This window comes from Geotrypetes seraphini, chromosome 16, assembly GCF_902459505.1.
Source record: "Geotrypetes seraphini chromosome 16, aGeoSer1.1, whole genome shotgun sequence".
In the NCBI taxonomy this organism is placed as follows: domain Eukaryota; kingdom Metazoa; phylum Chordata; class Amphibia; order Gymnophiona; family Dermophiidae; genus Geotrypetes; species Geotrypetes seraphini.
In genome coordinates this window covers 41,380,112-41,441,059 of record NC_047099.1, presented here as the reverse complement: position 1 = coordinate 41,441,059, position 60,948 = coordinate 41,380,112, and the positions used below count along the sequence as shown (strand labels likewise).

The following is a 60,948-nucleotide window of genomic DNA, read 5'->3' as shown; positions in this document are numbered from 1 at the left end:
CCAGACTTTAGGGTAGATCTCTTGCACACAGGATGGTTGGATAGGCCGGAGTGATCTTGGACGGCAACTTCAGCATTTGGAACCCAGGGTTAGCGGATGTCCGGATTTACCCGGGCATGTCCAGGGGGGGTCTGGATGGCTTTTTCCAAAACCCGGCACGTTGTCAAAGGTTTTGGAAAAGCTTCCAGCGTCAGGACGGCATCTGCAAACCGCAGGCGACATCATCGCACGGCATCCGCGCATTTGCAGGTGCCGTCCTGATGCACGAACAGGTTAAGGGGGGGGTGGGGCTGTGGGTGGGATGCAGGCGGAACTGGGCGGGAAAATCTGGTAGCCCTAACTTTACAGTCTATGACCCAGAAATATCAAAGAAGAGACTGGTTAATTTAATCATGCATTTCTAATGGTTATAACTAATGGGCAGAGTGGATGGACCGTTCAGGGCTTTATCTGCCGTCATTTACTATATTCCTATGACAAGTGCAATTAACCGCGATGATCACAGAGGATTAAGCTGTTTGTCCTGGGGCAGGGGTAGGCCATTCCGGTCCCCGAGAGCCACAGGCAGGTCAGGTTTTCAGGATGTCCACCATGAATATGTATGAGATGGATTTGCATGCACTGCCTCCTTGAGATGCAAATCTATCTCATGCATATTCATTGTGGACATCCCTGAAAACCTGACCCGCCTGTGGCTCTCGCGGACCGGAATGGCCTACCCCTGTCCTGGGGAATTAAAGGTCCCTGTTTCTTCCAATAATTTCCTCATCTCTCCTGGAGACCTTTGGAATGGAAGAGGGAGGGAGCTCAGTGGCAGCTGGTGGGTGGGATCAGCCAGGTGACTAGAGCAGCTGCCCGAACAGGAACTTTCAGTTTGCTGGAGCAGCCAGTTCAGCTGTCTGCCTTCTCTTTGCTCTCTTTCCTCCCTGGTCTCTGCGTCCCTTGTGCACAATGGCGGGCTACTCCACCAACATGCGGGTGAAGCTGCCCCTGCTCTGCTTCATCCTGGAAGCCATCACCATCATCCTTTTCGCCCTTTTTGTACGCTATGACACCGAAACGGACGCCCGGGAGTGGCACCAAGAATTACGAGACCACAATAAATCCAATATAGACAACGACTTCTATTTCAGATACCCGAGTGAGTACCATTGCTTTATTGATTTCTAAAAACTTGATATCCTGCCTTACCCGAAAAAAAATAGCATCACAGCCATTGCAATAAAACTTTAATGATATAAGCTACTGTTTGGGGGATATATAGAGAGGACCAGCAGGCTCCAGAGGCTTTGATACAATCCTGCTCTTTTTTTTTCAAATGCCTTCCTGCCCTGGTGCATGCGAAGAGATTTAATAGTTTTTCTCTTAACAGAAACTCATGACTTTTCTGGCAATTCATTTTGGACTATGGGGCATGTGATGAAGCACTGGAGAAAATATTCCCTCACACAACGTGTAATTAAACTCTGGAGTTTGTTGCCAGAGAATATGGTGAAATCAGTTAGCTTAGCGGAGTTTAAAAAAGGCTTGGATAATTTTCTAAAAGAGAAATCTATAGGAAATCCACTGTTTATTCCTAGGATAAGCAGCATAAAATCAGTTTTACTACTTGGGATCTAGCTAGGTACTTGGGACCTGGGTTGGCTACTGGGCCTGATGCATCTTCGGTCTGGCAATTCTTATATTCTTACTACCGTAGTGTCTATCTCAGGCAGCGATACGGTGTCATCCAGGACGCTCATTGAGATCTGAGATCACGAAGTGTTTATCGATTGATAGATTTCACAAGATTAAGTATGCTGATACTGGAGCTAAGGCTATTTCAGTGGCCGGAGTTCAAACGTAGAGCAGTTAAGGAACAGGATCCTTCCTTGTATGTAGAAGCTTTTTTAAAAAAATGGATGAAGAATATTGATGTTTCGGTGATTAAAGAATGATTCATTGATTTGTTTTAATGTGAAGCATGGTTAATGTTTTATGTTGGTTTTTATTAGGTATGTTTGCTATGGTACCTGCTTAGGTTTTAAGCAGGCGGTAAGTTATTAAAAAAATTAGCAAATGAGAACTACATTTCCCTGTATGCACTAGGGGAAAAAACCTGGACTGGATCAGCTGCCTCCTCCCCAACTCTTTGACAAGGATCTTTGTAGTCACCCTATTTTGCATACTTCATTACTGGCATCCATACCTGAGCTAGGCCCTAGGAAAAGCTGAGTTTATCTCACTGAGGGGAGGAAGAGAGTTAGAGACTGCATAAAAGGGGCTTAATAGGGGTATAGGAACAGGCTGGCCGCCTTCACGTCAACTTTAAAAACCAGAACATGCTATTGGGAGGTTTCACTGTGAGGAACGACTTGTCTGAATCAGAGAGATTTGACTATCCAGAAGCAGTTTACATCCAAGGTGTGATGAGATGTTGGGAGATGTCACAGACGGCAGACCCAGCGTAAGTCTGGGCTTTCAGTCTTCTGCTCTGTGAGCACGCAACCTTCCTAGCATTCCTTGAGAGGAGAGAAATTTGCCCGACGGATGAAAAAGAAATGGAATGGGGTGAACAGCCTGTTCAAGTAGCTTGGATAAGAAGGGAAGGGGTGAGATGGGGTGATCGTTGGAGGGGCATGTGGGATCCAGTGAGGGCTTCATGAGGAGAGGTGTTACTTGGCATGTTTGAAGACATCAGGAACAGTTACAGTGGAGAGTGATAGGCTGGGGATATGACAGATAGTAGGGTTGACAGTGTTGAGTTCGGAGGAGGACAGAAGATGTGTATTTTCCTCTTCAGTGATTTCAGAAAAGGAGGAAAAGGTGGCAGGGGTTGGGGGGGGGGGGTGGTGGTTGGCAGAAAGGACAGATGGAAGGGGAGTGGGTGTAGGGGAGGAGACGATTGAGATGCATACAGGAATTATGGGGATGGCTGAATGAGAGGGAGACAGTGTTGACGCTTTAGGACTGAGAAGAGGGTGAAGGACAGAAGGGAGGGTGAGGTGGTGAATTCCAAAAGTGAGTGATGTGGTGATGGGGGTAAGTGGTTTGTGGTGAAGAGAGAGGTTGGGAAAAGTCAGTATTAGGAGGAAGAGAAGGAGTGGGCACCAGGTGCTTCCTTAGTGGATATAAAAAAAACAATGAACCAAAAATGACCATGTAATGAGACTAACTCAGAGAGAGAATCAAGGTGCAAAAAAATCTGTTCAAGGAGCCCCGGCTTTCAAAGCTTTTTCCAAAAATCAGCAGGTTTTTCAATGAGGCACGTTTCCATAGGGAACAATTCCGACAAATGAGGCCAAAGCAAGGAAAGTGCTCTTTCTCAAGATTGGGTGGGTCTCGAAGAACACCAAGAGGAGTTAGCTCAAAGGCTTCACTTGCTGGAAGGAGGCTTGGGTGGGGCCTGCTTGGAAGAAGAAATTGAAATGTATAGCTCCCAAGCAAACTATTGGAAAAGGCAAACTGTCAGGAGGGGCCCCCAGAGCAGAAGCTGCACCTCAGAAGATCGAGGAGCAACTGAAAGTGGGCTCCCTCCTTCTCTAGGATTGGCTGGAACGTACACTTCTGTACCAAACCCATTCAACCTCTTTTCAAAATTTTAACATTAGTTTCGAACTGTACTCTACCTACATGTACTCGATGTCTCTACACTGTGTCTATTACTCTGACTTCCTCCCTCTCTACATGTATCCGACGACTTCATTGTAATTATTTTCGCTGATTGTCCAGCTCCTCTTGTTGTAAACCGCCTCGAACTACTATGGCTTTGGCGGTATATAAGAATAAAATTATTATTATTATTACAATCGGTAACCAATTTGAATGGATGTTATATAGGGTCTTTATGGAGGAGATTCAGTTCCCCCAACTTTGCAAGGGGAAGCCCAATCCCCTACAAGTGAACCTACCCTCAACAAGATGCCACAAAGAAATTCAACAGGGGCTATAAAGACCAGAATGCACCTGGATAGAGGTCCAAAATCCAAGTGTGGCCTATAAATTGCTCTCAAGAAACTGGCTGAGAGTGTTACTCCTTGGGCTCTACTGTAGGCTCTGAAGATAGGTTTAATTAGATTGCCATAAGAAAGACAATGTTGAGCATGGGTTTCCAAGTCCATATATAGACCTGCGGCTACATGAAAGCTGATTTGCATCGTCCTCAGTGTGAACCCCATTGGATGAGCTTGAAGGTAAAAATGACGGCCAGTTGAAGCTTGTGAATGTCTACTCTAGAACATAGGGTTTTCTCCTGAGGGGGAACCTATTGACAGAGTAGTGAGCAGCTTCCTTTGTCCCAGTACAAGAGTAAAATGTCTTCTCCAAAGTCTCAGCTTTCTGGGTTGGGGGGAGGGAGACTACACAGCCGATCGTGGCATCTTCTGCGTCAATCAGTTGTCTTGTAAGGGATGCCTAGGCAGCTACTGACCACCCTTGCCTAATGTTTATACCCATTGCATGTTACTTTCCTATCACAATTCTACTCTCCTTCCTTAACTCTCCAGTAGGTGATTATTATGTGTCAGCCAGGTTATGCGTTTTTGCCTTAACTTTTAATGTAAATCGCTTAGAAATTTTTATCAGCTTCCCTCTTTTCTTCCCCGCTTGGGGTTTGGGATGTCCGTACCACATTCTTCATTCTTTCAGTCTTCTTCTTGTCTCTTTTTCCTCCTTTTCTCTTTCCTCTTCCTTTCTTCTCTGCCTCCTCCTCAGGTTTTATGATGGTCCTTCTGGACTCTTTGGTCTTTCAATATGTTTCTCAATGAGATGATTGTACGTAATCCTCTTGGAATTCTGATTGGTTCAGTTGAACTTTGTAGTTCATTTGTTATTTGCTGCTTTTTTTTCTCATTTGTTTCCCCTTTTTTTCCTTATTGTTCTGTTATTGAAAACTCAATAAAAATATTTGAAATCAGAAATTTTTATCAGCGTCCTTATCAAATTTTAAATAAAACTTGGCAACCTCTGGAGAGGCCTGCAAGTGAAACTTTTTCATAGAAGGAAGACAAACCTGCTATCCAAGGAGATTTGGGGAGGGTGTATGCCTGCAGTTTATTTTCTACCTCCCATCATAAATCTCTGCCACTAGTCACCATTTAGGAAAAATCATCTGCACGCAACAGACCCTTCATTAATGAAAAATTGCATCAAGGCAACTGCTTGGAAGCCTTCAATGGTAAACTGTATTAACTCGTGCCAAGAAAAGAGGAAGGTTGCGTGCTTGGGAATAGGGGAGGGGTTCGTGGATGAATTACGCCTGCCTCTTTTTCATTTTCCCACTGGAGTCAGAGTGCTGCAGGGCAGGGAGGGGGGGGGGGACAGATGCTGTTCAGAAACCAAAAAGTTTGTCGATTGCTGCAGGGGTGAGGGGCTGCAGGACAGAGCAGGCTAGGCGGTCGCCTAGGGAGGCAGCTGCTGGAGGTCAGCAAAGAGCAGCTGCAGTCAATGCAGAGCGGCAGATCTAGTCGTCTACACAAACGGGGAGGTGACCGATGTGAAAATAACCCGTTTTACCCAGTTCTGTGACTAAGAATTGCCCTCAACAGGACAATTTTATAATGATTTTCCTACATTCAAAGTCTGCTTTTATACAGATTATTAAACTTACTAGATTTATAGGTTATAATTACAGAGAAAACCAAGCTCCAATCAAATCAGTAAAGAAACCCAAAGAATGAACAAATACTGAGTCCAAGCGTCCACCTACAAGCATAAATCCATCATTAGATACGACATCTGAACATTCATAGTCCTAGTATATGCGAAAAGGTCTGTTCAAAAAGTTCCAGGACTGATTTTATTTAAAAAAAATTATTAAACAACTAGTCTTTAAGCCGGTTACAATAACGGGTGCTAGAATAGATGTGTGTGTCTGTCTTTCTTTCTCTCTCTCTCCTTGGCCGCTTTCTGTCTGTTGTCTTTCTTTCTTTCTCTCTCGTTCCTCGGATGTCCACCGCCACCCCTTGCCTGCTCCCCCTGTCCAGAGTAGCCCTTCTCCCTTTCTTTTACCTCCCCCACTGTCTAGCAGCACCCTTTCACTGCTCCCCCTGTCCAGCAATAGGCCTTCTCCCTTTCTTTTACCTTCCCCACTGTCTAGCAGCACCCTTTCACTGCTCCCCCTGTCCAGCAATAGGCCTTCTCCCTTTCTTTTACCTCCCCCACTGTCCAGCAGCACCCCTTCTGTCCAACCGATATCTTGATGTGCGACAAGGGAGCGCTCTTCTTAAAAAACGTACACTACAGCGTGTGCAAAGAGGACACACTTTTGTCCAACAGCCTGCGCAAGCTGGTTTGCGTACGCATGACGCTTCGTGCACGCGTGCATTATCAAGAACGAATGCAAACTCTTCTCACACATGGCACGCTTTTTAAGATCGTTCCCTATTTGTACCCATACCAATAACAACAAGAGTGCACACTCTGGCTTCCAGGAAACACTTTTTTATTTCAAAAAATATATTTAAAATTTTTAACAATTAGTCCTGGATTGTTGCAACAATCTTGTATCACATTAACCTTTTCTTATCGTGTGTCCCGGATGACAGGACATTCCAAAAATGTCGTCGCCGTCGTATGTCCCACGGCATGGGACATACAGTACACCTTCTACCTATCGTTTGTCCTATCTATTTATTCCCAAGTAGTTCGGAGTCTGAGTTGGATAATGATTCGGACTTTGATGCAGAAAATGTTGCGGGCAGCAGCGATAATTACGACTGGAACCAGCGTAACGTAAAATTTATTACGATAGGAAAAGGTTAATCATCATATCTAAATGCTACACGATCAAAGCTACCTCACCTCACCCGTACTCACTGATTCCTCTCCATTAGGAACCCCATTTTCTCTGTATACTACTACAGTGGTGCCTCGCATAACGAACGCCTCGCACAGCGAACGCTGCGCACAACGAACTTCATGTCTTGCTTCCCACAACGAACTTCGTTTCACACAACGAAGTCGCCCGAGCTGCATCCTTCCGCGCAGGCACCGCGCTTAACTGCCCTCTCTCTGCCTGGCTCCCTGTGAAACAAGCACTGGCGCTACAGCCGACACCCCGCCGAGAAGAGAAGGTGATGTCGGCAGGGAAAGAAGCACGGTATCAAGCAGCTGTGGGTCCTGCACCGCCGATGCGGCTGCATCCGCTGAGAGAGCCAGCGGAACTGAATGCGCATCATTCGGGCGGGAAAATGCCAACTCAACCGGCGCCATGACTACATCTTCCCCCGAAGCGTCCACATACCCTGCAGCGCATAACCCCGACGGTGTTTGCCGCTTCCCACACCGGAAACAACTTTTAACCACCTCTGCTGCCATGTTACTGCACCGAAAAAGAGAAAAAACTAACACCACAGAACATGAAAACCACCAAAAATAAGCCAAGAAAAAAAAAAATGAACAGTTAAGTCCCAGTTTTTGCCCTCTCTCACTGTAAAATTAGACTCTACTTAGTCTGTCTTTTAAATTTAAAAAATGTGTGTTGTTTTAAAAAACAATTATGTTTTTAGATGTATCTAAATAAAAATAATAACAAAAAATTTATCTTTTTTTATGTCATCTTAGCATATTTTATGCTGCAGAACGAATTATTTTTTTTAACATGTATTGTTATGGGAAAACGCGTTTCACATAACGAACTTTTCGCATCACAAACTTGCTCCTGGAACCAATTAAGTTCGTTGTGTGAGGCACCACTGTATGTCTTCCTCACAATCGTACCCAATGTTTTTCAATGCACTATGAAAATTAAGTTAATACTTTTCAACAATCCTATGTACATCATTCTCCTAACCATTTGGCACCTGCTCACTGACCGCTGAAGGTTCTCATTTCTATCTATACTCTGTAATTCGCTGATTGTACAGCTTGTCTTCATTGTGAACCGCCTAGAAGTCGCAAGATTATGGCGGTATAGAAAAATAAAGTTATTATTATATTTTCTTAAATCTGACTAAGGGTTCCTTATACAAAAGTGTGTTAGGGCTTTAACACGCGGAATAGCCCTGCGCGCTGGCGTAAGTTCTAGAAGCGTAGCGTGGGTTTAGCGCGTGCTAAAATCCCGCGTGTGCTAAAAACGCTAACACACCTTAGTAAAAGGAGCCCTAAGTTACCGTTCTTTAAAAGCAAACATCGTCTCGTACTTAGCATATAGACACGGCATATTCCACGGATTATTATAATCCAGTTTTTGGAAAAATCTTTCCAGTTTAAAAAACTGTCCCCCTCGTTCACGAACCCATAGCGCGGGTTTTAGCGCCGGCGGTGGCGCTGTGAGGAATTCTGTGAGCGTCGGAGCAGTTCCCACCGCCGCTGGCCCTGAAACCCGCGCTTTGCGTTCGTAAAAGAGGGGGTAAATCCCCTTTTTACTAAACCGCGGTAGCGGTTTTTTTTTTTAGCGCAGGGAGCCGCGCTGAATGCTCCGCGCCGCTGCCGACGCTCATAGAGTTCCTATGAGCGTCGGCAGCAGCGTGCAGCATTCAGCGCGGCTCCCTGCGCTAAAAAACGCTATCGCGGTTTAATAAAAAGGGGGGGGGAGGGGTAAGGAAATGAACATTCAGCGCTGATAAAACAAGAAACCGTGTTTAATAGAATGAATCCTTCAAAGAATGAACAAGAAGAGAACTTCGTGACGGCAGGACAGAGAGGAAACTAGGAGCACTTTTAATGCACAAATTGAGAGGGATAATTTCAGCAGAATTCAGGAAATAGGAGGAGTCGGAGGGGTTGAAAGACGAGGGTCACCGGAGCAAATTGCTTCACATTTCAAGACATTAAGAAAGAGAATGTGAACCTTTTGCCAGGAATCAGCAGACCAGACAGAGTGCAGCGAAGAGATGTCAGAAGGTGGAGCGTCAAATGGGAACAACACTTTCATACTGTTGGCGTCAACCCAGTCCTCGGACACATACCGAGCCGTCTGGTTTTCAAAATAGCCGCAATAAATTTGCCCCGCCCACGGCCTCCGTTGTACGCAAATCTGTCTCGTGCGTATTCATTGTGGGGGATCCTGAAAACCCGACCTGCTGGGTGTGTCCCGAGAACCCCTCGCCTAGACGGACGGTGACAACTTACAACCAAGTGCAACTGCAAAAAAAGTCCCTTTCCCTTCCTCTGATGTCATAATGCCTCATTCCACCAATAAGAGCCAACCTCATCAGTGATGTCATTGTTCTATACTTGGCTCACTTCTGCTATTGCGTTGGCGGAGAGGGTGGTGCAGTGGTTAGAGCCACTGCCTTGTCATTCTGAGGTTGTGGGTTCAAACCCCATGCTGTGACCTTGGGCAAGTCACTTAATCCTACACTACCCCAGGTACAAAAGATAGACTGTGAGCCCACTGGGACATTTAGGGGAATTGCTTTTTGAAGTACCTGTGGTTGTATAGTATACAAGTCCCAATCCTTTTTCCCTTTTCCCCACAGCTTATCCCAGGCTTTCTTGAATTTTGTCACCAGTTGGCCATTTTTTGCCTCTCCCGGGAGGCCGTTCCATTTGCTTACCATCATTTGTTCTGGATGCAAACTGTCTTCATTTGAAGGTGACCTTCTCCCTCCATCCCCTGCCGTGCATTTAGACCTATCTCGTGAAGGTGGTGGTGGTGGTGGTGGTGTACCGATCAGAGATCCTTCTAACTTATAAATGTGATGCTTCTCTCTGCTGTCATCCTACAACTAGTCCATAATCTCCCTGCGCCTCAGTTATAAGGACAGCTTTGCTCCGGACCCTGACCCTCTCTGTGGACCTTTGGCAAATTAGTTTACACTGTTTTGCCTCTGGTGTCCAGTGATAAAACATTTGACTTGATTCATCTTTCCCCGCTCCCTCTAAAGATTTCTAGTGAACTAGCTGTAAACCTTCACTGTCTCTCTCCTGCGTCTCAAGTCAATAAGAGGAGTGGGGCACTTCTGGATGCAGAGTAGAGAATTTGTCCCTGTCCCCACGAGTTCTTTTCCTGTCCCTGCCCCATTCCTGTAAGCTCAGCTTTAACCGCACAAACCTCGAACACTTATGACTTTAAAGTGTTTTAGGCTTGTGCAGATGAGGACGGAGCTTGCAGGGATGGGGCAGGGACAGGAAAAGAACTCGTGGGGGGTGGGTAAAAATTTGTCCTCGTGTCATTCTCCAATGCCTTTGTACAGCCCATCGCATTTTGTTTATTCACGGTTGATCTGTTTGGAAGGAGCCACTGCATTTCAGATCCGTATGCCCGCTGTTCTGTGCTTCCTCCACCCAGAGCAGGACTCTCCTGGTCTGATCCCACATGATCCCCTTTGCAGAACCAGCCTTCTCCAGATGCTCTCTTTCAGCCTCTTTGACACATGGTGCCACACAGATTGAAGGCAGGAAGGTGGAAATGAGAATCCAGGTGACCGCTCTTGTGCGCTGAGGGTTGAAGAACATGAAGCTTTACCCTGTAGGGTGGGAGTTGCTCACTGGCTCCATTTCTTCTGCCCAAGATGGCTTAGTCCCGGTATTACCTCTTACCCCTCGCCCCCCTCACCACTAAGGATCCAATCGCATCTTTATCAGATACTCAGAATAGAGGGCAAAGGAAACTGCTTCTTTCAGTTTCGGCTGAATTTGAACCCGGCTGAAAACTTTCAGCCATAACCGAAACCGCCACTGAAACTCGTCACCTGGGACCTAAGTTTGCATCTGAGTTAAAGGAGGGAGAAGTGACTGGCCCCAGGTCGCAAGGAACTTCCCTCTTTCTCAGCCTGTTGCTCTAACCCAGGGGTAGGGCACTCCGGTCCTCGAGAGCCGTATTCCATTTGGGTTTTCAGGATTTCCTCAATGAATATGCATGAGATCTATTTGCATGCACTGCTTTCAATGCATATTCATTGGGGGAACTCCTGAAAACCCGACTGGAATACGGCTCTCGAGGACCGGAGTTCCCTACCCCTGCTCTAACCAGAGGCAAGGTGGGATGGTAGAAAAATACAATATGGCCGTGCTTTCCATCCATGGAGGAGAGCCAATCCCACGGTCAACCCACCCCTCAATATTCTCTTCTCTGGATCCATGAACCCAACTCCTCTCTAAGGCTGATCCCAAGTCTCGCCTCTCCTTTTTCTAGGTTTCCAAGATGTCCACACCATGATCTTCATCGGCTTTGGATTCCTAATGACCTTCCTGCAATGTTATGGCTTCAGCAGCGTCGCTTTCAACTTCCTGATTGCGGCCTTTGGCCTCCAGTGGTCGACCTTGATCCAGGGGTTCTTTCATGGCTTCCACGATGGCAAAATTCACGTCGGCATTGAGAGGTTTGTGTCTCAGGGTGCTGCTTCCTTCACCCCCTTCTTGGGTATTTCAAAATGTCGCTGCCTCTTCTCCAGACCACCTGTCTTCATCTGTCCTGTCTTTAGGCATCTTAGAGAGGACGTCGAGGGGGCGGTAAATGAGCCGCTTTACATATTCTTGCATGTTTTTGTATTTCATTACTATGTAACATGGGGTGACCTAGATAACGCTGCAAATAGCAAGGGTCAGTGCCCTATTGCAGTTTGAGATGTGTCTTCAGCGGTTTGTGTTGAAAGTCTTAATTGGGCTGCTGTCATCTCCTTGTCTGAGGAGTCTCTTCCGCTATTCAAGCTCTTTTCATATTTCGGGTGTCTCTTTCCCTGAGGTTTTGTTAAACCTTCCCAAATGGTGCCCTCTGTGATGGACCTGAATAAGCACATCCGCAACTTGTGTCCTGCGCATTGTGATGGGGCCATTTTCTGGTGGCAAGTTAGGGTTGCTTTTTATGTGACCCTACACGCCCGGTTAGCTAGGCAGGCGCCAGCACCGAATCCTGCCGGCACCCCCTTAGCTCCCGGCTCCTCCCCCCCCCCCCCCCCCCACTCTGCAGCTGACATGCCCCGGTAAGACCGGTGAGTTCCCTTGTGTAATGAATATCAGTGACTAGGTAGGCGCAAGGGTTTTAAATGAGCAGCAAGCTCCACCCATGTAAATGGCTTTGAATATGGACCTCTGGGCCCGTGTTTTGTCTCTCTTCTTCATTACAGTATGATCAATGCTGATTTCTGCACCGGGGCTGTACTGATTTCCTTCGGAGCGGTTCTGGGGAAGGCCAGCCCTGTTCAGTTGCTGATCATGACCTTGTTTGAGGTGACGCTCTTTGGGATTAACGAATACGTTATACTCAACATCGTTGCGGTGAGTTGCTTTACAGAGAAGCTCCCCAAGCTCCCCACCCCCAACCTCTCTCCTCCGCAGGGAACTGTGGTAATTGACCAAGGCACAGTCCTTCATGCAGGGCTGAAGAGCAGAGATGGAGCCAATTTTTTCAGCCCTCACATGCAGGACTCGCCAGGATTCCATGATGCTGGGTGATAAGCAGCATGGGATCTATTGTATTCTTTTGGGATCTCTCCGGGTACTTGTGATCTGGATTGGCCCCTGTAGGAATTAGGATATGAGCTTGATGGACCTTCAATATGGTGAAGCTTATAAGAACCTAAGAACAGCCTTACTGGGTCAAAGCAATGGTCCATCAAGCCCAGTAGCCCGTTCTCACGGTGGCCAATCCAGGTCCCTAGTATCTGGCCAAAACCCAAAGAGTAGCAACATTCCAGAACCCCAAAGAGTAATAAAAGATTCTAGAACCCCAAAGAGTATCAAGATTCCAGACAGAATCTCAAAGAATAGCAAGATTCCAGAACCCCAAAGAGTAACAAAAGATTCTAGAACCCCAAAGAGTATCAAGATTCCAGACAGAATCTCAAAGAATAGCAAGATTCCAGAACCCCAAAGAGTAGCAACATTCCAGAACCCCAAAGAGTATCAAGATTCCAGACAGAATCTCAAAGAATAGCAAGATTCCAGAACCCCAAAAAGTAACAAAAGATTCTAGAACCCCAAAGAGTTGCAAGATTCCATGCGGAATCTCAAAGAATAGCAAGATTCCAGAACCCCAAAAAGTAACAAAAGATTCTAGAACCCCAAAGAGTTGCAAGATTCCATGCGGAATCTCAAAGAATAGCAAGATTCCAGAACCCCAAAGAGTAACAAAAGATTCTAGAACCCCAAAGAGTATCAAGATTCCGGAATCCCAGAGAGTAACAAGATTCGAGAATCCCCAAAGAGTAGCAACATTCCATGCCATCGATCCAGGGCAAGCAAAGGCTCTAGCCATCACGTAGGTTGCTTCTCATATTTGGAGGGTTTTGACTGCTCTTTTACATATAACACTTGGCATGCATGGGTTTGCAAAGACTGTGCTTAGCCAACCGCATCATAGCCCTGCTATAAACACAGTCTGTTTTCTTGAATTTCCATGTCAAAGGCACCGTCGGGGGGGATCACTCATGTTTTCTCAAGGTCTCGCTTCAGTGATTTCCACCGAGCCTGTAAATTGCTGACATTAACTGAAGGCATCCTGACCCAATGGCCTAGAGAGGACTCGCCCCAGGGTCATCATGTAGAATATTTAGCCAGATCCCGCTAAAGTAACGAGCGAGGTAGACAGCAAAACACCAGTTTATGAGTAAGGCGTAGAATGACATTCAACGATGATATGACATTGGAGAATGATACATTTTATTCAACTACTGTATGATCAGGGTTACTGAGTAAGCTTAGTAGGAGAAGTCTGGGGAACACTTCATCCAACATTGCCCCCCAATTAATCACTCTTAAGTTTTATCTTTATTTGGGCCTACCTTCAACTACCTGGGATTGCCTCTCCATTTCTACTTTCTTTTACCTGCATCTTACCCCAGTCATCCCATCACAGACCACAGGGCCCTTTGAATCATCCACTAGGTATCACCATTAAGTGGTGGCCAGAATGCCCTTCCTCCTGTTCCTGTGGGGTATTTTCAGCTCCTGCTGACGCACGAGGAATGACCCCCAGATCAGAAATGGAATCCAGGCCTCTTACGCCTCCCCTCATGAGTTACTTTAAGGCAGCACTTCCCAAACTGTGGGTCGGGACCCCCGAATGGGTTCACAAAACCCCTGTTTGGGTCACCACCTGGGTGAGCTCTCCAGAGACGCACCGTTATTCTTCACCTCTAGGGGGGGGGTCATGCAGTTTTATTTGGTTGCAATCATGGGGTTATGGCCACCAAAAGATTGAGAAGCACTGCTTTAAGCGTTTTCTATCTCATCAGGAGGCCAGGCTGACATTACGCATCTCAAGGCTATACACACCATCTTGGTATCAGTCTAAGAGGTTGGGTCTCTTCTGCTTTTCTGTTCAGGCTAAGGATGCTGGAGGGTCCATGACTATCCACACCTTTGGGGCCTATTATGGACTGGTGGTTGCCTGGGTCCTTTACCGGCCACAGCTTGACAAAAGCCGTCACAAAGAGCGATCAGTGTACCACTCGGATCTCTTTGCCATGATTGGTAAGAAGTTAAATTTGATCTAAAGCTAGAATGGCACCTGGTCTAGAACAAGCTCCAAAAGGCTGAGCACTTTGCCCGGGTTTTGAAAAGCTTCCAACAAATCACCCTCCTGCCCGACGAGAGCAGGAAGTGGGGGACGGAGTTGAGGCAGGGGTAGGGTGGGATTGGGGGTGAGACTGGGGCATAATGGGGCGGGGATAGGTGGAACTGGGCGGGCCTGGAGGGCGAGTCTAGGGGGGTACGGATTTTCCATTTGGAGGGCTTTAGGTGTCTGGGCCGACCAGTCTTAGGCCTCCTTCCCAGTACATTCTGGGATGCACTGGGAGTGGCCTAAAACTCCAATTGCCCAGATACCAAAGGCCACGCCCATGGGCCAATCCCAGAATGCACTGGGAAGGAGGCCTAAGAACGGGAAAGACTGCAGGGCCCAGCCATTGACCACTGCCGTTATGTCAACCTAGGGACGATTTATCTGTGGATGTTCTGGCCAAGTTTCAACTCTGCCGTCACCGCTCACGGCGATGACCAGCACCGGACCGCAATGAACACCTACTACTCGCTGGCGGCCTGCACCCTGGCGACCTTTGCCATGTCCGCCCTGGTGAGCAGCGAAGGCAAGCTGGATATGGTGAGCAGACTGACTTGCATTCCCACCCTCCTCTTAAGGGGCACAGGCGACCTTTATCTGACGTCATGTTTCTATTATGGGGCAGATTCTCAAAACCAAAATCTGCCTTTCATGGGCTCGCTAAAGCGGATCCAGCTGGCTTAGCGTGCATGTATTTTAGCATCGGATTATTAAAACGGCTTACCGTGGTTTTTGCCATAGTACAATGAGGTCATTAATATTAAAATGAGCACTCTATAATCACTGAGCGATTCTCTAACCTCATTTGCCGACAGGTCTGAGCTGTCATTCCCTTATTTTTCTGATCAATGCCCTGATTGGCTCAGGCACTGACAGGAAAGTAAGGCTCAGACCTGCCAGAAAATTGTGCCACCATCAAAAACAGTGACGTTTATTTATTTCTAATCTCGGGTCTTTAAATTGTTCCCTCCGCCCAGGTTCACATTCAGAACGCAGCATTAGCAGGGGGTGTCATCGTCGGCACGTCAGCAGAGATGATGCTGACACCTTTCGGGGCCATGATCGCTGGGTTTCTGGCTGGCGTTATCTCCACTCTTGGATTCAAGTTCCTTACTGTAAGTGAGTCTTTTGCATGCAGAAGAACTCAGTGAAGTAAGACTATGGAGCTATAGTCTCAGCACCCTGAGGTTGTGAGTTCAAATCCCATTCTGCTCCTTGTGACCCTGGGTAGTCACTTAATCCCCCAATGGCCCAGGTACATTGGATAGGTTGTGAAAAGTTTCAGCCTCTGATAACCAGAGCTGATATTGTGACATCATAATGCCTCATTCCACCAATAGGAGCCAACCTCATCAGTGATGTCACAATGGTTTGATTGTCCTATACGTGGCTCACTTTTCCTACATTTTGATTTCTAGAGTGGTGCAGTGGTTAAAGCTACAGCCTCAGCACCCACGCTGCTCCTTGTGACCTTGGGCAAGGCACTTAATCCCCCCATTGCTCCAGGTGCATTAGCTAGAGTGTGAGCCCACCAGGACAGATAGGGGAAAATGCTTGAGAACCCGAATATAAACCACTTAAGTGGTATATAAATACGTAAAATAAATATTTAGAGGACGCAGCTATTGTCTCCCTGTCCAGGAAGCCCTCCAGTTCTAGAAGTGACTGGTTCTGTAGCCTGTGTCCTCCAGAGAAGGCAGACTCTGTCTGCCTGTGCCTGTCCTCTAAGCCATTTGCATCCAGAGGTGACAGGTTCAGTAGCTCTGTGTCCTTGTCTTAGTCTCTCAGGCCCCCAGTGCTCAAAAGCTTTCCATGGCAGTAAGACTCAAAAGGGTTCTCTGTGGCTGCTACTGATCATCGTAGCGGCTACCGAGAACCAAGAACTCCCTTGTGATGCACAAACAGGAATGCGCCCCTCATCCTCCCCCCCACTAGCACCGAATAACCGGTGCCGAAATTTTCCAGCAGCTCTGGAGCTGCCGCTAGCTGTGCCCATTAAAATAAAAACCAAAAAAGTCCTTTACAGCTGAGCCATATGGCATTTAGGCCCCTCTCAGTGCATCCCAAAATGCACCAGGTAGGGGCAGGGCTGCCATTTTGAAGAGGTAGTCCTTGAGGCAGGAGGGAGCGGGCATCCCTCCCGCCGATCTTTCAAGAAAAAGGTACGGGGGGGGGGGGGGGGTCAGAGGGTTGTGGCCCAAATGGCCAGGTGGGGGAGAGGGCTTATGAGCTGGGGGAAGTTCTGCCGGCTCAGCTGATGGGGAATTCCCCTGCCATGATCAGCTCAGCCAGCAGGGAGGCAGCAGAGGCAGCAGAGGCAGAAGAAAAAAATATTGACAGGAGAGATGGGGGGAGGAGTTGTGCCTAGCGATTGCTCATCTGAGCAAACACCAGGCACTGCCCCTTCCCCACTTTTACCAGAGCTTTTAAATTTATTTCATTGACTGTAAACCGTCTAGATATATCTTGAAGGACGGTATATCAAGAAAACGTGGTAATAGACGAATATCATTCATATCATTTGCATGGTATTTTCTACCGTGGTGTCGGAGCTTTCTTCGTTGTGCTCTTAGATCATCTTCTGGAACTTGTTGCCATCGAAGACTCTTTTGTGACAGCCTTGTACAACTTTCTCACCTACAGCCCAGGCTAGACTCAAAGCTGAAAATACAGGACACATGTGGGGTTCACAATCTCCATGGGATGCCTGGTGTATTGGGGGCCATTATTGGTGCCATCGTGGCAGCTTTGGCTACAGCAGACATCTATGGTGAAGGGTAAGAATTGAACTGGTATCTGGCATTCACTGGGACAAAGACCTCGCACCACTGGATACATTTGGGGGGAAATTCTGTATAGGACATCGGTTTCTGAAGCCATGATATCATATCCCCAGACCCAAATCCCCCACCCCAGCATCCCCCCAGACTCGAACCCCCCACCCCAATACCTTCTGTAATTCGGCCAGCCGGAGGGATGCTTACTCCAGCCCGCAGGCCCACCTCTTCACAATGGTAGGCCTTCACCTTCCCGGTGCATCCTGGGAGCACTAGAGAAGGGCTTAAGGCCCTCATTGGTCCAGGTGCCTAAGGCCCCCACCCTTAGGAGGGCCTTAGGTGCCTGGGCCAACCAGTCTTAGGCCTCCTTCTCAGTACATTCTGGGATGCACTGGGAGTGGCCTAAGACTCTGGCCAGATACCAAAGGCCACTCCCATGGGCCAATCCCAGAATGCACTGGGAAGGAGGCCTAAGACTTCGGTTGGCCTTAGGCGCCTGGGCTAATCAGGGCCTTAGGCCCCTCCCCGGTGTATCGGGAAGACTCACTACTGTGAAGAGACGAGCCTGCCATCTGGAGGGAGTAGGCATCCAGTGGAGGTAGCAGTGGTGGAAATATATTTAATTTTTCGAAAACTAGAATGCTGTAACTTTCCCCTGGTGGGTTCCAAATCATACAGGGCAGGTTCTCGACCTGGGAATTCGCCATATTAGGATGTGCTGATCTTTCATTTTGCCTCCTTGCCCTCCTGCAGGATGGAAGATGTTTTCCCACTGATCGCTGACGGCTCCCGGACTGCTCAGTCCCAAGGGGTGTACCAGTTTGTTGCCTTGTTTGTGGCACTGGGATTTGCCCTCATCGGAGGAGCTGTGGTTGGTGAGTGTCCACTGCTGATCGTGCCCAAGCTATGCCATGCTTGGGCCCCATGGATATCCATATTCTATGTTAAGAACATAAGAGTAGCCTTACTGGGTGGTAGATGCATAGAATAGTCTCCTGGAAGAGGTGGTAGAGACAAAGACTGTGTCTGAATTCACATGGGATCTCTTAAGGAGAGGAGGAGATAGTGAATGCTACAGATGGGCATACTGGATGGGCCATTTGGCCTTTATCTGCCAACATGTTTCTATGTTTCTATAACCATAAAGCTCTATGACCTCACAAGGCAGGTGTAAAGAGCCTTAGCCTATAGGAAGAGAAGATGCAAATGTTAAGAGCCTCAGCCAATAGGGAGAGGAGGAGATAGTGGATGCTGTGGATGGACAGACTGGATGGGCCATTCAGCCTTTATCTGCCATCATGTTTCTATGAAACCCCCACCTTCTCCTACTTTGTAATGCAGGCAATCCAAACCCAGTATGTTGACAGGGATTCAGCTACGTTTGGCATAGTATCAGTGCAGTAGTGGTATGTTGCTCATAATTTTGCCAGGGATGCCTAAAAAAAATGCATTTTTATGGCAGAGGGGTGAAGAGTGATTTGGATAGCCACCAGAGCTTCACATTCACCCTGCTTCAGGGCACAACCAGTTATGGATAGCGAAGCTTCTAGTGGCTCCTGAAAAATACAAACTAGTTAGTGCAAAGACAAACTGGGCTGTGTTTTTAACTCTTTTTATGGTTAGATCATTTTTATTAAAGACAATCCTGTAATACAAGTTCATATGCATAACACTGCTTCAACCAAAGCAAGGGAGAATAAACATTCACAGAAGGGCTTCTACTATAATTGCCATTAAATTCTGTGCAGTAATAATTAGAGGAATCCTATAAACAAGTTCTACTTTTCTGTGGAGCTAATGTGAATTACTTTAGAAAATGCCCTGCTCAGGGAACTGGCAGATGCAGAGTTGCAAACTTCCCTTTGTCCACCAGAGGTCAGTGTAAGCTAAGATAGACCACCATCAAGCTTTTTGCTGCTCAGGCGACCTCAAATAGCACATTCTTATATGATTGATTTAATCACAGCCTGTTCAAAGTGATCTATGAAATATGGCCATTTCCCCCTTCTTTCCTTTTGTCCCCAGGGTTTATCCTAAAGATACCTGCTCTGGGTTCCCCTCCGGATACACAATGCTTTGAAGATAACATTTTCTGGGAGGTAAGAGCTGGTGGAATTCAAAACAGAATTTTATTTATTTTTTGTTTTGCTAAATAAAGTGCAATTTCAGAATAAATTCACCTTATTTTCTAGCAAGAGTTTGAAACTGTATTTTATTTTATTTTTTTCCACGCTTTCACAACAGATTCAGATGGTTGGCAAAGGGGCTCCCCCGCAGAGAAAAGCAAGCAGATGCCACCCATCGTGGGCTGCTTAGCTTCATGGTACATTTAGGATTGCCAGCTGGTTCCAGATTAGCCCATCCAGCCTCGATTCTATCCCATTGCATACAGGAATTTGCTCTGACTTCTATATTGCATTCCCTCACGGGTGTACGTACGCATATCCAGAGCCACTTAGCAACCCTGTGGGGTCCATATGAAGCATTTTTTTAGCCACCACCAGCGTTCATCCTGAATATTCAGGGCCGGGTCATGTTCAGGCATTGGCATTGAATATGCGCTTTTATGCAGCTGGCTATCTCTTACGCCTTAAGATCCATCTCTCAATACAACCTTAACGTTCCCTCTTTAAAAATCATTGGCACGCGTCGCACCTCTACGTTTTCTGTTACAGCCCCTACAATTTGGAACGCTCTCCCTTTGTATATAAAAATGGAAAAAAACTTAAAAAATTTTAAAAGCAACTTAAAGTGCTTTCTTTTTAATGATGCTTTTAATTGAACTTCTTTTTTTTAACTATTAATTTTACTGCTCCCCAGTTCCTAAGTGTTCTTCCCTTATATGTTTCTCACTTTTCTATTTCAAGTGTATTTCTTCCCCCTTTTCCTTATGTTTAATGGCCTAAGGGTCACCATTTACCCAGTTTGTACGGTCTGTTGTCTTGTATTTTTACTATAAGAAAGTATGTTTAATTGTCATTTTAGATAAATGTAAATACTCTTCGTCATTATTGTTAAATGTAAATATTTTTTATTCTGTACAACGCTTTGTAGTAACGAAAAGGCGTTTAATCAAAAATTGAATAAACTATAAACTATAAACTATAGGATTACCAAGACGTCCGGATTTCCCCGGACGGCTTTTCAAAACCTGGGACTTTGTCTGGGTTTTGAAAAGCTTCTGGCCACAAGCGACATCGGAACGGCATGTGTGCATGTGCGAATGCTGTCCGACGTCGCTCGTTGGTCGTGCAGGTCAAGGGGGAGGGGGTGCGGAATGGGGTGTGGCCAGTCGGAATGGGGTGGATTTTCCGTTTGGAAAATCTGGTAACCATAGTTATGTGCGATATTCAGGACTGAACTGACGAAGCAACACCACATAGAGACAGGACTGAGTTTTATGTGATCCAATATGGCTGCTTAACTTAGGCGGTTAAGTGCTGACGATCGATACAGTGGCATAGTGAGGGGGAGGGTGGACCATCCAGGGGGCGCTGAGCTGGCATCGGTACCTCTCCTCCGTTCTGCCACACCCCCCTACCGTATACCTCTTTAAATGTTCGCTGATGCGAGCTGCATTTTCCACTTGGCTCCCTTCTGACATCACTTCCTGGTCATGGGACCAGGATGTGATGTCAGAAGGGAGACTCGGATGGAAGATGCTGCATGCATCAGTGAACATTTAAAGAGGTATGTGGGGGACAGAGGGGTGCTGAAGTTGGGGGAGGGGGGAACAGTGTGTGTGTGGGGGTGCACCAACCTTCCTCGCTACACCACTGTACCGGTACTTAACCACATTTGCGCTCACTCTACCTTGACCCAGCCATAAAAATGCTGGCTTTCCCCTAGCGATTCAGCGGCAGTAACTAGAGAATGACACAGGGACAGATTTTCGCCCGTCCCCACGGGAGCTCATTTTCCCGTCCCGTCCCCGCAAGTTGTTTTCCTGCGCCTGCCCCATTCCTGCAAGCTCCGTCCTCATCTGTACAAGCCTCAAACGCTTTAATAGCACAAGTGTTCGAGGCTTGTGCCGTTAAGGCAGAGCTTACGGGAATGGGGGCAGAGACAGGGACAGCGACAAAACTCACGGGGAAATTGATTTCCTGCGGGGACGGGGGGAAAAATATTGTCCCCGTGTCATTCCCTAGCAATAACCATCACCAGAAAGTCCTGGAAACAGCTTAACTAGCCAGGAGCCATTTCTGGCCAGTTAATGTGCTTTGAACACTGAAGTCAGCTTGTTCCTATGCTTTTGAGTAAAGGATAACGAGGGTCTCGTTAACGCAACACAGCCGGATCCAGTTCTGGTTTTATCTTGCTTTTTAAAGAGAAGTTAGGACTCCGGGTCTGGGAATAAAACCAGGACTATCTCGGCAATCCACGCAGGAAGTGGAGCGGGCGCTCATGTTTTCTGTGTCCATGCGCAGGTTCCAGAAGAGGATGCGGGACATGGCCAGATGTTAGCTGTGAGCACCGAGGACAACGGGAAGCATGCGCAAGCATAACGCAGTCAAGCTACACACACTGTACGTATCGGACCAAGGCGGCTTTCGGCGCCTGTAGGGAAATTGCTTTTCCTCTATTGTTATTTGAAAACCAGCAAAAATGGCAGCACTTGAGAGAAACGGGTAGAAGCAGAGACGGTCCGGATTCTATAAAAGATGCTTAAAGTTAGATCGGCATGCCTATCTGGTCTAGGCACCTAATTTAATTATTTAAAAAGATTAATTGGCGCCGTTAATGAGCAATTAGAAGCTCATAATTGACTTAAATTAAAATTAATTTGATGGAACATAGACCTGCCGTCCCTCCCGCCCATTTCTCGATGTACTTTATATCTTCAGGGCAGCCGCCGTGTAGCGTCAACGAGCAGGCCTGCCCCGGAACCCTTCATTCTACTTCCGGGGGAAGGCCTGCTCGTTGACGCGGCGGCTGCCCCGAAGATGTAAAGTACAATGCCGGGAGGAGGGAGGAGGTGGAGGCGGGAGCTGGTGACGGGCTGTGCGGCAGAATTCCGCTGTCTATGAATCCCTCCTCCTCTCTCTTGCCATTCCTCCCCCTTGCCACAAGCGCACCCCCCTTCTCTCTAGTTCAGGGGTGTCAAAGTCCCTCCTCGAGGGCCGCAATCCAGATGGGTTTTCAGGATTTCCCCAATGAATATGCATGAGATCTATTTGCATGCGCTGCTTTCATTGTATGCAAATAGATCTCATGCATATTCACTGGGGAAATCCTGAAAACCCGACTGGAATACGGCTCTCAAGGACCGGAGTTCCCTACTCCTGCCTTAGAGTCAAAGTCCCTCCTCGAGGGCCGCAATCCAGTCGGGTTTTCAGGATTTCCCCAATGAATATGCACGAGATCTATTTGCATGCGCTGCTTTCATTGTATGCAAATAGATCTCATGCATATTCACTGGGGAAATCCTGAAAACCCGACTGGATTGCGGCCCTCGAGGAGGGACTTTGACACCCCTGCTCTATACACTATAATTACACACCTGCTAAGGAGGTTGGCCATTTCAACTCACTATAATCTCTGAAGAGACATTTACCTGGGGCAAGAAGTGGTAATGCTGTATCATGTGCGTTTCCATCATGGGTACAATATAGTGGGATACTCTTCGCCCATCCCAATAACATCTGCACCTCATTTTTGCCTCTTTCCTTTAGGAACGCCTTACGACCACGGGCTGTTCGCAGTTCTTCCACATTGAAATGGGTCGCCCCCCCCCCCCCTGGCAGTTTTGCGATTCGAAGAGGGACCACGATGATTCGACCACGTTGGCTCCCGAGTCGCTTTTTTTCGTCCTTGCCAGAGGGCTGAAAATGGAAGCCTCGCAGGATTTCGCTGATTACTGAAGACACCGTCTCTCTTCCCTGCAATAACTATACAAGACGAAAAAATATATATATATATGTATATTAACAGTGACTTTTAACAATCTTAGTGCAAAAAGCAGGTCCTGCTCGCAAAGGCAGCCTAAAAAGCCTGACCTGTGTAATAAGGACATCCTGTTATTTAGGCCTTGATTTTTTTTTGTTCCTGGTAATCCACGCCAACTTCTTTTTCATGTGTTTTCAGATCTGCCTTTCGCGGGACGGCAGGGAGCAACAGACTCTTCCTCTTTGTATATAGCAGAATCATTAGCTTCAGATTCTCACCTCTTTATTGAGGACATCTTTCCACAGTCCTGTCCTCGCCATATAGTGTTACGGCTGGCATGGTGGAGAACATGAGGTATTCTTTTCAAGGACGCTTCCCAGCCCTCCGTATTCAGTGTGTTAAAGACATTACAGAACATGGTTATAGCCAGCACTTCCAATAGACCCGTAGACAAAGGTCTCAGCCGGACACAAGGTATTACTGTTACGATTGCTCTAGGATTATAGTGCATGATGCTTCTGTCCAAACCAGCACGGCAGCCTAAGTTCAATGGCCTGCCACCATGAACACCCCCACTATTGAACAAACAGCGTTACTGTGACCAGACGGCAAGCACTTGTGCTGCGTTTGGCTTCTGCATTCGTTGTGACAAGAGGCTTCTCGTTTGCATCTTTCTCTGCGCCGTGCCTAGCGTGCAAAGCCTGTGCTGGAAACGCACCGTGACCCCCAAACTCTCTCAACAGGGGGCTCTCACTTAAGGCAGCTGAAACTTGGGAACATTTCGTCTGATAGGAGGCACCACGGGCTGGCTCAGCCAATTACGCGAGACTAAGAGGTCACCCGGGGCAGACGTTTCGGAGGGGTGGCAAAGAGTGGCCGGGCTCCAAGAGCCAACAGAGCACCCTTTGCCTGCGGGGAGGGAGGCCACAGATATACATGGCACACGCTTAGGGTTACCATATTTTTCTCCAGGAAACCGCGGGCACCTGACTCTGTCCCGTTCTGCCTCCAGCTCCGCCCGCTTCCGGCCCCCCAGCCCCGCCCATTTCACCCTTCAGCCCCGCCTCTTTTTATTTTTTTTTTGGTTTCCATTCATGGGGATGTTGTGAGTATGGGCTACTGTTAAAACAAGTTATGGTACTGCTAATCCCAGTTACTAGTAACTACAGTAGTTCTAATGACATGGAATGGGACCTGTGCAAACGCAGCACTAGTTAATGGGAAATAATGTCTCGTAATGGTAGCTCACGTTGATAACTAGGCCTCTCTGGTTTTGCTTCATTTTTGTGATTTGTGAAGATTTAGATTGCGAGTTTTTAACGCTAGAGGTTTTTAGCGTGGCAGCATTTACCTCACTGGCCCACGCTAGAAACCTCTTGCACCATTTAGTAAAAGGAGCTCTTAATTTTTGAGTATGGAGGGGTTTTAATTTTTCACATATCATCAACATATTGGACCATTCTGAATTCAGTGGCATCTGTATATCTGAGGTTATTGCTGTCTATACATTGATCGTTTGCTATTTCTTTATTGCTCTGTAATTTCATAAAAGATACATGTGAGCTATAAATCGAATCAGTAGGGTGTTTTTTTTTTTTTTGGGGGGGGGGAGGTTACCCTATTGATTTTGTTGAAATTCTTACTACCACTAGGGGTCAGTATAGGCTAAGGGCGATTAGCAAAGGATTTACCTGACTGTTAACCGTGGCTGGGCAGCCGGGATGTTCATTTTCAAACATTTAAATTCAAATTTACTTTGGCTGTGCCATTTAAAAAGGAAAGAAAGCACATTTTAAGAACGATTAAGTTTTATTTCCTCCTCTGGTGCGTGAAGAGCTGTGAGATGCCACAGGCCCCCATACAGCAACTGTGACTGGCACACAAAACTCACAGCCCCCACCCTCTCTTCTCCAACTCCACCCAAAACACAGAGACACCTGCCACAAACTTGACACCCTTGCTCTCCCGAGCGTCCACAACCTGTCACGTTCCTTCCCACCCCTGGAAAACAAGTCCCATCATCCCACCCCCAAAGCACACGCACGTACTTTGCAGCCCTTCAACCACACCTGTTCCCACCCCAGCCATCCACATGTACCTTGACACCCCCTCCTGATCCGTGACACATCCACACCTCAACAGCCCATCCAACAACATACACCAACTCTTTCCCTCTGCTTGTTCGGTGAAATAATTTTCCCAGTTACGTTGTAAATGACGGCAGATAAATCTAATTTAATCTAGTCCACAATTTATTAATCGCACTATACCAAAAAGGTTCAAGGTGATTTACATTCAAAGAGGCCATAAAATCTACAGGAAAATACAAAAACAATCAATAAAGACCTGAATGGTCCATCCAGTCACTCTGAACAACTCATTATCAATAGCTTAAACTGAATTGTCTTTTTTCTTTAATTTTACCGGATGTCTGCCTAGAACTACTGGAGTTACTCTTGACCCTAGGTTCCAACTAGAGAATGACACGGGGACAAATTTGTCCCCGTCCCCACAGGAACTCAATTTCCCAGTCCCGTCCCCATCAGTTTTGTCACTCTCCCTGCCTCTTTCCTGTAAACTCTGCCTTAACCACACAAGCCTCGAACACTTATGATTTTAAAGTGTTTGAGCCGCGGGCAGATGAGGACGGAGCTTGCAGGAATGGGGCAGGGACGGGAAAAGAACTCACTGGGATGGGAAAATGAGTTCCCGCGGGGACGGGGGAAAAATTTATTCCCGTGCCATTCTCTAGTTCCAACGACTGGAGCTGCCATCAAAGCTCACTCCAGCCTATCCAAACCATCACGTCATTTGCAGGATGCAGACCGTAAAAGTCCACCCTGCACCTTCCTCGTGTCCTAAATCGCTCGGTTCCAATCAAAGCCATCCCCAGTCCTTCTTAAACCAAATTGCCATATAGACACAGACTGTATAAGTCTCCCCAGCTTTAGGGCTTCAATTTACAACCTTTGTTTTATAGTTACAAATCCTCTGTGCTCATCCTTCACTATTTTTTGAATTCCATCACCATTTTCCTAGGATTGAGCCTGTAGTATCGTTTCCGTCCACAACCTGAGCATAGCATTAGAGCTCTAGAACAGTGAACCACTCCGTTGCCAGGTTGGATCTGATTCCCTTGGAGTCGGTCCCTTAGCCACATCCCTTCGGAGAACTCAGAGACAGGCCAGGACCGAACCAGGGTGTAGCAAGTAGAGGCCCGGTCATATTTCTACAGCTTTTTTTAAAAAATCAACTCATTGGTTAAGTCATACCAGTCTGGTAACTCCATTGCGATTTCTGCGTACTGCCATGCAGCCTGGGGCCAGTTCTTTCATTCCCTTGGTCACCTGGGGGCACCATAAGGCAGCGCTCACAGCTCACAACCACGTTTATCAAGTTTATTTAAAATCTCTTCGACCGCCTATACAAAGTTTCAAGGCAAGGTACAATTAAAATGGGCCTTTACAGAAAACCAATGTGCTCGTGATTCACCTAAGCTTAGTCAGACAAACATACAGATACCATAGGCAAAGGGAAGAACTACATTATAAGAAAGGAAAGAAGCATATAAGGTAAATACACGGGGGAGGGGATTTTAAATCAGCTAATAAGTGAGAGAGGAGCTCCTTGCTGAAGGGCGACATCTTGTGGCCTGATTCAGAGACCAAGATTGGAGGGTTCAAAAAAGAGCACCGGTGAATGGCCCCCGACACCAAGGGGGAGCCCCAGGCAGTTCCGAATGAAAGCTCACGGCACCAGATGCCAGCGTTGGGTCTGGCTGTGACAACTGGTTGCCAATTCCTCATCGAATTTCATACAAAATTGCGCTTCTACCATTTAAGATCCGTCTTAATCACTCCCCTGTCTTCCTTGATAGAATGTTACAGTTCCCCCTCCGAATCTGCGGTTTCAGTACCCGCGAATTCGGTTAGTCATGATTTTTTTTAACAAAACTCTGCACCAGACCTTCCCTGGTGGTCTAGCGGCGAGGCAGGGCAGGATCAATCTGGAACTCCCGGCAGCCATTTTGATGACGGCTCTGCACGGGGCACGAGCGTAGGACAGTCGATCCTGCCCTGCGTCGCCAGTAAGGTCTGGGGAAGGTCCGGGACGCAGAAGGGAGGCGGGAGGTAGGTCAGAGCCAGCCCTAAACATGATCTGTGATTTTTTCAATATTCGCGGGCCGGCTCTGCCCCTAACCCCCGCGAATATCAAGGTTCTGCTGTAATTCCTTACTCCACCACTAGAGTGCTGCGTTCAAATGCTCATGATCTCCTTGCAGTTCCTTCTTTAAAAAATCATTGATACAAGGCGTAACGAGATTTTTTTTTTTTCCAGTCACCGCGCCCCAGCTTTGGAATTCGCTTAGAGAGGAACCCATACGAGATAAATTTAAGTCGTCTCTTAAAACTTTCCTCTTTAAGGACGCATTTGAAATCTAAATCTACTTTCCTCAGTGTTTATTTCATCATATTTTCTGCCATTCTCGAAAACATTTTTCTTATCCAGGCTCGTCCTTCCCTTCAATGTAAACGTTCTTTACAGCATTGTAATTTTTCCTTTTTTTCTCTCATGTTCCTGTTAGACACTATCCATTGAATGTTATGTAAGTATTTCGGTACCTATTGTATATTATATTTGTATTAACGTACATGTTTTGTGAATGTCCTACACCCTTTATTAGTTTGTACAGCGCTTAGAAGGTTTTCATAAGCGTTTTTATCAAATTTTAAATAAACTAATCTGTTCTGAACACAGTCATTCCCCATCCTGAATATTAGCTGTCTGTATATGTTTATCCTATTTCTATACCCGTATTTTCAACTGTATGCAATCTCTTTATATAAAAAAAAAAAAAATAAAAAGCACGAATGCCTCCTCGGTTCTTTAAAGTACTTCTCTGTGAGTATCGTTTGTCAGAGCACACAAGCCAAGGTATGAGACGTGGCACAGTACTTCACTTGAAATCACTGAATGGCAGGAATCAAATACAGTCAAACCTTGGTTTGCGAGCATAATTCTCAACTAAACTAAACCTTAGGTTTGTATACCGCACCATCTCCATGGTCGTGGAGCTCGGCACGGTTTACAGGAATTGTAATGAGAAAGGAACTCCAAGGAAAGGGCTGGATGAAGATCGGAGGAAAGAATGTTTAGAGAACTAGGATGTCAGATGAGGAGGGAGTGTTAGATTTTTTGAGAAAAGCCAGGTTTTCAGATGTTTACGGAAGGTTTGGAGAGGTTCCGAAGAGGGGAGGTAAGGTTGTTCCAGAGCTCGGTGAATCTGAAGGGGAGGGAAGTCCCCAGTTTTCCTGGGTGGGAAATGCCTTTTAATGAGGGGAAGGATAATTTCGATTTTTTGGGTAGGTCTGGTGGTATTAAGATTCGAGGAGTTCCAAGAAATTGAAATTAATGGAGGAAGGATGCCGTGGAGGATCTTGAAAGTTAGGCAGATGCATTTGAAGTGGAATCTGGAAATTATCGGAAGCCAGTGAAGCTTGAATTCGTTCCGGAAGCATGCTCGTAATCCAGAGCACTCGGATATTAAAGCGAATTTCCCCATAAGAAATAACGGAAACTCAAGACGATTCGTTCCCACAACCCAAAATACTGTACTGTGGTACATTTAAAACAGTCACGACACTCCCGCGTCAGAGAGAGAAGAACCATCGGCTCCGTCGTGATGCGCGTATACGGTGCAAGACCTCGCAGCGACTTCGGCTCAGTTGCGATGGCGTGCCTTGCGTCTACGTGCTCGTATTGCAAGACATCGCTCGTCTATCAAGTTAAAATTAGTCAAACATTTTGCTCACCTTGCAAAACGCTCGCCCGCCAAGTTACTCGCCAAAAAGTATAATTATGTATGAAGTCTGTGCCTATGATTGAGATTTTGACCTGCTATTGCATCTAGCAGTGCACTGGTCTCTGAGGCTTGCCTTCATGCTTTCAAAGGTGCTGGTTTAGAGGTGATTTTTGGCTTTGTATTTGTTCTATTGCAAGATCCAACTAGCCCATGATTGATGTAAAATAGCTGAGCCAAACTTAAAATGGAAAATCTGCAAAGGGATGAAATAAAATACCGTCTGAATTGGCAACATATGTTCGAAAAAGCGTAAAAATATAATCATAATAAAAACCATTACGTGAAGCAGAGAAAACAAGTAGGAATACGGAAAAACACTAGCACCGGAAAAGAACGAGTACCACAATTAGAACGTGATCAAAAGACAAGGGATTATAAAGAAGAGAAAATGATGAAAAAAAATCAATACTTACCAAAAAAGCAGTTGCCGAAGAGTCCAGTGCTACTGAGACGCAGTGTGAGCCTGTGAAGAGAGCCGGAGAACGCCGCGGGAACTTGTAAAAACGTCAAACGCGATGACATGCCTAATGGGGACGTGAGCCCATTGGGTCAAAAAACTGTCTACCGGCGGGCCAGCTCTAGTAGACATTCGGGCCCTCTTCTATCAAACCGCGGTAGCAGTTTTTTTTAGCGCTGAATGGCCCGCGCTGCTCCCGACGCTCATAGGAACTGAAGAAGAGGGCCATGGTATTTTCTCGCGGACCAAATATAATTACACTACGGGCTAGATTTGGCCCGCGGGCCTGAGTTTGACACCCCTGTGCTAAGGGAATTGGGGTACCTTCCTGTCTCTTTAAGGGACAACATACTTGAAACTGGAGAGGGCTTATTAAAAAAGGTCCCCGGACAGATTGTGGTTTGACGGTATTAATTATATCACCTCAAGCTGATCTTATTTTCTGCCAATTAAACACCAGGAGGCAGAAGGGGCAGGAAAGGGGAAAGATCACTTTACGGATTACAGTCTGAACTGAGGGCCTTTGCAATGTGCCACCATGCATTCCTACTGCAAACTCAATCTGCCGATTCCCCCCACCCCCCACCAACACTCCCTCTCCCCCTACAACAAAGCTAGCAATAATTATATTCTATTGGTTAATAAGGCCGGGGGGGGGGGGATAAACTTTGAGAAAAAGGAAGCTGACAGGTGAGAAACAGGCCTTGGGATTAATAGGCCCGACCGAAGCCTTTTGTACTGTTATTGTACCTCTGGTCTGTCCACAGCGGGAGCCTGAAAATAGGCCCAGGGCAGATTGCTATGATCTTCTTTACAAAAATACAAGAAAAGAAGCGCCCCTTCCCCCACTGTTATTGTGAATTTGGAGATGTTAAATTGTTGGATTAAAAACTATTTAGTATCCCATTGCTGCCTGTAGAACTGGGCTTGAATTGTATGTAGGATTAATCCCATGATGCTTAGGGAGGGGAAGTGGCAGTTAACGTTCGGGATGAAGAAATCATTCCCATGAGTGAATTTTTTTTTTTTTTTTTGCTGCCTCCCCACCCATACATTCATTACTGCACAAGCAGACCAGCTGTAGTCTCTCTCCTATCTCCTATCCCTTACCCCCTCCTTCCTCTTCGCAGGGATGTGAAGAAGCTCATATAACAACTGAGCGACGCCTAAGGCAATGAAAGTTGCATTCTCTTCATCATCATATCATCCATTTCACTAATTGGGCAAGAGATTGGGGGGGGGGGGGAGGTTTCTGGAAGACGGAGTGAGGGGTACAATTTACACAGCATGGCTCAATGTACTGAGAAAATCACGACAAAAAGAGAAGGCCCAAATTTCCACAGTTTCTCCCGCACCGAGGTGTTGAGCCTCTCTCGAAGGTTTTCTCACTTGGTTCGTCAAGTCATTGGCCACCGTGAGAACAGGCTACTGGGCTCGATGGACCATTGGTCTGACCCAGTAGGGCTATTCATATGTTCTTAACTGTATTTAACATCTCAGATCGCCGAGGAAGGTGTGTTCTACCGAAACACGGCCCGTGTTGGGTTTTCCAAAGACAAATGTGGATAGTGTTTTTCAAGGATTAACTGAATAAAAGAAGTGCCAAAGAACATTGTATTTCCACAGCTTCGTTTGTTTGCCAAAGCCACTTCTAAATATATGGTGGCAGAGGAACCAGGTCAGAACTTAAGGTGACACAGCCATCCAGCTGAGTGAAAGAACCTACTTATCCACAATATGCATTGTCATAAAGTCAAGCTGGCTCTCCGCCTGTCCTTGACAAACCTTAACGAGAGATTCTGGCTGCTCCTAGGCCTATATAGAAGAAAAAGAAGGAACAAAAACCCCACGTAAAACTGAACAAAAGAAAAAAAACAAGTGGGGGGAGGGATAGACCGTGTCAACCTTGGGACAAGCAATCTTTATTCCAATGTGCACAGAATTAGTACATATAAAAACCATATATAATAAATAGTCCTATAAGCAGAACGTCCTTATAGTGGATTTTTCATGCACCCTGTTTTGAGCATTTGATTCATCTACGAGTCCTGCAGCCGTTTCAAGTCTTTTAGCGTTGGAGTGACACCTGGTGGACCAAAAAAACACACCCCTGAGGCATGCCTCCATCTGGAGGCTGAAACACGGACCGTGTCGGGTCATCTACTGGATCCTTCTACTATAAGGACATTCTGCTTATAGGACTATTTATTATATATGGTTTTATATGTACTAATTCTGTGCAAATTCTGACACCCCCAACTGCCCAGACTACCCTCAACATCCTGTACAAGATTGGCAGGAGGGATGCCGACATCCTCCCACTGCCGCCGCAGCTGCCACAGCAGGGGTCCCCCTCCCCCAGCCCCTTTCCTTTGACATGAACGAGTCTCGCCTCATTCGCATTTATGCCACGTAGGTATTTAAAAGTCTCTATCGTATCTCCTCTCTCCACAGTTTATGGAGATTTCATGAAACTTACTTTCAGGATATCTGGTCTCCCCACTTTGCAGGCACAGAAAAGCACAAACTTGCTGTCTTTGCCAAATTGTTGGTGAAACACCTCCCACTTTTTGAGGACACTGGCTGAGAACCAGTGCTCTAGGGTATCTATGGAGGGTTGCCAGGTTTCCTCTTCAAAAAAAGAGGACATCTGGTACAATCCCGTTCTGCCCCCCAGCCCCAGCCGAACCTCCTGTCTCCTTCCCCGAGGTCTTCAGGCCCTTTGTGCATGCGCAAACATCAACATGAGGACATCTTGTGCATGCGTATGATGCCATCCCGTCAATGTCCGCACATGCTCAGAGGGCCCCCAGACATGGCCCCAAGCTCGGGGACTTCCATATCCTGGACAAATTGATGGGTTTTGGAAATCCCTCTGGGCACCCGGATAGTCCTCTAAAAAGAGGACATGTCTGGGCTTTCCCAGACATCTGGTAACCCCTATATCTATGGACCGATAGTTCTGACTCTTCCAAGAAAGGAAAAACTGAGGGGAAGTAGGATAGGCTCGGCAAAAACCCCCTCATTGGCACCGAGGTTGCTGGTATCCCTTTCTCTCTGGGATACCCACCCTAACGTTACTTGTCACGGAGCCTTGTTTGCTTCAATGCTGAATGTGAACAGAACTTCAACACCTCGTCTACTGGAGGGATAAGCGATATCAAACAGCTGGCACGTCTCCCCCTCCTCCTCATGACCTCCATATGTTCCAGAAGGCATCATGAGACCATATAAGGCATATGTTAACAGCCAGATTTCTTGTGTTTTGTTAGAATTCACCGGAAAGGTGGAGCTCGCAAAAGAGTAAGTGAAAAGGAGAGAAACGGTCGTATCCATTGGAAAAGGTATGAATACTCTAACGTTGTCTGCTAATAAACAAGTTATTAGTAGATCGGGGCTGTCTAGCTCCAACCCAGGATCTGCCTTCCCTTTGTCTTGAATTTTATCTGGATGATTCCTATTTCAAATGATTCCAAAGAACCTTAATATTATGCCCCCCCCCATATGCTTTAATTTGAGCACCTAAATGTATGTGAACATGCTATTTGCACACGCAGTTGATAGAATACTAGCAGATATGCACCTGGATGTTATAGATTAGCACGCTAGTTGGACTCACTTCTGCTTTCCCAGTCTTAGTCTTTCAATGACTCGAGGACAATTCATCGCTGGAAGCTACCACTCCCCTCCCCACGCCAGGTCCGGAGACAAGCTCTCTTTGAGCCCACCTTTGAATTCCAAGGACCCAAAGTCTGGAACGAACTCCCAAGCAGCTTACGACGACTTAGCACATACCTCCAATTCAGGAAGTTTTCTGAAAATGCATCCATTCTCTTCACTGCAATGACCTGTTATAACGTATTCATGTCTATGTGGTCTATACCTCTGTATCATTTCTAATATTATGTAAGCCGCTATGATTCCTAGTTTACATTTACGGGATGCAAGAATCAGTATGATATTCTATAATCTTAGTGCGCAACCTTTATGATCTAGGTGTCTAACTTAATTTTCTTAATTGGCGGTGATAATTGAAAGCATCATTAAAAAAATTTTTTTAACGATTTAAAAATTAACTAGCTGGTAGGTGCCTAACTCGATAGTCGCCTACAGCTTTGAGGTAGGCATCTACTCCAAGGCGCCTACCAGCAAGTAGGGATGGATCCAGGGTGGAATTTGGGTGTGCTTTGACTTAGGCTTTGACTTTGGCCTACATGGCGGTGCGCCTAAGCTTTCAACGCCTACCGACACGTAAGACTGACAGCTTAGATGCCGCTAAGTATTCTGTAAAGGGCGCCAAGTGGATGATTGACAATTGCTAGGGTTACCAGATTTTCTGTTTGGGGGGGTTATAGGACTGCTCACAAGTTTAGGGAAGGATTTCGAGCTCCCTCTGCCCTATTCCACTGGATGTTTTTGCTTGATTTATTTACTAGAATTTATTAATCACTTTTATCTGTTAGGATTTGCTTATTTTGAAGAAATTCACCCTGTGTACAGCAAGAATAAGTCAAATACAGGCGATAAAAATTGCAGCTGCCTGTCTGGGGGGTTGTATCTTTATTGACAGACTCTTGTGTACATGCCATCTATTTGAGTGTATACACGTATGAAGGGGATTTTTTTAAAAATAAAATAAGATTCTGGAATCTCTTTGGGGCACAGCACGGTTTGAGAGACACTGTCTTACATCATATGAGCTGTCGTATTTAAGATAATCTAAAGACAATATACATTTTTCACTAGAAGGTCCACGAGAGGTTAGAGAAACTGGGCTTCTTCTCCCATGATAAGAGGAGACTGAGAGGAGACATGATTGAAACATTCAAGATACGGAAGGGAATAGACTTAGTAGATAAGGACAGGTTGTTCACCCTCTCCAAGGTAGGGAGAACGAGAGGGCACTCTCTAAAGTTAAAAGGGGATAGATTCCGTACAAACGTAAGGAAGTTCTTCTTCACCCAGAGAGTGGTGGAGAACTGGAACGCTCTTCCGGAGTCTTTTGTAGGGGGAAACACCCTCCAGGGAGTCTGTTATAGGGGAAAACACCCTCCAGGGATTCAAGACAAAGTAGATAAAAGACAGGTTGTTCACCCTCTCCAAGGTAGAGAGAACGACAGGGCACTCTCTAAAGTTGAAAGGGGATAGATTCCGTACAAACGTAAGGAAGTTCTTCTTCACCCAGAGAGTGGTGGAGAACTGGAACGCTCTTCCGGAGTCTTTTGTAGGGGGAAACACCCTCCAGGGAGTCTGTTATAGGGGAAAACACCCTCCAGGGATTCAAGACAAAGTAGATAAAAGACAGGTTGTTCACCCTCTCCAAGGTAGAGAGAACGACAGGGCACTCTCTAAAGTTGAAAGGGGATAGATTCCGTACAAACGTAAGGAAGTTCTTTTTCACCCAGAGAGTGGTAGAAAACTGGAACGCTCTTCCGGAGGCTGTTATAGGGGAAAACACCATCCAGGGACTCAAGACAAAGAAGATAAAAGACAGGTTGTTCACCCTCTCCAAGGTAGAGAGAACGAGAGGGCACTCTCTAAAGTTAAAAGGGGATAGATTCCGTACAAACGTAAGGAAGTTCTTTTTCACCCAGAGAGTGGTAGAAAACTGGAACGCTCTTCCGGAGGCTGTTATAGGGGAAAACACCATCCAGGGACTCAAGACAAAGTAGATAAAAGACAGGTTGTTCACCCTCTCCAAGGTAGGGAGAACGAGAGGGCACTCTCTAAAGTTGAAAGGGGATAGATTCCGTACAAACGTAAGGAAGTTCTTCTTCACCCAGAGAGTGGTGGAGAACTGGAACGCTCTTCCGGAGTCTGTCATAGGGGAAAACACCCTCCAGGGATTCAAGACAAAGTAGATAAAAGACAGGTTGTTCACCCTCTCCAAGGTAGAGAGAACGACAGGGCACTCTCTAAAGTTCAAAGGGGATAGATTCCGTACAAACGTAAGGAAGTTCTTCTTCACCCAGAGAGTGGTGGAGAACTGGAACGCTCTTCCGGAGTCTTTTGTAGGGGGAAACACCCTCCAGGGAGTCTGTTATAGGGGAAAACACCCTCCAGGGATTCAAGACAAAGTAGATAAAAGACAGGTTGTTCACCCTCTCCAAGGTAGAGAGAACGAGAGGGCACTCTCTAAAGTTAAAAGGGGATAGATTCCGTACAAACGTAAGGAAGTTCTTCTTCACCCAGAGAGTGGTGGAGAACTGGAACGCTCTTCCGGAGGATGTTATAGGAGGAAACACCCTCCAGGGAGTCTGTTATAGGGGAAAACACCCTCCAGGGATTCAAGACAAAGTAGATAAAAGACAGGTTGTTCACCCTCTCCAAGGTAGAGAGAACGAGAGGGCACTCTCTAAAGTTAAAAGGGGATAGATTCCGTACAAACGTAAGGAAGTTCTTCTTCACCCAGAGAGTGGTGGAGAACTGGAACGCTCTTCCGGAGTCTTTTGTAGGGGGAAACACCCTCCAGGGAGTCTGTTATAGGGGAAAACACCCTCCAGGGATTCAAGACAAAGTAGATAAAAGACAGGTTGTTCACCCTCTCCAAGGTAGAGAGAACGAGAGGGCACTCTCTAAAGTTAAAAGGGGATAGATTCCGTACAAACGTAAGGAAGTTCTTCTTCACCCAGAGAGTGGTGGAGAACTGGAACGCTCTTCCGGAGTCTTTTGTAGGGGGAAACACCCTCCAGGGAGTCTGTTATAGGGGAAAACACCCTCCAGGGACTCAAGACAAAGTAGATAAAAGACAGGTTGTTCACCCTCTCCAAGGTAGGGAGAACGAGAGGGCACTCTCTAAAGTTGAAAGGGGATAGATTCCGTACGAACGTAAGGAAGTTCTTCTTCACCCAGAGAGTGGTGGAGAACTGGAACGCTCTTCCGGAGTCTTTTGTAGGGGGAAACACCCTCCAGGGAGTCTGTTATAGGGGAAAACACCCTCCAGGGACTCAAGACAAAGTAGATAAAAGACAGGTTGTTCACCCTCTCCAAGGTAGAGAGAACGAGAGGGCACTCTCTAAAGTTGAAAGGGGATAGATTCCGTACAAACGTAAGGAAGTTCTTCTTCACCCAGAGAGTGGTGGAGAACTGGAACGCTCTTCTGGAGTCTTTTGTAGGGGGAAACACCCTCCAGGGAGTCTGTTATAGGGGAAAACACCCTCCAGGGACTCAAGACAAAGTAGATAAAAGACAGGTTGTTCACCCTCTCCAAGGTAGGGAGAACGAGAGGGCACTCTCTAAAGTTGAAAGGGGATAGATTCCGTACAAACGTAAGGAAGTTCTTCTTCACCCAGAGAGTGGTGGAGAACTGGAACGCTCTTCCGGAGTCTGTCATAGGGGAAAACACCCTCCAGGGATTCAAGACAAAGTAGATAAAAGACAGGTTGTTCACCCTCTCCAAGGTAGAGAGAACGACAGGGCACTCTCTAAAGTTGAAAGGGGATAGATTCCGTACAAACGTAAGGAAGTTCTTCACCCAGAGAGTGGTAGAAAACTGGAACGCTCTTCCGGAGGCTGTTGTAGGGGAAAACACCCTCCAGGGATTCAAGACAAAGTAGATAAAAGACAGGTTGTTCACCCTCTCCAAGGTAGAGAGAACGAGAGGGCACTCTCTAAAGTTAAAAGGGGATCGATTCCGTACAAACGTAAGGAAGTTCTTCTTCACCCAGAGAGTGGTGGAGAACTGGAACGCTCTTCTGGAGGCTGTTATAGGGGAAAACACCCTCCAGAGACTCAAGACAAAGTAGATAAAGACAGGTTGTTCACCCTCTCCAAGGTAGGGAGAACGAGAGGGCACTCTCTAAAGTTAAAAGGGGATAGATTCCGTACAAACGTAAGGAAGTTCTTCTTCACCCAGAGAGTGGTGGAGAACTGGAACGCTCTTCCGGAGTCTGTCATAGGGGAAAACACCCTCCAGGGATTCAAGACAAAGTAGATAAAAGACAGGTTGTTCACCCTCTCCAAGGTAGAGAGAACGACAGGGCACTCTCTAAAGTTGAAAGGGGATAGATTCCGTACAAACGTAAGGAAGTTCTTCTTCACCCAGAGAGTGGTGGAGAACTGGAACGCTCTTCCGGAGTCTTTTGTAGGGGGAAACACCCTCCAGGGAGTCTGTTATAGGGGAAAACACCCTCCAGGGATTCAAGACAAAGTAGATAAAAGACAGGTTGTTCACCCTCTCCAAGGTAGAGAGAACGAGAGGGCACTCTCTAAAGTTAAAAGGGGATAGATTCCGTACAAACGTAAGGAAGTTCTTCTTCACCCAGAGAGTGGTGGAGAACTGGAACGCTCTTCCGGAGTCTTTTGTAGGGGGAAACACCCTCCAGGGAGTCTGTTATAGGGGAAAACACCCTCCAGGGACTCAAGACAAAGTAGATAAAAGACAGGTTGTTCACCCTCTCCAAGGTAGGGAGAACGAGAGGGCACTCTCTAAAGTTGAAAGGGGATAGATTCCGTACAAACGTAAGGAAGTTCTTCTTCACCCAGAGAGTGGTGGAGAACTGGAACGCTCTTCCGGAGTCTGTCATAGGGGAAAACACCCTCCAGGGATTCAAGACAAAGTAGATAAAAGACAGGTTGTTCACCCTCTCCAAGGTAGAGAGAACGACAGGGCACTCTCTAAAGTTGAAAGGGGATAGATTCCGTACAAACGTAAGGAAGTTCTTCACCCAGAGAGTGGTAGAAAACTGGAACGCTCTTCCGGAGGCTGTTGTAGGGGAAAACACCCTCCAGGGATTCAAGACAAAGTAGATAAAAGACAGGTTGTTCACCCTCTCCAAGGTAGAGAGAACGAGAGGGCACTCTCTAAAGTTAAAAGGGGATCGATTCCGTACAAACGTAAGGAAGTTCTTCTTCACCCAGAGAGTGGTGGAGAACTGGAACGCTCTTCTGGAGGCTGTTATAGGGGAAAACACCCTCCAGAGACTCAAGACAAAGTAGATAAAGACAGGTTGTTCACCCTCTCCAAGGTAGAGAGAACGACAGGGCACTCTCTAAAGTTGAAAGGGGATAGATTCCGTACAAACGTAAGGAAGTTCTTCTTCACCCAGAGAGTGGTGGAGAACTGGAACGCTCTTCCGGAGTCTTTTGTAGGGGGAAACACCCTCCAGGGAGTCTGTTATAGGGGAAAACACCCTCCAGGGACTCAAGACAAAGTAGATAAAAGACAGGTTGTTCACCCTCTCCAAGGTAGAGAGAACGAGAGGGCACTCTCTAAAGTTGAAAGGGGATAGATTCCGTACAAACGTAAGGAAGTTCTTCTTCACCCAGAGAGTGGTGGAGAACTGGAACGCTCTTCCGGAGTCTTTTGTAGGGGGAAACACCCTCCAGGGAGTCTGTTATAGGGGAAAACACCCTCCAGGGACTCAAGACAAAGTAGATAAAAGACAGGTTGTTCACCCTCTCCAAGGTAGGGAGAACGAGAGGGCACTCTCTAAAGTTGAAAGGGGATAGATTCCGTACAAACGTAAGGAAGTTCTTCTTCACCCAGAGAGTGGTGGAGAACTGGAACGCTCTTCCGGAGTCTTTTGTAGGGGGAAACACCCTCCAGGGAGTCTGTTATAGGGGAAAACACCCTCCAGGGATTCAAGACAAAGTAGATAAAAGACAGGTTGTTCACCCTCTCCAAGGTAGAGAGAACGAGAGGGCACTCTCTAAAGTTGAAAGGGGATAGATTCCGTACAAACGTAAGGAAGTTCTTCTTCACCCAGAGAGTGGTGGAGAACTGGAACGCTCTTCCGGAGTCTTTTGTAGGGGGAAACACCCTCCAGGGAGTCTGTTATAGGGGAAAACACCCTCCAGGGACTCAAGACAAAGTAGATAAAAGACAGGTTGTTCACCCTCTCCAAGTTAGGGAGAACGAGAGGGCACTCTCTAAAGTTGAAAGGGGATAGATTCCGTACAAACGTAAGGAAGTTCTTCTTCACCCAGAGAGTGGTGGAGAACTGGAACGCTCTTCCGGAGTCTTTTGTAGGGGGAAACACCCTCCAGGGAGTCTGTTATAGGGGAAAACACCCTCCAGGGACTCAAGACAAAGTAGATAAAAGACAGGTTGTTCACCCTCTCCAAGTTAGGGAGAACGAGAGGGCACTCTCTAAAGTTGAAAGGGGATAGATTCCGTACAAACTTAAGGAAGTTCTTCTTCACCCAGAGAGTGGTGGAGAGCTGGAATGCTCTTCTGGAGTCTTTTGTAGGGGGAAACACCCTCCAGGGACTCAAGACAAAGTTAGACAAGTTCCTGCTGAACCGGAACGTACGCAGGTAAGGCTAGACTCAGGGCGCTGGTCTTTGACCTAGGGACCGCCGCGAGAGCGGATTGCTGGCCACGATGGACCACTGGTCTGACCCAGCAGCGGCAGTTCTTATGTTCTTAAAAAATGAGGGAGGGGGACAGAACCTCCAGGACTACCCTGAATTCAGAAGAGAGAATGACATGGGGACAAATTTGTCCTCGTCCCGTCCCCGTGAGTTTTTGTCGCAGTCCCTATCCCATTCCTGTGTGCTCTGCCTTAACCATATAAGCCTTGAATACTTATGATTTTAAAGTGTTTTGAGGCTTGTGCAGATGAGGACGGAGCTTGCAGGAATGGGACAGGGGCAGGAAAAGAACTCAAGGGGATAGGAAAATGAGTTTCTGCGGGGGCAGGTAAAAATTTGTCCCCATGTCATTGTCTAATTCAGAACTCATTTTGACCCCCCCCCCAAAAAAAAAAATAAAAAAAGTTTGAGTAAGCCTAGCAAGTGGAGTTTGAATGAAGCGTTCATAGAGTCATGGGAATTAATGTTTTTCCAAGTTAAGGGCTCCTCCGGTATCACCCCCCCCACCCCAGGCTCTACAACTGCTTACTCATTTTAAGTAATGAGAAGGTGGGATATGGACATCAGATTTCTCACCCAGAGAATCTGTTTTAGGAAGACCCGGCCTCAGCTGTTTTTCTCCTTCTACAGACCTCAATTCTAAGTTCCTCTTTCCTTAATTAATCTCATCCACATCCCACCTGATTTTGCTCTCTCTTATCATGGCTCCACCGCTTTTAACTCAAAACCTGCTGTTTGTTTTTTGTCTGTGTCTCTTTGTCTGTCTTGTAAGCTCAAAGGAGCGGGGACTGCCCCTTATGCGTTTCTATAGAAGCATTTAGGAAGGCTGGTAGGCCTAAAACAAATAACTCATAATAACAGCAGCTGTTGGTTTGCAGTGATATGGCTGTAGGGCTTCGAGCGGATGGGGCGGCATTGATGCGCATGGAGGGAGGGATTAATCTTTACTTTAAAAATTATATAATGAGCTGCTCGGTTCATTACAGTGAACTCAGAGACATCAAAGGCAGCCCTGCCCTGTCTCAAAGGCCAAGGATCACATGTATACACACACAGAAGCCCTCCTAATTAAAACTAAGAATGGAGAAGGGGGGGTAGCCAAGAACGAGAGAATCGTCACTGCAGGCTCAGCCCCTTCTGTATTATTGCTATGTGATTAAAAAAAATAATAATAATAAGAGGAAAGGTGAGAATTAATTTCTGCACTCAAGCTGCATAAAAATTTTAAGTTGACATTTCAAGTTTGAGATGTGGTCATTAAAAATATAACCCCAATGAATGTTGTTGTTTTGGTTTTTTTTTCTTTCCTCTTCCCCTGGTGTCTTTTAGGTCCTTCTCAATGCTTTTTCTTGGTCATGGTATCTATAGGGCATAGTTATCAACCCTTGTAAAGACATTAGCACAAGTCCCAGAACGTACGCAGGTAGGGCTAGTCTCAGTTAGGGCGTGGTCTTTGACCAAAGGGCCCACTGCGTGAGCGGACTGCTGGGCGCGACGGACCACTGGTCTGACCCAGCAGCGGCAGTTCTTATGTATACAATGAGACCTAATTATTAATAACTGGGGATAACAGTATAATAGCCCTAAAAAGTAGCCCATGTAGATAGCATCCCCCCCCCAAATTAAAAAAAAGAAATGTCTCTAGAAATGCTATATGTAATAAAAGTGAGCCAGGTATAGGGCAATCAAGCCATTGCGGAGTGACGATGTTCCTAAATTGACTTTATTTGAAAGTGTCAAAGTTCCAAAGTTACACCAAAATCTTCCACATAACATAATTTCATCCACATAAGAGCCTTAAAGGACCCAACACCGTCCGCGTTTCGACAAAAAGTCTTCTTCAGGGGTCCCTGGGGGTCCTATAAAGGTGAGTATGTGGGGGAACAATTGTGTGGTGAGCCGGAAGTGAGACCCTGCTTGCCTTTGCAATAGAAAGGTTTTCTCTGGATTTTCTTCTCTGTGGATATCTTGGAGTCAATTCCTTTTGGGTTTTTTTTCAATCAAGCCATTGTGACATCACTGATGAGGTTGGCTCTTATTGGTGGAATGAGGCATTATGACGTCACAATCTCAGTTCTGGCTACCGGAGACTGAAACTCTTCACACTAAGGGGGGAAGTTATTAACGCTGGTTACCGTTAAGACGTGTTATTTTTCCACCAACTTGTCCCACTTTATGCAGTAAGACCTAGTTACTAGCAACCTGGGTTATTTGAACAGTAAGGCCCATATTCTATAACTGGTGCCCTAAGTTAAGTGCAAAACACAATTTAATAGGCGTCTACCAGTGCCTAAAAAAATTGGCACTGGAATTGCACCTAAGGAGACACTTTATGACACCTTCCTCCTCTTCTACAAAGCCCACGCGGTAACGGCCCCGAAGCCCATAGAGATTTAAAGGACTTCGGGGCTCTTGTCGTGCGGCTTTGTAGAAGAGGGAGGGCTATGCAAGAGGTGGAATTCACATGAAAGGCAGGCGCCGGAAATGTAGGCCTTGAAAAGCCTGGCCTACATTTCTGGGGAACTACCTTTCCCACGACCAGGAAGTACCATTAGAGGAACAGCCAAGGCCAGTGCGAGCAGCGGATTGTAGGTTGCTCCCCACCCGTGAAGATGTAAGGAGGTCGAGGAGGAGGCGGAGAGGTGCTGGGGTTAGAGTGTGTTCTTAAAGGTGACTGCTGTTGGCTCGGCAAAACGGTTTATCCGGCAAGGGTGAACTGGGGGTGCATCTGTAATATCAAACTAGAAATCTGATCAAAGGCCAGTTATTATTATCCATAGCAGGGGTATGGAACTCCGGTCCTCGAGAACCGTATTCCAGTTGGGTTTTCTGGATTTCCCCAATGAATATGCATGAGATCTATTTGCATGCACTGCTTTCAATGCATATTCATTGGGGAAAACCCAACTGGAATACGGCTCTCGAGGACCGGAGTTCCTTACCCCTGATCTATAGGGCTTACCGGGGGTGGGGGGATGATTGCGACTAGGGCAGTGGTCCCTGCCCCATTCCTGCAAGCTCCGCCCTCATCTGCACAAGCCTCAAACACCTTAAAATCATAAGTGCTCGAGGCTTGTGCGGTTAAGGCAGAGCTTACAGGAATGGGGCAAGGGCAGGGACAGCGACAAAACCCATGGGAACGGGATGGTGAAACTGAGTTCCTGCCGTGACGGGGAAAAGTTTGTCCCCATGTCATTCTCTATAAGAGTCGATTAGAAAGTGAAAGAGAAACTTGGGTACAGCAGCAACTCTTATCTGCTCCTGCCATCTAGTGGCCGAACCCAACATTACAGTATATCTTTACTCAGTCCTATATTGTAACCAAGCTAAAATCTAGCGCTGAAATGTGTCAGATCCTGCTAAGAGATGCTGGTGGCACTGTTAATGTCCCACGCCACCTGTTACGTATCTAATTTATAGCGCAAACCCCTGGGGCCTTGCTTCATCATGGCGTCTCAACCACTCTTGTTAAGGATCCCACTGTCAGGAACTGGGTTTTCAGAGGAAGTATGCAACGCACTTGGGAATCAATAAAACTGGAGAAAGCAACCATCGTCGGGTCTCTATAACAGTTTTCTGGACTCTCTTCCTCAGAAGCAAAGTATACAAGAACACAGTTTGCTTCAGCGAAATGTTACAGCTCTTGGCAGCCTTAATTAGCGGGGTGAGGGGATCCTAGCTTCACTTTCTTTAGCGCATGTTGGCCCGGAGTAGTGACAGTGAATTCCCCCCCCCCCACCCCCCACCCCTCCAGGATCCAGCTGGTCTCCTGGGTGTCCTCAGTATAACTCCCTAATAAGCAAGTTTCCCACCTTCTCTGTAGTGTGAATGACATTCTGGTGACACCTGCAATACTTCTGGTTAAGGGAACCCTGTGAGATATGATAATAGTGAAGACCATATGGAAGAGGAAAGCGGGATAGAGAAACAGCAAAGTAGGGAGGGGGGAGGCTAAGGGCCTAATTATGAGCAAAGATTGTTTTTTTTGCAGTCTAAGACTCTATAGAGGGTAATTTTTTCACAGGGTGCCTAGGTTAATAAGACAGGAAGGTCCCTGTTTTACAGACATAGGCACCTGTGCCTTTGTAAAACAGCACAAATCCTGCCTAGGTATAAGGCACGGACATCACACCTCCTTGAGGGCACATGTAAATATATCAAGTTTATTTCGGTTTGCTATACCGCTTAAAACAGTCCTAAGTGGTTTACATAAAAAACAGTCTAAAATATATATATATATATATATAGTAATCTAAAGCTTGGGGAGCTAGCATGGACGAATTAAGATAACGAAGGGTACAAAAGGAAAACCAGCAAGGGTTACATCATTTCACAAATTTTTTTTAAAAAAAGGAGTGGAATAAACTGAAATCAGTCTCGTAGGCATTTTTGGAAATTTGGCAGCTTTAGATTCTTCTCTCATATTTGCATATATTTAATAGAGCAACCCCTCAACTTCATATATGGTGTCCAAATGACGTGAGCTCAACCTTGGACACACTTCTGAGATGCGTGTGCAAATCAGTTGGCTAATGAGCCCTGATCCATCAATAATTAAGTGCTGACAATCAATCATTGATCTTAGCTTAAACTCATTACAATTTGCGCATGCATCTGGATGCGTGCTACTCTATAAGGCGCCGCGCCTAACTCCCATAGTGTGTATCTCAAACGGGAGCGTGGCCAGGGACGTGTCGGGGAAGTGCTAAAATTGTAGAATACCGCCTAACCACGCCTTACTTAGGTGCCGGCATTTACGCCAGGTCCAGACGTGGCGCAGCATTGAATTTCCAGCTCTAATGCCAGTAAGGGTCGGCAAAAACTGTGCCCACCGCTGGCTGAACATTAAACCCTTAGCGGCTAAATGTAAGCACCATTTGTGCGCTAAGATTACAGAATCAGGGCCGGCTTAACCTATGGACCAGGTAAGGCCCTCGTCTATGGCGCCAATGGTATTGGGCGCGAAAATCCCACTCCGGTCTACCTTCAGACAGATTGCCGGACTGGGATTTTGGCACCCTTTACCATCAATGCCCTGAGCCACTGCCTCATCTGGTCCAACAGGAGGGGAAGACTTGAAAGAGAAGGGAAAATACTGGATCACAGTGGGGACAGGGAGGGGGGGGATACAGAGGGGGGAAGATTCCAAAGAGGGGTGCCACAGTCCCTTGAGCCAGTCCTGTACAGAATATTAGTACTTAACATGCACTGAATGTAACTTTCACATGTATAAGCACCGGTTGGGTGGCAGGTATAAGAATATATACCATACTGAGACAGACCGAAGGTCCATCAAGCCCAGTATCCTGTTTTCAACAGTGGCCAACCCAGAACCTAGCTAGATCTCAAGTTGCTGCTTATCCTAGGAATAAACTGTGGATTTCCCCAATAATGGCCTATGGACTTCTCTTTTAGGAAATTATCCAAGCCTTTTTTAAACCCCCGCTAAGCTAACTGATTTCACCACATTCTCTAGCAACGAATACCAGAGTTTAATTGCATGTTGTATGAAGAACTATTTTCTCCGGTGTAAAATCTACTACATAGTAACTTCATCCCATGCCCCTTGGTCCCAGTATTTTTGGAAAGAGTAAACAAGTGATTCACATCTACCCTTTCCACGCCAGTATTCTGCAAGCTTAGCAGGCAACCCACATAGCGTACCTGTGGGTGGGGTTTGAGCACTGGGCAGGCCATGGGTGGTCCTGCACTTTGACCACCCTCATCTCATATGCTCCATCTTACCAATCCTTCAGGAAATCACTCAAATCATATCTCTTTGATACATTTTTCTAACTCCGCCCCTCCTTGCTATACTACTAAAACACATGCCGTATCTCTTTATTTTCCTGATTTTCCCATTCCTCTCTCTGCATACTTCATTTCCTCCGGTTGTACCTATCCCCTCTCGGTATTCTCTTGTAGTTGAAAGTTGTTACTAATGTACTTGGCAATATTTCTCTGTATCATCACTGTTTATGTACAGTCTCTTCCCCTGTAAACCGCTCTGAACTGTTTGTGGTATTGCAGTATACAAAAATAAAGTTATTATTATTATTATTAATAATTACATGGCGTATGTGTTGGCCCCTAAATATTGGCGCACAAATGCTGATTTGCCCAAGGTCACAAGAAGCAGGATTTGAACTGAGTTTCCCTGGTTTCCTGTTGACCTCTAACCACCTACATCTGTTTTCTGATTCTAGTGGCAGTATTCCAGTCCACTTTTTCAAGGTTCCCCTTGTCCTAAAGCACCCACTGTAGCCTCCTTGGGACCCTGGCCAGGTCACTTGGCACTCCATTGCCCCAGGTACAAAACTTAGATTGTGAGTCCGCTAGGTACAGAGTGCCTGCATATAATGTGTACAGCTCTGCCTATGCCTAGTAGCACTACAGAAATTATTAATAGTAGTAGTAGTGGTTGCTGGTTATACTCATATGAGGGCTCTTCAAAAGGGCTCTTCCGCACTTTCATATTTTTGCGGGAAATGGTTGGGGGCGAGAGAAGTGGTAAGAGGGCATGCTAGTAGGATGCTGGGAAAAACATATCGCAAAAGAGGGTGATTATGTGGAAAAGTGATGTAAAATGCTTTCGAGATATTTAATAAGTAGGGTTTTAAAAAAAAGTGCTCAAAGGGACAGCCATTTTGGAAAACCAGAGCAAACGGCTGAGTTTGAAAAAAAAAAAAAAAAAGAAGAAGATGGATTTGGACCAAAGCACAAAACAAACTCTATTTCTTCAATGAATATCAGCTGAGTCCCAAGATAGCTGAAGTCTCTTTGTACCACATAGTGGGAGAAGGACCACAAACCTCACACATCGCCTGTGCTGGGCATTTCAAATGTTAATAATAATAAGATAAAGCAAATGAATAGCATAAAACGGATCCTTTAACTTCTCTGCATAAGAGAGGCACGGAAAGGTTTTCACTCCTCTCCTGGCCATTGAAAGAACACACTTGCTTCCCTGACCTTGGCCAGCAGTAATTATAAAGATTTTATTTCCCCGTTTTCTCTATTGACCTCTGACACAATATGTGGCTTTTTTTTTTTTTTCTCTTCCTGCCGTCTAAACAAATTTCATTTAAAAAGACGTAATTAAATTAATTAGTATTTCAGCACTGTGCTTCCTCTCTGGCCTTCACCTTCCTCCTGTATAGACTTTTTTTTTGCGTAGAATAGGACAGTCAAGGTCAGCTTGCTCTTTGTGAGGAGAAAGGCCCAAAAGCCTGAAACGCCAAGTTTATTTATAAAATGAATGAACGTAAAATGAAAGACTCTATGAACAAAGAGGGCTACTGCATAATGGGAGAGCCCATAAAGGCTTCTGAATTGAAAATGTTGTTGGTTCACTAATTACCCATAACTGCTTAGGTACAATTTAGGGTCACGCAAGAAAGGGACACTTGTACACCTATCACCATGTCGGTGATTAGCATAAAGCCTTGTGCCTCTCTTGCCAGTGTACCAGTTCCTTCCCCCCGACCTCTCTGCAGCAGGAGAGATAAGGAATGTTTGCATTTCTGAAGGTGGGGGATCTCTGTGGCCCTTGAAAGCTCTTAGGTGGCAGGAATTACAGGGGGCTTTTCTCTCTTGTTCTGGGGTTTGTTTCCTGTTTTCAGGGGCTACACAACTACAAACGCTTAGGGTAGGAGATTGAACACCAAATACATGTAACATAGAAACACGATGGCAGATAAAGGCCAAATGGACCATCTAGTCTGCCCATCCAGAGTAATCCACTATCTCTTTCTCTCTCTGAGAGATCCCACCTGCCTATCCCAGTCTATATCGTTTCCATGGGTTTCTGAAAATACAGCCTACCTGCATGTTATCTCCTCCCTCTTTTGCTAAGGTGGTAGCGTCACCCTGACTAAATGTTATAAGTGGTTGTATATCCACATGCGCGGAGGGCCATTTTCAAAAAGGATGTCTAAGTCTGTCTTGGATGATTCCCACTAAACATCCAAAGTTGGAAGCAAAAAAAACATCCATTTTCGAAAGCCCCCCCCAACTTTTTTTTTTTTTAATCACCTACTCGGACGTCTTGGCCAACAGGACATCCAACCCTTAAGACACCTAACTTTATACTTCATTTTTGGCCACAGAAATGTCCAAGTTGAAAACGCCCAAATCCGAACCATTTGGACGTGTAAGGAGTGGCCATCATTGTGATGGACTGGCCACGTTGACATGCCAACGGACACCTTAGAAGGAAGTGTAGTGAACTTCACATAAAGGGTGCCATATGTACATCTCGCCCAACAAAACTCCCCAAAAACCTACTATGCCCACCTGCCTACCACCCCAATAGCCCTTATGGCTACAGGTGGCACCTATATGGAGGTAGAATTTTGGTGGATTTTGCTGGGCTCAAACTTTCCACCATAAATGTAGTGGGTAGAATGGCTTATGGGTTTGGCTCCTCCTCTCTATGGTTCACTAGCCCACCCACCAGGCTATTAGGCTTTCCCATACCAGGTGCTGTTGTTCTAGAGACAGGTATATACTGTTTCATTCAGATTTTTGTGGGATGGGAGGGGGTTAGTGACCACTGGGGGCATGTGTGTGTGGGGTCATTACTTAACGCTCCAGTGGTCACCTAGTCAATTTGGGTACCTTTATTGCACTTAGATGCTTCTAAAACAGCTCTAGCCCCAAATGTCTAAGTTCCATCTAGGATAGCCTGGAACAGGCTCAATTACCACCACAAGACATCCAAGTCTAACCCGCTCAGAACCTGCCCGCCCATATCACGCCTCTCAGCACGCCACCTGGAACTCTGGATGCACAGCAGACCAAATGCCTCGCTAGACATCTAGAAAATCAGCTTCGGAACTCGGCACTTGGACGTCACAATGGTTAAGACATCCAAGTGCCGACTTATGACGGGTTTTGGACGTTTTCATTTTTAGATTAGGAGCCACATAGGCTGAGGGGATTCTGTCTTGTTGCATATAGGGGAACTGAAATACTTAGAATGCCAAGTGCGACTGGGGATCCGGAAGTGAAGTCAGAGGGCGAGCCGACGTTGATGCGCCTTTGATAAGGGGACAAGTGGGAAGGAGCAGGGGGCAAAGATGAGAGGGCGTGCCGATGCCCCTATGAAGATGGTGCTATGCCACTGGTGGGGGTTACTCTGGAGAAGGCTTGCTAGTGGGTATCACATTGTGTGATGTCCTTTCAGAGAGGGTGTGCTTAAGGAAAATCCTTGGGAGGACCTTAGTGACCTTGAAGGTATATAGAGGGAGATAATAATAAAAACTTTATTCTTGTATACCGCCACTTAGTTCTAGGCAGTTCACAACAAAGAGGACTGTACAATCAGTGGAAAAAAATACAATTAACGAGGAAATACATTCAGGAAAGGTCAAAATTATAACTTTACATTAAGATAGAATATCAGTTTACAAATTTGCCAAATAAATCAGTTTTCAAACAACTTCCTACAAGACAACCAAGACTGAGCCTGAGAAATAATGGTGCACAACCAAGAATTAATTTGCCTGCCTGAAATGCAAATGGTTTATCGAGAAATCTCTTATAACGACAAGATTTTATAGCCGGGTAAGCAAACAAATGATTTCTTCGGGTTCGGTTTATATCGTTCAAAACGTGAGGTTAGGTAAGCTGGAGCCAAACCAATTAGAGCCTTCAAACAAATACAACCAAACAAACAATATTCTTGCCTCCAAGGGTAGACAATGTAACAGTTGATAGAATGAACCAACATGGTCATATTTTTTCAGGCTATAAATCAAGTGAAAAGCTGTGTTCTGGATGATTTTTAGTTTTTTGAGAAGTTTTTTTTATGAGATCCTAAATATATTATATTGCAGTAATCAAGAACAGACAAGATGGAAGATTGTACTAATATCCCAAAGGATATACTATCAAAATATTTTTTTTATTGTTCGAAGCTTCCAAAGGATTATTCTTGTACTCTGGTCCATTTCCTTTGAAGTCCTTGGAGATCAGACGTAGAGTTTTAAATGTCACCCTATATCGTATTGGTAGTCAGTGAAGTTTTTGCAGAATGTGCTATGTGACCTGTAAGGTCTGATGTTCAGGAATGGTCATTTCTAGGTACCAACTCTTGCTTTATTGTTGGAAACCCTACCATGACAAAAAATGGTCCTATTTTTGCCTTAACCTGCAGAGACCTCCAAATCTCTTTCTCCTTTCTCTCATCCTTCCGTCAACCCCTTCCATCACCACCAACCAACTCTCATGCATGAAAATGAAACTGGAGACATTGGTTAACGGATCAACTGTTAACGTGGCTGAATGGAGGACCAACCTTTTATGGAACACATATTCCCATTAGCGAGTCCTTCTGTTTTTTTTTTTATTCCAGGCAAGGTTCTCTTTGCTTTCTATTGCCCTTGGGAACTCTGACTCTGAATTATTTGCTGGGGATTGTTAACACATAAATGAATGAAAGAAAAGTCTCTTAAACGAGCCTGGAGGTCAATTTTATTGATAAAGCTAATTCTTAAGGGACTTCCAGGACAAAGAGTTTGTCTTCAGGGGTCATTCAGGGCACCGGGAGGAGGGGGGGGGGTCTGTGTCAATGGCTTGAGGGGAGCACCATCGGGCTGTTGACCTCTGCCTTGTGACATGTTTGCACAGTTTGACCCCTCAGCATTCTTCTTTAATTTAAGCTGCAGACCAGCGACAAATTGGTGGAACTATGGAATGCGGTGAGGTGGATAATTGATGCACATTTTACGCCACTGCTTTCGTCCAGCACTCTCTGGCCAAGTGTGTCGCCTCCTGCCATTTTCCTGGCTAGAAGGCGCACAATGCCATGGCATTATCTGGGAAAAGAGAAGGCAATGAATGGTAAAGATGTCCTTAGAATTCATTATCCTGGCGGGGTGGAGGTGGCACGTCAACCTAGATGGACAAGAAGTGCTTTATTTTATGCATAATGGAAAGAAAGGCTCCATAAAAGCAAATCATTCAAAAATATCCATCGCCTAGCTTTTGCTTGACTCTGCTATACCTACAAAATCTTGAAGTAGTTCTATACCTTTGTACCTTGCTGTCTTTCTCTTTCACGCTCAGGACACAGCCCGGCTCATTATGAATTTCTTCTCCCTCCCTTCCCCAGTCTCTGATTCGCTTTGTGTGGTCAGTCCCGTTTGAAAAAACAAAATCTGAGGCCAGAGTGTCTTGTTGCATTCCTAAATCAAGAAAAGGATAACAAGTCTGCCGGCATTTGCAGAACCTGCCTGGTGTCCCTGGCAACTGCCTGCATGTCGCTGCTTCTGCTTCCCGTCCTCACGATCCCCCAAAGCAATTTTCTATGTGGCGATGCGGCATTCATGCTTTGCGATGCTCTCCGGCCTTCGCCCTCCCCCCCAAACTGCTGGAATTTGGAAGGCCTGTTATCCCTCGCTGCCCATTCATCCCCTCTTCCAGCTAGGGCGGTTCCTCGTTTTTACCTGTAGATCAAATCCAGTCACAGGGGGGGAGGGAAATTCAATCGCTGCACGCTTCAAGGTAGGTGCATCGACACCACACGCCGAGCGACAATTCTGTGCGCCCAAGATGCTGTTGCAGAAGGCTAACGCCGTTTTAGCGTACGCTAACGCGTCCAGAGGATATAATGGAAGCGTTAGCTAAAACGACCCCCAGACACTGTCAGGCACGCGAGAGTTTCCACATTCTCCAGCTTTGCATTTGGGGCTCCTCTTACTAAGGTGCGCTGATGCGTGCTAACGTGTCCGTTCTATCCTAGGGATGCGTTTGCACGTGTAAGCATTTAGCCTGCGCGAAATAGCGTGGTGGTTGCGTTAGCGCCCTTTCGAAGAAGTACGTAGAAATAAAATTTTAAAAAAGGTAAGGTGATGCCTTTTAATTGGACTAACGTAGCCCCTCTTTTTCCTGACGCACAGTGCGGGTTTCGGCGCCAGCAGCGGTGGTGACGGTTCCGGGAGCGGCTAGCGCGTGGGGCATATTAGCACACGCTATTCCGTGCATTAAGGCCCTAACGCACCTTCGTAAAAGGGGGTGGGGCTATTTGATATATCTAATAATGAGGTTTTTACAGCATTTGCATCTCTTTATGTGACCCCGGTACCTTAAACGACTGCTTGTATTTTGACATTTAACTCCCTCTTTTTCCACCCAACCGCGTAGAACAGTTAAGATTCACCTCCTGCGTTTGTGTTTTGCAGGACGGAGGGCTGGACGTCCAGCTACAGGAGAGAAGGAAACAGAGGTCGGTGGCTGGGAGATTGAAAGGATGGAGAGGCTAAAGGCCTATCGAGCTCAGAAACCTTTTTCCAGCAGTGGCTAATCCGGGTCACAAGGGCCTGGCCAGATCCCAGAAGAGTAAAACAGATTTTATGCTGCATCCGTATAGGCAAAGAAAAAAAACCCTGCAGGAGTGATGTACAAGAGGCCAAGTCATTAATCAACGTGCGTAAGTATGAACCCAAAACAGTTTGTATCCCAAATATGGTCCAAGAAAGTTGGTGAACCGGGACCCGACACGGTCCGTGTTTCAAAGAAACACTCATTCCTCAGGGGTCCTAGAGAACTATGAAAATCACTTACTGGGGTACCATATGGGTAACAACTGGATAAAAGGTGATTTAGTGGGCAACTAAATCAACTGAGTAAGCTCCTTCACAGGAAGGAGTGTTTCTTCGAAACACGGACCGTGTCGGGTCCCGGTTCACCAACTTTCTTGGACCATATTTTGGATACAAACTGTTTTGGGTTCATACCTATTGTCACAGGGTAGGCCCTGTGACTGAGTCGGGTAGTGAAAAGACGTCGACGCCTAGGGCTAGGCAGGGGAAAATACTCTCCCAAAAAGAAAGAACACTACCTACACCAACACCTCAACCCAGAACTAAAGCCAGACAGGGAAGGTTTAGTCCGGAGCAAGAAAGTACCTATTTGTTTTCGCCTGTGTTAAAGAAGGGAGAACAATGGGTAGGCGGAACTAATCGGACGCAGGATAGTGTTCCTGGGGGGGGAGGTGGACCAGACAATTCATAACATTCATGGGGGACACAATTCCAGGCGACACCAGGAACATTCTATCCCTCACTTTAGCCAGGACAAGCAACACCTGTAGCCCATTATCCTGAGTCATATAAGGACCAGCAGCAGTGCTCAGAGAGGAGGCAGCCACTAAACAAACACACACACAGAACGGTGAAGGAAGACCAGTTCCTAGGCCTCGCAGCAGCCTACCTCAGCCTGACACCTAGGTCAGACCTAGTTATACGGAATCTGAAATGTTAGAAGATTTCATGAGTGAAGCTTCAGACAATGAAGACTGTGTAGAAGTCATGGACTTTAAGGAGGGGGATGTTCACACTGACCTGTGGGACACGGAAACAGACGGGGTTTAAATGAGGTTGTGTTGAGAATTGGGCAAATAGCAAAACTGGGAAGTAGAAAAGGATTTGCTAGTTTATGGGGCTGGCTGCCTCTGTAAACTTAAGTTTACAGTCTTGAACCTTAAACTTAAGTTTAAGGTTTAAACTTTAAACTTAAGTTTAAACTTAAGTTTAACTTAAGAAAGTTAAACTTAAGTTTAAGTTTAAACTTAAGTTTAAAGTCTTGAACCTTTGCGGCTTGTGAAGGTTCCTGCACCCTGCTTGTGCAAGAACCAGAGTTTTCAAGGCTGTGGAAGTTAGCACTGCACAGCCCTGGCAGTAGTTTTGAGATATTTTTCCTTTTTGGGGGGTTTTCTCATAGACTGGATTGTGGGTCCTGGTTTGTGGAGGGACCACAGTCAGCGGTCATTGTGGGAGGAGGTCCCTTCTGCCCTGAGCTCTGCGTCCAAGGAGCTCAGAGGCAAGATCCAGTCTAAAGCTGCCAGAAGCCATTGTGAGCAAGACACTGAATCAATGGCACGAAAGTATTTTGAGATCCATTGACTATCGCACTGGAATAGTAAAGAGTCATTTTTGGACTGTATCTGTGAAATCCACATTTTCTTCTGAACTATGAGTGCAATTTGGCGTTTTGGGAAACTGAAGTTCCTAATGGGTAAAGTATTTTGAGTTGGGAGCAAACTGGGTGTTTTATCTTACTTGATCCACCAACTCTAAGAACTGATCATCCGCTCGGACAGCGCCGTGTGCTCTGGGCTCTCTCGGCCATTCCCCTTGGGCACGGCACGGCGATGCATGGTGACATTATGCACCTTGATTAAAGATTTGGCATCTTGTACATCACTCCTGCAGTTTTTTTTGCTGGGTTTGTTGTTCAACTTATCACTGCAGTTCTGTTGGATTTTTTTTTTGCTTGTGGCAACCATATAGGCAGCCAAACATGATGGAGATGATAAGTTGAATATCGTTGACGATAAGTTGAATATCGTTGACAACCTTAGCACCCTGAGGTTATAGGTTCAAACCCACACTGCTCCTTGGGCAAGTCACTTAATCCCCCCACTGCCCCAGATACATTAGAGAGATTGTGAGCCCACCAGGACAGACAAGGAAAAATGCTTGAGTATGTGAAGAGTTTCAGCCTCTGTTAAGCAGAGCTGGTAGTATGACATCATAATGCTTCATTCCACCAATAAGAGCCAGCCTCATCAGTGATGTCACAATGGCTTGACTGTCCTTTACTTGACTCACTTTCTCTACATCATGATTTCTAGAGTGGCGCAGTGGTTAAAGCTAAAGCCTCGGCACCCTGAAGTTGTGGGTTCAATCCCACGCTGCTCCTCGTGACCAGAATTTAGGATTTTAGCTTCCTTTATCACTGGCGGAAGGGAGCTACTGGTATGCAAAAGTCGGCTCAGGGCTCCACAAGGCCCTGCCGCAATGACCAAAATGGGTACAAAGGAGGAGGATTTTAACGCCTAGGAAAACAATTTCTGTGTGGTTAAGAATGAAGGCTCATGATCCTACGTCCCCCTCCCCACCCCGTTTCTGAGCCAGTTAATAGCTGAAAGGACGTAAAGAGCAAAATGTTTAAAAGAAAGCGAAGCAAAAGGCAGGTTATTAACGGAATTACTTCACAAGTAATTCAAGAGGAAACCTAATTAATCACTTACAATGCCATAAAGCTAGCTGCTCCCTAGAACAAATTGAGAATTTTTTTTTATTTTTTTACGAAACTGTGCTGTGTGGGGTGTTAGGAATTCATATGCTCTGCACCTGCAAAATCTTAAGTTTGCATTTTAGCATTTCCAGTGTTTTTTATGTACCATTTTAAAACTTGTCTCCATCCCAAGGTCATATTTTTCTTTGGCATGCGAACACCCATCCCATGCTCTCAAACCCTCGGTGCACCCCCTCCCCTCCCCTCCCCTCGATGCTTCCCCCTGTCGTCTCTTTAAACAATGCACCTCAGTGTCTGGATTAAGGAAAGTTGTATTATGCAAATGAGCAAACAGTGGGAGAAATTTCCCATCGCCTGGGCCCCTGAGAATCGCAGTCTCTGCCTGTACCTCTGTTGCCACAGTGGATTGCTGTTTTGCATATGGATGAGATGAAAGTGTAATGCCCTTGGCTTCTATAGCCACCGCGACAGAATGCCTTTGTTTAAGGCTGTCTGCTTGGGAATCTGATGAAATGTTATCAAGGGGGGAAAAAAAATAAACCTCCTTCCCTCATGCACACGTATCCTCCCCATCCCCCATGTATTGGGTGAGGGACACTGGGCTGTACAATTTTTTTTAATTTAGCATTTTTGTCAGAAGGGCAACGAGAACTGGGGAGACAATGCTGGCATGTTATCTGCGTGACTGGGCTTGGAGGGAAGGTAACCCAGTGCTACAGAACAGTGTCAGCAGCAGCAGCAAGACACAAGACCAGTGTGCCAGGCTCTTCCCTCTGGGAGGCTCCTCCAACAGGAGATGGCGCTAGAAACCAGGAAGGGGTTGTGTCAAATGAGATATTCTAAGCCTTTATTAGGTGGTGGTGGGGTGAGAGACCGGTATTGTGCAAGTAATATATTACTGAGTTACATCTTATAGTTTACTCTTATCATATAATATAACGTCTTTCCTGAGTAGATAATATTTAGAAATAGAAATAAAACAAAAGGAATAAAGGTGACATTTAGGGGGGTGAAGAACTTTTGTGCACGAAAGAGGAACGGGACTTGGGTGGGATCGTATGTGATGATCTTAAGGTGGCCAAACAGGTTGAAAAGGTGACGGCAAAAGCTAGAAGGATGCTAGGGTGCACATGGCCAGTAGGAGCCAGGAGGTATTGATGCCCCTCTATAAGGCTTTGGTGAGACCTCATTTAGAATATTGTGTACAATTCTGGAGGCCGCATCTTCAAAAAGATATAAAAAGGATGGAGTTGGTCTAGCGGAAGGCTGCTAAAATGGTGCGTGGTCTTCATCATATGGGGACAGACTTAAAGATCTCAATACGTAGACTTTAGAGGAAATGCGGGAGAGGGGAGATATGATAGAGACATTTGTATGTGGCATAAAAGTGCATGAGGCCAGTCTCTTTCAGTTGAAAGGAAACTCCAGGGTGTGAGGGCATAGGATGAAGTTAAGAGGTGATAGGCTCAGGAATAATCTAAGGAAATACTTTTTTTTACAAAAAGGGTGTTAGATGCGTGGAACACTCTCCCGGAAGAGATAATGGGTACTGTGGATGGGCAGAATGGATGGGCCATTTGGCCTTTATCTGCCATCATGTTTCTATAACCATAAAGCTCTATGACCTCATAATGCAGGTGTAAAGAGCCTTAGCCAATAGGAAGAGGAGATGCAAATGTTAAGAGCCTTAGCCAATAGGGAACGGAGGAGATAGTGGATGCTGCGGATGGGCAGTCTGGATGAGCCATTTGTCCTTTATCTGCCATCATGTTTCTATGTTTCTGTTGGGACGAAGCTGTGAACAATCAATAAGAAATATAAATCTGAAAAGAAAGAAAGCTAATTGTGAAAGGAAAGAAATTGAAGGAATGGATAAGGAAAGTAATATATTACTAGCAACATTTCACTAGTAATATATTACTTTAAAAAGCATGAGTATCCACTGTGGAGTAATGATGTTCCTGAAATGGACTTTATTGAAAATTTAAAAAGTTCCACAAGTCAGTAAAACTAATCCACATAAAAACCTCTCGGCATAACTTTCTCATAAATGGAATGTTCTAACACATCTGCATTTGGAACGATGTTTCTCTAGGCAGAATGGGTTCCCCTCGTTGTCATCCCCCTTACAAAAATGGAGCAATTTAGAATTGTTCTATTGTCACAGGGAATCTAGCTGTAAAGTCATGGTACAGGGGGAGCCCAGTGGCCAGATTTAACACTTCCAAAATTATATTCATTTGTTGACTACGCAAAACTTGTATTCCCCCTGACCAACAGCCTTTTCTGTTGCTGCTTTCTGTCAAAGCATTTCAGTCTAGCGTCTAGAATTACTATTATTGTTTATGCTGTGCCTTCCATAGCTCTCCAGCTCAGCCTCCGTTTCAATATTTGCCATCCAATTCCAAAAGGATGTCCTGCGGCCTCCATCCTGGAAGGGCAATACCAATTCTTTTCATCGTTTGTCTTACTCTCGGATATCAGTCCAAAAGTCTCAAACGGTCATGTCCTCTTTGGACCTTGTTCGTCATGAAAGGCAAGCCGAGCTGGAGATTCCCTCCCCGCCGTGAAGAGTTGACAGAGCTGCATCCACACACTTGTCTTGTCGGAAGCATGACCCAAGGCAAAGGTCATGACCACAAGGAGACAGAGGTCAAGTGATTCTTTCCGAGACAAAGGACCTATTTGCTAAGCCCTGGGGATCCATGCCCAATTAACTCTGGTCAGACAGAACATGATCTTCTCTTATGAACCTCTCCCAAGCCTGAACACTGGTAGATATGGAAATCCCCTCAACAAGAACTAAAAAATATAATGGAACATAAGATGAATAAATCAACTGAACCTAGTGAATGACGGAGATGAGCTCCAGTTTGCACATCAGTGATCCACAAGTAAAAGGTAGAGCTGCTAAGAGTGAATTGGTTTAATTGTAAGGAGAATTAGAGTCCAATTTGGGCTAATGCATGATTTCCGTAGCTTACAAGGGTTTACCGTGGGCACACTGAGGCAACCCAAAGTAAGAGTGTGGGGAGGTGTCTGGGGGGGGGGGGGGGGGGGGGGGGGGGGACTGAACACATCTCTGCTTATCAGTTAGCACATTGACCTAACGGATTTGCACGTCTGCCTACAAAATGGCAACATTACCAAAACCCAGAAAATCGGTCATTTCACTGCAGCATTACAAAATGACCTTAGCACACTGCAAAAAACCTGAAAAAGGGAATGCTAAAGCCGGTGGCGTAGCGAGGGAAGGAGGTGCCTGGAGCGGTGACCCCCCCCCCCAACCCTCCGCGTCCCCATGCCACACTTGCACCCTCCTTTCCCCCCCCATACCTCTTTAACGGGTCTTTTGACTATGGTGTGCTAACGATCGGCGCATAGAATATAATGGGCGTATCGGCATTTAGCGTGCCTAATCAATGATGTCACAATGGCTTGATTGTCCTATACTTGACCCACTTATTACATATAGCAGTGATTCCCATTTCTAGAGCCATTCTGTTTTTCTTCGATTGGGGGGAGGAAGTTATCAGCGTAGGCTACTGTCAACGTGTTATTTTCCTGTTAACCCCAGTTATGAGTAACATAAAGCAGCATGAGTAAGCAATATAATGGCCACATTGATAATTATGCCCCTAAGCTATCGTAAATATAAATCGCATCACTGTTGGGAGTTCCATGTGGTTAGAGTGGCTTATGGCTCACCAGGACTCACCAGGATTTCCCATACCAGTTGCAGCTGTTCCTGAGACAGATATATTCTGTTTCATTCAGATTTTGGGGGGTGGGAGTGGGGTTCAGTGACCACTGAGGGACAGGGCAGGATTGACCAATAGGCCAAGTAGGGCCCGAAATGTCAGGGGGGGGGGGCCCGATGAAGGAGGGCATCAACATTGTTTTTTCCAAACGGCGATGGGGCCCTCCAGCATCGATCGGCAACATGGGCCCCCCCCCCCGATCGGCAATGCGGGCCCCACCCAAATCGGCAACGCAGCCCCACCCATTGATGGAAAGTAAGAGAAGCAAGCAATACGGGTAAGAAAGGCAACGGGAAGTGTAATTGTGCAAGCGGTGCTGCTTGCCCAAAGCTTCCCTCTGACGCAGCTTCCTGTTTCCCCCTGGGTGCATGGTAGAGTGGGGCGGGGCAGGGGGCCCAGTGTATTTGTGTGCCCAGGGGCCCTTGACGAATTAATCCTGCCCTGCTGAGGGAGTGTGGGGGAAGTCATAACCTAATCCGTCTACGATCTGTCCAGGACATCTTGAGAAAGGTTCACCACTTGATGGCCAAGTCTAAGTCATAGAAAACATGCCCCTTTTGATCTTGAATGCACAGCGGTAGAACGCCTTGCAAGACGTCCAGAAAGACGGTTTCGAAAATCAGCACTTGGAGGTCCTGGTCGATTTAGGGCATTCGAGTGCCAATTTATACGAATTTATGGACATCTTAGAGTTTTGAAAATGCCCCTAATTAGTAACATAGCAAATGTTGGGGGAAATAAAGACCTGTGCATTTCATCCAGTCCGCCCAACAAGGTGTTTAGAATTGTATCTGGCGCGGGCCCGGTTTCTTTTGGCCCAGGCCCCTCAGCATTGGCACACTCATGATGGAGCTGGCAGGGGCCGCAAACTCCAGCAGCCGAAGACCTCCTCAAAGGTGTCCAGAGCACACTTCGCTACAGCTCAGCAGTCGACGCAGTGTGCACGAAAACTGGGCATGTGCCAGGGGCTGGTGTCTATAAAATACTGAGTGGAGTGGAAAGAGATGTGAATCACTTCTTACTCTTTCCCCAAAAATTACTAGGACCAGGGGGCATGTGATGAAGCTACTAAGTAGCAGACTTAAAACGAACCAGAGAAAATATTTCTTCTCTTAATGTGCAATTAAATTCTAGAATTCGTTGCCGGAGGATGTGGTGAAAGCAGTTAGCTCAGCAGGGTTTAGAAAGGTTTGGATTAATTTCCTAAAATAAAAGTCCATAAACCATTATTGAGATGGCTTGTGGAAATCCACTGCTTATTCCTAGGATAAGTAGCATAAAATCTGTTTTACTCCTTGGTCTTGCCAAGTACTTGTGATCTGGGTTGGCCTCTGTTGAAAACAGGATACTGTGCTTGAGGGACCTTCGGTCTGTCCCAGTGCGCTAACTTTTTTATGTACATTGCTCCTGGGTCAGCCCTTACCACTGAAACGTTAGCTCGTTCTTCTACATTCAGCATTAGTGAAGGTTTCATGCCTTTGCTGGAAGCGTGGACTAACAACTTTTTCTGGCTTGAAGGAGATGACTCGGACAGCTGACAAGGTGGCGTGCTGGGCTGAGAAATGTGAGGAATACGATTAACATAAGAACATAAGAAGCGCCATCTCCGGATCAGACCTTCGGTCCATATAGTCCAGCAGTCCGCACCCGCGGCGGCCCAGCAGGTCTATGACCTGTCCGGTGTTCCTTGACCTAGCCCTATGATCCCCCTTTTTCTTCTATCTATACTCTTCCTAACCTATCTCTGCTTTTATCTGTACCCCTCAATCCCCCTATCGTTCAGGAATGCCCGTAATGTATGCGCAGGCTGACAAATGCGGGAGTGACAAAAAATTCCAGCAGCGCTCTGAACGTCACGCGCCAGGATGCTATTCTCTGCGTACATGACGACGCGTCCGCAGAATGGCATTGCCACGCATGAGCCGATCTTTGGCGTGTACGTTCTGGGTACCGATACGCGTGGATGGGCTCACGGGCGCGCTGACCATTCCAGCGCACGCTTATAGAGCCATGCCCGTTCCACGTACATCGCTGCCTGCTATTGACACGGCGTAAGTGTTCACTTCTAAATGTAAGTGCGTCACTCCCAACTTAACCCTAGAATTATAATAACAGGTTTGGCACACAGATTTACCATTATAGAATATTAGTTTTAGAGCTCGGATAACTTTGAGCACCCATTATGAAATGCCTCATCTTCCTTATTTTCCCTCCACCATTAGGATTCTATGACTGGCTCGGCTTCCACTGCCCACTGCCTGTTCTGTGCACCCCCCCCCCTCTCCTCTGCAAAACATAGTTGACCAAGCAGTGTGTGCGGCTGCCCCAGAAAACCTCCTTCTGGGCAGCCTGTCGGAGGAGGGAAGCGTACCCACTCTCTTCTTCCAAACCAGACCACTGCATTAGGGGAAAGGCATCAC

General features: G+C 46.2%; 1 protein-coding gene across 1 annotated transcript; it reads left to right on the top strand.

Moving 5' to 3' along the window:
• Window positions 1-891: 891 nt before the first annotated feature.
• RHBG (Rh family B glycoprotein) lies at window positions 892-27,983 on the top strand. The gene is made up of 11 exons (XM_033925506.1): window positions 892-1,141; window positions 11,060-11,246; window positions 11,991-12,141; window positions 14,190-14,337; window positions 14,799-14,965; window positions 15,403-15,540; window positions 17,069-17,202; window positions 17,956-18,077; window positions 19,228-19,301; window positions 21,630-21,728; window positions 22,875-27,983. The coding sequence occupies exons 1-10, from the start codon at window positions 952-954 to the stop codon at window positions 21,705-21,707; spliced, it is 1,389 nt and encodes a 462-aa protein (XP_033781397.1). The 5' UTR covers window positions 892-951; the 3' UTR covers window positions 21,708-21,728; window positions 22,875-27,983.
• The last annotated feature ends 32,965 nt before the right edge of the window (window positions 27,984-60,948 follow it).

What these genes read in the sequence shown, in the direction of transcription:
- RHBG (XM_033925506.1), top strand. Translation starts at nt 952, where the DNA reads ATGGCGGGCTACTCCACCAACATGCGGGTGAAGCTGCCCCTGCTCTGC. An exon ending in CTTCTATTTCAGATACCCGA is followed by an intron (nt 1,142 to 11,059) that starts GTGAGTACCATT and finishes TCCTTTTTCTAG; the next exon opens with GTTTCCAAGATGTCCACACC. An exon ending in TTGGATTCAAGTTCCTTACT is followed by an intron (nt 15,541 to 17,068) that starts GTAAGTGAGTCT and finishes TCTCACCTACAG; the next exon opens with CCCAGGCTAGACTCAAAGCT.